This window comes from Ovis canadensis, chromosome 18 (assembly GCF_042477335.2).
Source record: "Ovis canadensis isolate MfBH-ARS-UI-01 breed Bighorn chromosome 18, ARS-UI_OviCan_v2, whole genome shotgun sequence".
Classification (NCBI taxonomy): domain Eukaryota; kingdom Metazoa; phylum Chordata; class Mammalia; order Artiodactyla; family Bovidae; genus Ovis; species Ovis canadensis.
Window position 1 is genome coordinate 33,252,922 of NC_091262.1, and position 60,948 is coordinate 33,313,869.

General features: G+C 51.6%; 1 protein-coding gene across 2 annotated transcripts; it reads right to left on the reverse strand.

Annotated features, from left to right (window-relative positions):
• Window positions 1-31,431: 31,431 nt before the first annotated feature.
• Window positions 31,432-59,051, reverse strand: RHCG (Rh family C glycoprotein). 2 transcript variants are annotated; one of them, XM_069559523.1, is made up of 11 exons: window positions 58,214-59,051; window positions 49,610-49,796; window positions 46,047-46,197; window positions 42,517-42,664; window positions 41,573-41,739; window positions 39,901-40,038; window positions 39,593-39,729; window positions 39,141-39,265; window positions 38,862-38,935; window positions 34,470-34,562; window positions 31,432-32,534 (listed from the first exon to the last, which is right to left on the reverse strand). In XM_069559523.1, exons 1-10 carry the CDS (start codon window positions 58,398-58,400, stop codon window positions 34,494-34,496), a joined length of 1,383 nt encoding a protein of 460 aa, XP_069415624.1. In that variant the 5' UTR covers window positions 58,401-59,051; the 3' UTR covers window positions 31,432-32,534; window positions 34,470-34,493. The 2 variants fall into 2 exon arrangements, with proteins under 2 accessions (XP_069415624.1, XP_069415622.1); XM_069559521.1 differs by lacking the exon at window positions 31,432-32,534 and adding an exon at window positions 32,729-33,162.
• Between the last annotated feature and the right edge of the window lie 1,897 nt (window positions 59,052-60,948).

Consider the following 60,948-nt stretch of genomic DNA (forward strand, 5'->3'; position numbering starts at 1 on the left):
CGAACTCTTTAGGCTGGGATTAAAAGCACTGTGGTGTTGGAGAAGACTCTTGAGTTCCTTGGACTGCAAGGAGATCCAACCAGTCAATCCTAAAGGAAATCAGTCCTGAATATTCATTGGAAAGACTGATGCTGAAGCTGAAACTCCAATACTTTGGCCACCTGATTCGAAGAACTGCCTCATTTGAAAAAAACCCTAATGCTGGGAAAGATTGACGGTGGGAGGAGAAGGGGACAACAGAGGATGAGATGGTTGGATGGCACCACCGACTCAATGGACATGAGTTTGGGTAGACTCCGGGAGTTGTTGATGGACAGGGAGGCCTGGCGTGCCTCCATGGGGTTGCAAAGAGTCGGACACGACTGAGCAACTGAACTGAATTAAACTGAAATGAAAAGCACTCAGCGACCAGTCCTTCTGCTGGCCGCTCCCCTCTGCCCTCGATCACCTCCAGGCCTGTGCACACCTCTGCCTCGACTCGGAGCACCCTTCCCCTGCTCCCGGCTCTTCCTGCTGTTCCTCAAGGTTCAGTTTCCCCGGTTACACTGGCACTTTCTGACTGGCGATGTCGCTCCTGCCTATGTGCGCAGACAGCGCCCGTGACTGGCACCACTGACGCCAGGTTGTGCGATGCTCCGGGACAAGAGACGGTACCTTACTTATCCGGAAACCCCGAGATCCGGGCACGAGGCCTGGCACAGAGAGGGTGCTCCCTCCGCAAGCGTTGCCCAGTGGGTTCGGAAGGGGCGGATAGGTGGGGATCGCTTTGCTACAGCGGCACCTCGTGGTAGACCTCGGAAGTGCATCAGGAATGGGACCTTGGGGCTAGGGGCGGGGATTTCCCTGGCTTCAGGCGTCCTGTCCGGTCCCAGCCGGAGGCGCTCTCTCGCCGGTCCACTCCAGACCTCACCTTGCCCAACGGCAGCGCTCAACCTGGGCCGAACCGAGGCGGGGACAAGTGACCTACCTTTCCATCATGGGGTTTGCTGTCCTCTAAGGAGATCTGTGTACAGCATGATCTTTGGTTTTGGGCACTTAGCAGGGAGGGAAGGAGAGAGAAGGAGGGAAGGAGAGAGAGGAGAGAGGGACAATATGTCTATGGTGTAGTTGTCTGTTTCACGGTGTAGCTGGCATATAGGCTGAGCCGATGCTTAACACCACTCCTCCTCTACAAGACAAAATTATGAGCAGTAACGACCATGAAATGAATAACAATGAATAAATGGCAGGCAGCCAAAATTTTCTTTTGACTGAATTTTGTATATAAATTCATGTCATTTCAAAAATAAAATTAAAATGCAATAATTATTATAGTACAAAAAATGGAAAAGTGGATACATACTTCTTAAATTATATTTTTTTAAATATACTGGTCTATCTCAATAATGAATACAATTACCTTAAAATTAAATCAGAATAAAAGACTAACAATTTTAAAAGAAGAAACTTTAATTCTAAACAGACTGTTCAAATTCAGTGAAATATTTCCCAGTGGAAATTCACACTTTCCTAACAAAATTATTATGGTCTCACAACTCACATTTTGATTCATTGTTTTAAATACTAATAAAACGAAGAAATTCAAATCTGTTCCTACAACTTCGCCATCACAGAGCCTAGGGCTTGGAGACACGAACTGCACCTGAAAACAGTTGATTCCAAACACCAGAACTGAATGTGGGGTCAACTGTGTTGTGTGGACATGGGACTTGTTGGGATTAACTTCCATACAGAACACAGAATTAGTTAATAAAAATGTGCTGACCTGAAGCTTGCTGCTGCTGCTGCTTAGTCGCTTCAGTCGTGTCTAACTCTGCGCGACCCCATGGACTGCAGCCTGCCAGGCTCCTCTGTGCATGGGATTCTCCAGGCAAGAATACTGGAGTGGGTTGCCTTGCCCTCCTCCAAGGGATCTTCCCAATCCAGGGATTGAACCCGGATCTTCTGCATTGCAGGCAGATTCTTTACTGCTGAGCCACCAGGGAAGCCCGACTTGAAGCCTACATATTTATTATAAGAGTCAACAGGTTAAGACACAAAAGGACGCGTGTTACATGATTGCACTTGTATGAGAAACTGAGAATAGGCCATTCATAGGAACAGGAAGTAGAGAGAGATTACCAGGGGCCGGGGGAGGGGGAATGGAAGTTGTTTAATGGGTGCAAGGTTTCTGACGGGGATGACGAAGAAGTTCTGGAAACAGTGGTGATGGTTATACATCGTTGTGAGTGTACTTAATGCCATTGACGTGTTCGCTTAAAAATGGTTAAAACAGTCACGATAAACAACAACAAATGGTTCATTTCATGTTTTGTATATTTTCGGTTCAGTCCTCAGTCGTGCCCAACTCTTTGCGACCGCATGGACTGCAGCACGCCAGGCCTCCGTGTCTATCACCAACTTCCGGAGCTTGCCCAAACTCATGTCCTTCGAGTCAGTGATACCATCCAACCATCTCATCCTGTCATCCCCAGCCTTCTCCTCCAGCCTGCAATCTTGCCCAGAATCAGGGTCTTTTCCAAGGAGTCAGTTCTTCGCATCAGGTGGCCAAAGTACTGGAGTTTCATCTTCAGCATCAGTCTTTCCAATGAATATTCAGGACTGATTTCCTTTAGGATTGACTGGTTGGATCTCCTTGCAGTCCATGGGACTCGCAAGAGTCTTCTCTAACACCACAGTTGTTTTTTTCACACAGCTGTTTGTGTATTTTACCACAACAAAAATCACCTGAAAAAAATCTAACAGGTTAGAATTAACAAAATAATTTGGGGAGGGGAAAGGAATATCTTATCACTGACATGGTTAAAGAATTGCCAGTGCAAGGTGGGAAAAAGCAGACCCGAAGGTGTGTTTTTACTATTGTTTTCAAGTTCTCTGCAGACAAGGTATTTGCCTGCCCCCAGGCTGGATCCCTTGGGACACCATGGGGGTGTTTATCTTTGTGGGTCCAAGGTGTGTTTGTCCCTCTTTTGTGTCTGAGTCCGTAGGGTGTTTGTCTTTAGGTTTCCAGTGTGTGTGTGTGTGTGTGTGTATTTATGTCTCTTTGTGTGTGTGTGTGTGTCTGTCCACAATGAAGTGATCAGGCACCCATCACAGCGCCTCTGATGAAGACGCAACAACTGCTGCACACTGTGTGCTTGTCTGCGGGCTCTCACCTTTGTGTCTCCAGGGTTCTGTCGATGGTGAGGTCTTGGCATGTCTGCACCTGAGTCGCATGTGTGGCAGGCACACAGTGCCTCCTCCATCTCTGCTCCTTCTACCTGGCCTGGGGGTGTGGGTGGGGATGCCACAGTGGATGCGTTCACAGAGAAGGCTGTTGGTGCCCCCTAGTTTTCCAGCTCAGGGCTCCCCCAGAGTTGGACTGATGTGGGAGGGCACCCCACAGCCTGGTTTTCCTAAAAAGCCACACCAAAACGTCTCTGACATTTTGTCTGAGACTGTCTATACCTAGTGACTGCCGGTCCTTCCACAGTTCCAGCTAGCCCTGCACTTGCTCATCCACGGATCCAAGTTGGGCTGTCAGGAGCGGACGGCAAATCGTGGCAGTGACCGAGCCCTCTGCAGGTCACCTCGGTCCACCCCTTACACGGAGCTGGGGCATGAGTCCTTAGAGAAAATAGTCTGGGAGCCACGTGGGACAGCAGTCTTGGGTCTGGAGACCCGCTCCATGCCCCTCCCCGGGGCCCATCGGTCACCTCCACCTCCTAGGTCTGTGCTCCCCTACCTTCACAGCTTCCCAGGTGGGCTTGTCGTGAACAGCCCACCTGCCAATGCAGGAGACATAAGAGACGGGTTTGATCCCTGGGTCTGGAAGATCCCCTGGAAAAGAAAATGGCAACGCACTCCAGTATTCTTGCCTGGAAAATTCCATGAACAGAGGAGTCTGCCAGGCTATAGTCCATGGGGTGGTAGAGTCAGACGCGACTGATGCAACTTAGGAAGCACCTTCAAAGCAGGCACAGTAGCTCCAGTTGGAATCTCTCCCTCCAAACACAGCCCTGAGCACGCTTCAATGCAAACCCCTTTCAAGGCCAACAGGATGAGCCTTGTGAAAGGCCTTCAGAGCACAGATGAATAGGTAGGGGTGGGTGGGGGCTAGAGGCGGTGAGCCAGGGGGGCCTGGGGATCCTGTAGCTTTAGAGTCAGGAGGGAGCACAAAGGTGGGGGCTCACTTCCCTTTGCAGCTCCGAGGTTCCCAAGGTGGGGGGATGGGAAGCTCTGGCTTTCTGAACAGAGGTCAGCCCCTTGCCGCTGATGCTCTTTTGGGAGCCTTTGCTTTGGCCAACGGGGAAGAAAGGCTCCTTCTCTCTGGGAGGTAGCAGGCCTGGCACGGGGCTGCCTGGGAAACAGAGTCCAGTGTCTGGCTGCAATGGGCATTCAGAAGCTCAGGGCCTGGCAGCTCTGCCAGCTGCCGGGAAAGGGGGGCATTGTCCCATCCTCACAGGGGCTAACAGGGCCTTCCCTCCCCTGCTCTCGGGGGCCCAGTGGCCTCCCTACTCCCAGGGTACACTGGGACCCAGGGGTGCCCACCTTAGGCCACCAACACCTAGTTCTGACGGAGAGGGGCCTGGGGGAGTGGGCTGGGATTCCTGGTTGTCATCCAAGCGCTCAGGGATGGGGAGGAAGCGTTGTGGATTCAGAACCACCCTCCGAGCTACAAGATGGCCTGACTCGGGGCGGAGGGTATGTGTGGACCCCAAACAGCCAGGCCGTATGGCCTCTCCGATGCTCCTGGTGCCCCAGTTCCCATCAGCATTGTCTGGCCCCACTCTGAAATTCTGCCTGTGAACTCCCAAGCTAGCGAGAAGCCACTGAAATCCTTCATGAATCCAGAGCTCTGTGAAGGGCAGTCCTGTGCTCACTCGTGAGTTTAGGAAGCCCACTTCCAGATGAGGGAGACGCTGCCGCATCCGCAGGACGGCTCGTGTGGGTCCTGTGCCCTCGGTGGAGACAACTTTACTGGGAGCTCTGCCTCTGGGGAGTGAGCAAAGCTGATGAAGTGTCTTCCATCCACTAAAAAACAGGTGGCTCTCAACTTCCCTGATGGTCCGAATGGCTACGAATCGGCCCTGCAAGGCAGGGGATGTGAGTTTGATCCCTGAGTGGGGAACTAAGATCTCACCTGCCATGGAGCAGCTAAACCCTTGCGCTGTAACTACTGAACCTGTGTGCCACAACTAGAGAGTCCGTGCACCTCAACAAAAGACAGAGAATCTAGAAAGATGGTACCGATGAACCTGTTTGCAGGGCAGCAATAGAGACGCAGACACAGAGAAAGACTTGTGGACACGACGAGGGGAAGGAGAGGATGGGACAAATGGAGATGGTAGCAGGGAAATGTATCTACCATATGTAAAATAGATAGCCAATAGGAATTTGCTGAATGACTCAGGGAGCTCAAACTGTTGCTCTGTGACAACCTAGAGGGATGGGATGGGTGGGAGGGAGGCTCAAGAGGGAGGGGACATATGTATACCCATGGCTGATTCATGTTGTTGCACAACAGAAGCCAACACAACATTGTAAAGCAATTACCCTCCAATTAAAAATAAAAAATTTTTAAAAGGGCAGGTGAATACTGTAAAGGAACCCTATCACTTTCACCCAGATATACAACATTTGTTACTCAGATCATTGGAAGCCTTAGTCTGAGCACTGCTTTTGCTGTTTTTTCTTTTCTTTTTTTTTACTGGTCCATGTCCTTTTATTACAATCCCGTTCTGTGTTCCAGAACGAATGGCTATTTAACACACAACCCAAAGCACTCTGAAAACTGATCTCAACTTTCCATTTCTTTCTCAGTATATTGAATCAAAAGGAAAAAAAAAATTCAAAAAAATTGGATACACCTTTTTTAGAACTCATAACCATTCCACATTCAAACAGGGCCTAAGAAATATTAGCTGCCACTTATAGAGCATATTCTATGCATCGGGGCCTGATACCCATCATCTCGCATAATGCACGTTACATCCTACGAGCAGTGTTTCTGTCTAGAGATGGGTTATGAAGTCCACTGAGATCACAAAGCCAGAGCTGCAGAGCCTGGGCATGCTGCCCCTTGAATCCGCACACTTGCGCAGCGCTTCCCATAGTCCCAGAACCCCAGCGTGATATTCCTGTATGAGAACTCAGCTGGCTAAGGACATGGCTCTTGCAAATACAACTGACTAGTGGGGAGGATGGCTCAGAAGAGGGGCTATCTCTAAGCCTCCTGTTTGCAAACCAGCGTCCCCTCGGGGGGTCCATCCTTCATCAGTGGCCTAAAGGCCTTTCTGAAGCCCACCCTCAACCCTCATCAGTCACCAGTTCCGGGCAGTGTCCTAGATAAGAGCAGCGTTTCAGCTCCCCCACTCACTCCTGGTGGGGACTCTTCTGGTACTTTCCAGGCTCCCTGGCCAGAGAGTGTGGGGGGTGTTCCTCCCAGCACAGCTGCCCAGGCTGTAGGGGGCTGGGGCCCAGCTGGCCCCCGGGGTGGGGTGGTGGGATGGGGGGAGGATGCCTGGGTGGGCGGCAAGTGAGAGCTGGCTTCCTGGGGCCTCCCCGGGTGCTGAGCAGCGTGGCCACTTCCGAAGGCCCCTTTGTTTGCCCCTTTATCCAGAAGAGTGGCTGCGATTGTATAGGGTACAAAGCCCCTGTGGGCCCTGACTTCCCACCCCTGCCTGTGGCCCAGCAGGAAGAGGGTTTCCCAGGCTCTCGTGAGTCAGCCGGAGACCCAGACCTTCTATTTCTGGGTCCAAGACCTGTTCATTCATCTAGCCTGCATCAGCTCCCCACCGCCCCCACCCTGAGTGCCCAACATTCACTGCAGCCAGGGGCTCCCTGCTCCTCCAGGGCTCATATCTGGACACACAGCATAACCAGTTCCTGTGCTAAACGCTGGGGGAGATTCCAGGAAGGTGCTGCTTTCTCTGTTTCCCTGCTGCAAAGCATTTTTGGAGGTTTGCTGAGATGCAGGCAGCCAAGGATGCACTGGGTATGGGCCTCCCAGAGGGGCAGCTGGAAAGTAGGGTGGGGTAGGGAAGTGGGCAGAGCACCTCTCTGTGGGGCCCTGCACCCACCATGAACACACGCTGCCCTGGGCCAAAGGAGGAACAGGGTGAAGAAAGCAAGAGGACGGCAGGAGATTGTGACCTCAGCCTCCACCCCCTCCTTAGCCCTTTAAGCACTGGTAGACTGAGCCTGGCCCCACACTATGGCGTTCAGTGCTCCCAGTGGTACCCTTTCCTGCAGACAACTAAGCCTGCGAGAAGGAAGGGACTTTCTCAAGGACTCACAGCTCAAAAGTGGCATTTAAGGCCATGGGTCTCTCATCCTTAAACTGTTAGTCACCCAGTGATGTCCAACTCTTTGTGACCCCTTGAACTGTAGCCCACCAGGCTCCTCTGTCCATGGGATTCTCCAGGCAAGAATACTGGATTGGGTAGCCTATCACTTCTCAAGGGGATCTTCCTGACCCAGGGATAGAAATGGGTCTCCTGCATTGCAGGAAGATTCTTTACCACCTGAGTTTAATCACGATTCAGGAAAGCGAGCAGGAGTGCCAAGCAGGGGAGGAAGTACACGACCATGGCCAAAGAGCCTGGTCTGGGACTGGCTGCTTCGGCCCCCTTTCTGCCCAGACTGCCCAGTCTCAGCTATCCCCTGGGAGTGGCCACCTTTGCCTAGTGGGAAGGTTCTGATCCTTCTAGGAAAGAGTCAGAAAAGCTCTTTACCCTTGTTTGATCTGTTGTCTTTCGGTCTGCCCCCTGGCCTCCAAAGAAAGGACAAGGACCACCCTGGGCACATGTGCACATCCTGAGCGCACTCCAGAGGAAATAATAGCTTGCCTATGGGCCAGTGGCTCTCAGTTCAGTCGCTCAGTCGTGTCTGACTCTTTGTGACCCCATGGACTGCAGCATGCCAGGCTTCCCTGTCCATCACCAACTCCCAGAGCTTGCCCAAACTCATGTCCTTCAAGTCGGTGATGCCATCCAACCATCTCATCTCACCTGCTTTCCTCTAGGCCAGGGTAGGCAGTGACTCAAGGTTTATTACTGGAAGGGCCTCCCCAGCCCCAGGGACCAGACTCTGGACATCAGCCTCTAGGATGAACCCGCCCTGCCCCGCCTCCCAAAAGCTGGAAACCCTTCAGGCATCCTGGGAACTAACTCATTCTTGGTCTCCTCTGAGGAGAAGGGAGCAGCCCAGCTGAAACTTCCTTCTCATTCCCCTGCCCGTCCCCCTCCCTCCTCCTTCCTCTGCCCTCCTTCTACTCTCCCATCTTTCTTTCCCCCTGCTTCTCATGCCTTTCTTCCTCTCCCTTTCCTTTCCCCCTTCCCACCCTCTCTTCCTCATCCCCTCTCTCCCACTCTTTTTCTCTCCTCCTCCTCTTCTCCACTCTCTCCTCCCACCTCCAAATCTCCCCCAGGGACCCAGGACTTGAAGCTCATGAATGATGCAATCAGCACAGCCTCCCCCTCATGAATCCAGAATGCCACAAACTGTAAAGCTCATACCAGAAGGAGGCCTTGGGTTTCTTTTCCTCCAAGCCTCTCATTTTATGGATGGCCCAGAGAAGGGAAGCAATTTGTCCGAGGTCACAAAGCCCAGTGCACTAAAGTACTATGTGGCTCCACTTGTCCATGGGAATAAAAAGAGTCATCCTGGGACTTCCTTGGTGGCACAGTGGATAAGACTCTGCCTGCCAATGCAGGGGACACGGGTTTGATCTCTAATCTGGGAAGATTCCATGTGCCTCGGAGCAACCACGCCCGTGAGCCACAACTACTGAGCCAGAGTGCAGCAGCTCCTGAAGCCCGTGCACCTAGAACCTGTGCTCAAGAGACGCCACCGCAGTGAGAAGCCCGCACACCGTAACTGGACAGCAGCCCCCTCTCTCCGTAACTCGAGGAAGCCCGAGTGCAGCAGTAAAGACCTAGCACAGCCAGAAATATACAAATCACTTAAAAAGAAAAAGAATCATGGTGCCATTTATTAAGCACCTATGAAATATTAGTTCTATTGCATGATAGCAACCCTTTAGAATAGATATCACTATTTCCTTTTAATATTTTGCACCAGGGAACTGAGAAGAATTACTTGTCCAAGGTCACACAGCTAGGAAGTGGAAGAGCAGAGAGTCAAGCCAGGTCTGCTCAAGCTCTGACCATCCATGAGGTCTGCTAGGGTCACCTGCTCCAGCTCTCTCCTGCTCTGGGCTCTTTGCTCACTGACACTCCCAGAGATTGTTGAGGCCAAGCAGGGGCCCCTGTGTAACGACAGACCCCCCCTCTGCCAGCCCATCCTGTGGCCCCATCACACACCTGGCCCCTCTCTGAGGTCCTGCCATCAGTTCAGCCCGAGGACTCTGTCCTGCCTGCCTGCTGCTGCTGCTAAGTCACTTCAGTCATGTCCCGCTCTGTGTGACTCCATAGACGGCAGCCTGCCAGGCTACCCCGTCCCTGGGATTCTGCAGGCAAGAATACTGGAGTGGGTTGCCATTTCCTTCTCCAGTGCATGAAAGTGAAAAGTGAAAGTGAAGTTGCTCAGTCGTGTCCAACTCTTTGCGACCCCATGGACTGTAGCCCACCAGGCTTCTCCATCCATGGGATTTTCCAGGCAAGAGTACTGGAATGGGGTGCCATTGCCTTCTCCGCGTGCCTGCCTGCCTGGGGGCCTGCAAATGAGGGCAGAGGAGCATCCTGGGAGAACGGGGGTGGGGGCCTGGAGCACCTCCTCTTCCATCTGTCCACCCACCCAGGAGCCCCTGAGATGTCACATGAATTCAATGTTGGCAGAAGCCCAGGGCTGAGGTGGGAGTATAGCCACAGCTGTGGGGATGAGGCAGGGAAGGAGAGAGGCAGGTGTCCAGGGACACCCCCATCTGCTGGCTGCCCCATGGAGGAGAAGGGGGCCTGTCAGATGTGGGAGGACCAAGAGCTACCCCCTGATGAGTGGAGGTGCCAGCCAGAAAGAGGGCCTGACCTCAGCTGAGCCAGCTGGGGCAGAAAGAAGGCCTTAGGGACGAGGTAGCGTAGGTTCTTGCTCTTCACATGGCGTTTCCTGCATTCATAGGTCATAATTCCCCTGGGTGTGGGGAATTAAGAGATCCAGGCAGCAGGGAGCCACTGCCGCTGGACTGCTGATGGGTGCAGAAGAGAAGGAAGAACGCTGGTCCATTTGACAGATGAGGAAACTGAGGCTCAGATAAGAGAAGGGAATTTTGTGGGTTCCAGCATGAGACTACAGGCACTCAGGGCTCTTGGTTCTTGGGGGAAAAGTTTCAGGGAGAGCCACCAGGAGATCCCTTCCTTGTCCCAAACGGGGTCACCAGACCCAAGAGGGCTCAGAGTCGAGAGGAGGCTATCAGGAGACTGAGGGCAGGAGTTCCCTGGTGGTGCAGTGGTTAAGAATCTCCCTTGCAATGCAGGGGACGCAGGTTCAACCCTAGATCAGGAAACTAAGATCCCACATGCCTCAAAGGAATTAAGCCCTGCAACCCCTGAGCCCATGCGCCACAACTACAGAGTCTATGCCCCACAATGAAAGATTCCGCAGGACAAAATGGATATCCACGTGTCACAACTAAGACCAGATGCACTCAAATAAATTAATTAATTAAAAAATTAAAAAAAAGGAGACTGGGGGCAACTTTTCCCTGTGACAGGGTCTCAGGTTCAAACGCTCATGAGGTTCCCTGCAGCACTAGCGCTAACCTGGTGTCTCCATTTGAATTAAAAAAGAGGACCCCTTCCCCTAACACACCCAGACTTTCTGCACCCTAGAGCTGGGTGCTTCTGCTAACCTGGCCCCTCGCCACTCCCCTCTCTTCCCTTCTGAACATCACCCCTCTCCACTGAGTTTCCTCCCTCCCCTCCCCTCCCATTCTCTGAGCTCAGCTGTGCCCACATCCCCCTCGCCCCCAGAAGTCCAGACTCCCCTGTAGGGCTCACAGGGGCGGTTACTCTTAGGAGCTGCTGGCCCTCCCTCCATGTGCCCGTTCCAGCCGCCCTGAGCTGCAGGGAGCCTCAGCATCTGCTGCTTCTGGCCAGAACTCCATTCTTCCTTCTTGGCCTGGACTGCTCCTGGGCACTCACTGGGCTTAGAGGTCACTTCTTTTAAGAGGACTTCGGTGGCTGGGTTAGCTGCCCCTCCTGCCCAAGGGGCTCCAGGACCTTCTGAAACTAGTGCTGGCTCCTAGCCTTGTCAGAGGTGTGAGTCTCATCCTGTGAGCCTCTGGGCTACATCTGTAAAACGGACATTGTGCTCCTGCACTGGTTCCCCACATCCCGGTCTGAGGGGTTCAGACAAGATCCTTGAAGAGCACGTGCTTAGAAAATGGGACAGCTTCTTGCAAACAGAAAACAGAGTTTGTGATTAATAAAACCTACTGGCCCAGCATCTTCCCTGGTGCTTAGACTCTGTACTCCCAATGCAGCGGACCTGAGTTTGGTCCCTGGTCAGGGAACTAGATCCCACATGCCTTAACTAACAGTTTGCCTGCTTCGCTGAAGATTGAATGTCATGAATACTGCAACTAAGACCTGGCACAGCCAAATAAATACATTAAAAAAACAAAAACAAAAAACCACTTAATTCTCTCTGGCTCCTGCTGCCTCCTTGTCCAGGGTCTGGAGCTCCCCAGACTGCTGGAGACAGAGGTGTTTGGGCTATCTTGGGGTCATCAGCTCCTTTTCTTTGCTGGGTCCCTTACATCTTTGTGAAGGTGGGTTGACAGCCTACCAGGAGACATAAGATAATGCTTTCTAGGCCCTGAGAGGCCCCTTGGAGGTCTGTGCCCTATAGCAGGGAGGATCAGTTTCCCCACCGTGTAGATAACAACCTGTTTTAGGGCTTGTCTTGAAGACCAAGGCGGAAGTGGGTTTAAAATTCAGCCTGCACCCAATCCCTGACCTGTGTGCCCTGCAATGGCCACATCTGCCCAGAGGGGGCACCTTTTCTTAATTTTCACACAAGACTTGTCTGGGCTGGCAGCTGGGATGGGGTGCAGGTCACATTAGGGGAGAGGCAACCAGGCATCTGAAGCCTTCCAGGACTCCCTGGGGCTAGAGCCCTTTTCAAGGCGTGGGTATTCAGCAGGTCTCCGAGGGAGGAGAGGGAAGGGTCCGTATGCCCAGTGTTCCACAAGGAGCCTGGGTCAGTGATGTGTGGAGGTGCCATAGGTGGGCCCTGGGCTGTAATCCAAGATCCCCACGTGGTCTGAGCATCATCCACAGGGGTGGCTTCCTGATGCCAGGCCCTCCTCTCCATCCTCCAACTCTCCTCTCTTGGAAAGAACGAAACAGATAATGAAGTTCTTTTTTCCATCTCATTTGCCATTTCCTGGGCTAAGTAAGAAGTGTCAGGAGAGTGACAAGCTAAAAGCTGCTGATTACTGTGGCTTTAAAGGCAGCAACCAGTGAAAGGAGCCAACATCAGGAATAATGTGGTCCAGCCGGTTTGGGGTGCCCAACCCTGCAATTAATCAGCATTGGAGTGGGGAGGGGGGAGTGGCTGGAGAAGATGGGTGAGGGTCTGTGTGTTTATCCCCAGGAGGTGGGGAATCTGGCAATTAAAGGGACAGACACTCTCCCTCTCCCGGGTGGTGATGGTGCCTGAGGATGGAGGAGGCAGGGGCCAAGTTAGAGCCATCATGAAACCAGTTTGGGTATTTTGAATTCAAACCCATATTGCAAGTCTGTGGCTTGGGTCTGCCCCAAACTTCCCCCAGAAATCCCTGGGATTATCATTCTATCCGATTTAGCGGCCTGCCCTCTGGGGGTCTAAATGTTAGACAGCTGAGGCTGATGGACACACACACACACACACACTCAGAGGCATTTAATCAGTCTGGCAGGAGGGTCTGTTTGCAGAAGTGATTTCATTTATTTTATTCCCACTAGCAAGAAGGCTTGACAGGGAATAAGCCTGTCCTCTGGGTAGGCTGGTAAACTCTGTGACTTGTTTGCAAGGTTATTTTAAACGTATGGTGTCAGAGGAATAAGGCGAGCTTGGGGCCTAGATCCAGCTCACATTTATCCTTCTGGACTCACCTGAGTTATTAACTTTGATGGCGCTGGTGTTATCAGGCCTGTGATCGCCTGGATTCAGGTTTCTGGGATTCCTGTAGGTCATCCTGCACTGGTGGAGCCCCTTTTGTTTCTTTTTTAAAGAAAAGTAATGTTTTAAACTTATTTTTACTTTTGGCCACACTGGGTCTTCGTTGCTGCACCCGGGCTTTCTCTAGTGGTGGCGAGCCAGGGCTGCTCTCTAGTTGAGGTGCACGGGGTCCTCATCGCAGTGGCTTCTCTTGTTGGGGAGCGCAGGCTGCAGCAGTTGCTGCTCAGGGGCTTGAGTTGCCCTGCGGCATGCGGAGTCTTCCCGGACCAGGGATCGCACCCATGTCCCCTGCACTGGTAGGTGGATTCTTCACCCTGGACCACCTGAGAAGTCTGCCCCTTTGTTCCTCAGGCTGTTTTTGGGGATTCAGGAGCTGCCGGTGACAGCTCAGGAGGCGGCTTGAATCTGGACCTCAGACTGGGCAGCAGGGCCCTCGCCAGCGGTGGGATTGTGCCCAGGCTTCAAGGCGGCCAGGATGAGGAAATGTCCAGATCCCTAATCCCATGGGAACCTCTGGGGCCATGATGCGGTGGGTGGGGTGTGGGGGTGGAGGCTTGATCTCTTGCTCTTTTAGTCCCCTGAGGATCACTAAATTAATCCACTAAAGAGGCTGGGTTGTTTTTATCTCACTCCCAACTACTCCCCCCCACCCCCCAACCCCCTGGCCCGCAGGTCTCCTTTGTACACCCGGGGGGCTGAGAGTCCAGACAGGACTAAAACCCACAGAGGGGTCAGAGGGGAGGGCCTGGCAATTAACCTCACATCCTGAGCAGTGTGGGGTCAGGGGTCATTGGAGAAGGGGGGCAGGGGCTGACTGCCAGCTGCCAGGCCCAGGAGGAGGCCTCCAGAGGCACCCACAGGTGGGATTCCAGCCAGACCAGAGCTGCAGAGAGAAGACTGGAAGTTCTCTCTCAAACCAACCCTTGTACCCTCCCCCAGGCCCCCAGGCAAGCATCCTTCTCACTTGGCTCCCACTGCACACAGGGCCCATCCTGTCCCTAGCCAGACTTCTTTCAGGGCTGGGACCCTGCCCCCCACCCCATCCAGGAGCAGCAGCTGATTCTCCTCCCCCGCCCCTCCCCCCTCTCTACTTTCGGAAGAGAATAACCTGTGATAATTTTTCCTTCTTCTTTCTGGCAACTAATGGACTCCTTAAATAGCAAAAATTGCGGCCTGTAATTAAGATCTTGCTTTTTAAATGATTAATCATTGTAACCCCTTTGAGCAGCATCCTACTTTCCTCTCTTCTCACATTGAAATGCAGATCGTTGGCGGAGGGAGGGAGGTGTTCCCAAGCCACCGAGGAGCAATTAAACCTTCCCAGCTGTCACTCGTCCCGTCTGCCTCCCGGCCTGTCCAGACGCCGCCATGGAGAGAGGGCAGGGCATTGCTCAGAGCGCCCGAGCTCGCCAGTGGCCTGACTGGGGCCTGCTGGAGAGCGTGCCTCCAAGCCTGACCCTGGGGTGGCAGCCCAGCTGCTGGGGTGGCTCTTGGAAATGCCCAGGAAGGCAGATAACCCTTGCCGAGCACTTCCAAATGTGCCCAGCTCTTTAGTAACAAGATCTATTTCAGTGTTCATGCTAGCCACCTGAGAGAGATGGGAAGGTGGCTCATTTCTACAAAGTGCCAACATGTATCAGCCCAAGAAGGGTTTTCCAAGCCTTTTGTCCCTTTGATACCCACATGGACTGACCACATGATTTGAGGATGGTATATCATTAGAGCTAGGAGGAGATTTGGAACTCTGGTGTCCATAGCTGTCAACTTAAAAACAAACAAACAAAAAACTGGAAGGGCTTTCCTGGTGGTTAAGAGTCTGCCTGCCAATGCAGGGGACACGGGTTCAATCCCTGCTCTGAGAAGATCCCACACCACCTGGGGCAACAAACCTCTGTGTGCCTCAACTACTGAACCAGCGCTCCAGAGCCCAAGAGCCACGACTACTGTACCCAGCAACTACTGCAGTCGCCGCGCCTAGAGCCCGCGCTCCGCAAAAAGAGAAGCACCGCAATGAGAACCCTGTACGCGCAACTGGAGAGCAGCCCCTGCTCGCGGCAGCTAGATCAAAGCCACCCAGCGACGGAGACCCAGCACAGCTGAAACAAATAAACAAGTAATCTTAAATTAAAAACACAGGGAATTCCCTGATAATCCGGTAGTCAGGGCTCCATGCTTCCACTACCAAAGGCATGGGTTTGATCCCTGACTGGGGAACTAAGATCCCACAGGCCGCACAGGAAGGCCAAAAAAATTAAAATAAAAACAACAAAAAGTAACATACCTGGACTTCCCTGGTGGTGGTGCACCTGCCATTGCAGAAGTTCGAACTATCCCTGGTCCAGGAAGATTCCACACGCCACGGAGCAACTGAGCCGTGTGCCACAGCTACTGAGCCGGCTTGCTGCAAAGACCCAGCCCAGCCATACATAAATAAATAAGTAAAATTTTAAAATAACATACCTATCATCTTACTCAAGAGGATGCTGGGGCCCAGAGCTTAAGGGCCGTGGCCAAGATCACGAATCACACATATAAGCACTTAGGAGGCTGCCAGGCCTACAGTGGGTGCTCGTGGGTCTGCTGACTGAGTAAACATGGGCAGATGCACTTCTTCCTTTAGGGATGGGCTACTGCGTTTTTCTGAGAAGGCGATTGCACCCCACTCCAGCACTCTTGCCTGGAAAATCCCATGGACGGAGGAGCCTGGTAGGCTGAAGTCCATGGGGTCGTGAAGAGTCGGACACGACTGAGCGACTTCACTTTCACTTTCACGCATTGGAGAAGGAAATGGCAACCCACTCCAGTGTTCTTGCCTGGAGAATCCCAGGGACGGGGGAGCCTGGTGGGCTGCCATCTATGGGGTCACACAGAGTCAGAGATGACTAAAGTGACTCAGCAGCAGCAGCAGCACTGCCTTTTTCAGAGCCAATTTGTGTGTGTTGTGTGTTGCGTGCATGTGTGTGTGTGTGTGTGTGTGGTGATGGCTGGGGGAAGAGGGTGCCCTCCTTTATAACACTTTCAGAGGAAGAGGCAGGGGAGCAAAAGAGAATAGACTCGCGTGTGAGCTGGGCTGCCAGGTAAGGTCGTGCACTCTCCCTGCACGAGAGCACTGGCTGAGGCTGAGGGGCCCGGGCTCTACTGGCCAAGCCACAAAGGGTATGTGTGACCATCCTTGCTAAAATCCCATCAGCCACAGACTGTGAGTAAGGGGTGGCACCGCCCCCATGAAGAAGACGGTAGAGCAAGATGGCAAATGCACAGAAGCTGCAGCCCAGCGGTCCCTCTCCTGGGCCTTGGTCCTACAGATACACTCACACTTGTGAGAACTGACTTACGAGCAAGGTTATTTGTTGCAGTGACATTTGCAAAAGCAAAAGGTTGAAAGCAAGGCAAAGGAGTCTCGAGAGAGGATTGATTAATGTCATACTAGGAAGCTGTGTCAAATAAGGGAAGAAAATACGAGGGCAAGTTTGGATGGGCTGGTTTATGTATAAAGAAAATTCTGGGGAAGGATACGTGAAAAATGAAAAACAGCTATTACCTTTCATTAAAAAAAAATTATTTATTTGGCTGCACTGGGTCTCAGTTTCGGCACCCAGGTCTTCATTTGGTCTTCACTACAGCATATGAAGTCCAGTTCCCTGACCAGGGATGGAACCTGGGCCCCCTGCACTGCGAGCGCAGTCTTGGCCGCTGGAGCACCAGGGAAGCGCCCCCTCATTACTCTAACAGGAGACTGGAGAGCAGGGCAAATGAGAGACAGGAAATGAAGGAGACTTCTCACAACAAGCATTTTCAGTTTTGTACTAGGTTAACGTATGGGGCCTTCCCGGTGGCTCAGCCAGAAAAGAATCCGCCTGCAATGCAGAAGACGCAAGAGATGCAGGTTCGATCCCTGGGAGATCCCCCTGGAGAAGGAAATGGCGAGTCATGTGAAAACACCTAGTCTAGGGCGCACAAGAGGCACTCAGTAGGCAGGAGGGTTGTTCTTAGGGCCTTTTTTCGCTCTGCACTCCTGTAAGAGGCAGCTCACCAGTTTTCACTCAGGACTTGACACATGATGGCCAAAGGGTCCGTTGTTTAGTCCCACTGGACAAGTTTCAGGACAGGTGTCCCAAGGAGCATGGAGGTCCTCAAGAAATGCCTTTGCTGTTCAAAACCTCCAGGGATGAGGTCTTCTGGGGTGAGGGCACCTCAGGGGCCAGCACCATCTGGGGGAAGAGGCAGACCAGCTCACTGTGCCCAGAATCAACGCTCTGCCCTGGGTCCTCACACCCTACCAGGGCTATGTCCCCTCCCCTCAAGGAAGTTCTGAGTAGCACAGCCCCTTCTATCACTCTGTAAATCCAAGACCAGGAATCTGAGCCCTGGGCTACCTACTGTGTCAGGTAGGATTGTGTCTGCTGCAAGTAACTGACAGGACCAGGACTTAAGCAAATGCAGGCTTAGTCATCTCACACAGTAAGAGGGTGGTGGTCCTCGGGTGAGCCCAGTGGCTCAGTGACATCAGGGGTTATCATCTCTGGTCACCTTGGCACTTGAACCTCGTCTGTATGCCTGTGTGTGTGCTCGGCCATGCCTGACACTCAGTGAGCCCATGGACTACACCCTGCCAGGTTTCTCTGTCCATGGGATTCTCCAGTCAAGAAAATCTGGAAAGGATTGCCATTTCCTCCTCCAGGAGATCTTCCTGACCCAGGGATCGAACTGGAGTCTCCTGCATCTCTTGCATTAGCAAGCGAATTCTTTACCACTGCAGACTCCTGGGAAGCTCTTAGGCACTTCTAACGCTATCCCTTCAACAATGCTTCACACTAGCCCATCAGGAGAAAGGATCAGTGAACACTAATCCCATCCTTAGCTGCCAGAGGCGCTGAGCCACCTTGACAAGGCCCAGGAAGGGAGCCTGGCTGATACAGGGGGACTATGTGGTTCCCAAATTGCATGCCCCTGCCATCCTCGAGGCCTGGCCTGGGGGAGAAAGCAAGGGAGATGAGTCGTCCCTTGCTCTTCCCACCCTCACCCAGCCCGCATTCCCGCACACCTCCCAGAGCGGGGTCACACCAGCCCAGCCCGTTCCCATCCTCCCTGGGTTTGATGAATGCCAGGGCTGCTTATAGAGTCACAATCGCCAGATTAGGTTGCCAGAGCACCCCTGGCCTGGCCTGGAAACACCTCCCCAGCTGAAAGGAGGCACGTCTGGACCAAGCAGACATCTTTATTCAGCTGTAATTGACGTTTCACAGACGTCTGTAACTCTGTCTGGAGGGACACAAAGCGCCCCCATGCTCAGCCCTGCCAGCCTCTTTATGTCGCCCCCTTTCATCTGGCAGTCAAAAGTGTATGAGCCGCCCAGGCTGTTCTACCCGGTCCCGGGGCCCCCGGGACAAAGGCAGGCGCTGCACACAGAGGCCGCCTGGTGGGCCTTTACCTCCAGGAGTGCGTTATGCTAATCCAGCGCCAGGCTGGACCCCTCCGGCATATGGATGGGCGGCTGCCAGCCTGGCTGGGACGCGGTCACTGGGGGCCTGGCTGCTGGGGACCCAGAGAGTCCCCACTCACTCAGAGGAAGGGTGGCCCCAGTCTGTCAGGTTCTAAGAAAGTGGGTCCTCCCGGGCCCAGACTCAGGAGGCTGAGACAAAGAGGGAAGGGATGCTGGTGCTCAGCAGGAGTTTTTAGTCTGGGATCCCCGCCCACCCCAGGAGGAGCTGCATGTGAACCTCTCACAGGGTAGGCAAAGCTATGCACAGGACCTTTTCTCTAGGGAGAGGGTCCCTAGCTTTCATCATTTGCTCCAAAAGGTGACTCTTACTGTGGGGCTCATGCAATCACCCATTTTACAGATGGGAAAGCTGAGGCCCAGAGCTGGCATGCCTTATGCAATGTCACCCAGTAAGTTGGTGGTGGCACATGGGCCCTTACTTTCTGCCCAGAGGACCTCTCTGCTGTCAGAGGCCACACACTCCTGAGATTACAGAGGCAGGCAGGCAACTGAGGAGGTGTCCAGGTGCAAGGAGAAGGGGCTGGCAAGACAGGGAGCACTGCTGCTCAGTCACAGCCCTATGTAGCCAGGTCCTCAAGAGGAAACTTACATTTAAAACAGATACATGAAGTTTGCCAGTTCAAAAATGTAGAGTCAGGGGCTCCCCTGGTGGCTCAGGGGTAAAGTCCATCTGTCAGTGCAGGGGACACGAGTTCGATCCCTGATCTGGGAAGATCCCACACGCTACGTGGCAACTAAGCCCACACACCACATCTATTGAGCCAGTGCTCTAGAACCCGGGAACCGCAACTCCTGAGCCCGCTACCGGGCCCAGATGCTGCAACTACTGAAGCCCGAGTACCCCAGAGCCTGTGTTGTGCAACAGAAGAAGCTACCACAATGAGAAGCCCAGACACCACATCTAGAGAGTAGCCCCCGCTTGCCTCAACTAGAGAAAAGGCCCACACAGCGACAAAGACTCTGCACAGCCAAAAATACATAAAGAAATAAAGAAAATTATTTCAAAAAGTAGATTCAGGACTGACATATATACACTATACACACTATGTATGAAACAGATAACTAAGCAGAAAACCTACCGTATAGCACAGGAAACTCTACTCAGTGCTCCATGGTGACCTAAATGGGAAGGAAATCTAAAAAAGAGAGAGAAAAAAAAAAATATATATATATATATATATATACACGTGTGGCTAATTCACTTTGCTGTACAGTGGAAACTAACACATTATAAAGCACCTATACTTCAATAAAAAAAATTTTAATGTAGATTCATATTTTTGACAAATTTTCAAGCCACTGAGGGACAAGGGGCGGTGGCATACACGGCCCTCAGGCTGCTGAGTTTGAGAGCTTTGCTTTTGACCTCACTGAGACCCCCGTCCTCAGTTCCCAAGACCGCAGGCAAGGCAGGCTTGGATGTGGCCACCGGCTCAGATTCTCCCTATGCCGCGGTCCGTGCTGGCTCAGAAGCCAAAAGCAGCTGTGATGTGGGCTGGCGTCCAGATCCCCGCTCTGCTTGTCCTCGGTGTCCCAGTGCCTGTCTGCAGCCCTCTGAGTGGGTGGCTTCTGCTTTCAGTTGTCAGCCCCGGCTGAGATGTCTCATCTCCAGTGACTGCAGTTCCTCGCCTTCCCTGAGCCCCGCTGTTTTCCCCACTGGAGGCAGAAGTGACAGGTTAATGGCAGTCTGCGCTGGTCTCTGCGGGGCGCCCTGACCTCCCCTCTGGGCTTGGCATGATCCCACAACACAGATCAACCCCCAGAGGGGGCGAGAGGGAGGAGACCACGAGGGACCGAGAGAGAGATGCAGAGAGAGAGAAGACCACCAAGCCAGAGAAAAGCAGGAAGGTGAGGAAAAGAGAGAGAAGAGAAAGAAAGAGAAGGGGAGTCAGGCAGATACACAGAGAGAAACAGCAAGGAAGTCAGAGATGGGGAGAGACAAGAGATGGTAGAGGAGACAGAAGGAGAGATACGGAGAGATAAACACAGGGGACAAGACTGACAGGTGGAGAGAGAGCCAGAGAGAGACCACAGAGAAGAGGAGGTGACCAGAGCAGGAGCGGACAGAAGGTTGGGGACATACTCCCAAGGGGCCCCAGGCCCCCTTCCCCAGACTTCCTCTGGCAGGGCCATCTCTGCAGTTTCCAGAGGCTCTGAAGGGTGAGAATTGGAGCCCTCTGAGAGGTTCCCTCTGGGCTCTAAGACCTGGGGGTCGTGCACACCTGCATTTGAAGCTCAGGTGAAGCCTCACTACCTCTGCTCTGGGCCGTGAACGACTCCAGGACTGATCTATTTCAAGAGATCGGAGAGGCAGAAGGGCAGCTCTCGATGGGCTCCACAGAGCCCCGCCCCCTACCTGCTAAAGGAGTTGACATTTATTTGGGAAGGATGAGGCCAACATTTTGAAATTCTTTTTTTTTTTTAATCCTTTTTAAAATTGTTCTTCAGCTTTAAGATGATAAAGAAAACAAAACCTGTGACAATGTGACAGTATAGGAAGGGGTCAAGTGAAGAGTCAGTTCTCCTCCCCTGCAACGCCCCCAGCCACATTCTCAGGGGCAGGATTCAAATCCAGAGCCCTCTAAGCCAAATTCACAAGGGGTTCCCTAAGCCTTCCCTTCCCTTGGCCATGGGACTTGGGCTACGGGTTGGCATTCATGCCAGCTCTGCCTGCAGGACCCCTTGGTGGCATATCTTAGGAACATACAGAAGGGCCAGGTTCTTGATGAAGCAGCTTCTCACCAGCACCCACGTACATAAGTGCGCATGAGCACACACACACAACCCGTCTTCCAGGTGTGTCCAAAGAGTTAGCTCAGTGACCTTCCATTATAATCATTGGTAACAGTCAACCAGAGAAGCGAAAACATGTATCTAGCACTGTGTGTGCATGTTAAGTCATTTCAGTTGTGTCCGACTCTTTGTGACCCCATGGACTGTAGCCCACCAGGCTCCTCGGTTCCTACGATTCTCCAGGCAAGAATACTGGAGTGGGTTGCCATGCCTTCCTCCAGGGGATCTTCCTGACCCAGGGGTTGAACCCGAGTCTCTTATGTCTCCTGCCTTGGCAGGCGGGTTCTTTATCACCAGCGCCACCAGGGAAGCCCACCCGACACGGATGTGCTGCCTATAACTATAATCTTTGGGACACTTGACCTGTGTGCCTTGGTGCTCAGTGACTCAAGTGGGGAAATTTTAGGCACAAGAGAAAGATAAACAGTGCTGGGCCAGTGCGGGAAGAGGTTTGAGGAGATAATGAGCAGATGGGCCAGACTCATCCCTTTTGTGTCTTTATGATTGATACCTTCTTCCAGCAAACATTTACAGTGATGTTTATCTCATGTGCATTTAATTATGTGCATAGATATTCAAAATGTTTTTAATTAAAAATACTGTACAGGGACTTCCCCGGCAGTTCAGTGGTTAACAATTCATCTTCCAAAGCAGGAGACGTGGGTTCAGTCCCTGGTTGGGGAAGTAAAGTCCCACATGCCAGGGGGCAACCAAGCCCACACGTCACAGCTACTGAGCCCATGAGCTCCAGAGCCCTCTCACTGTAACGAAGATCCCATGTGTCACAACTAAGACCTGATGCAACCAAATAAATAAATAAAAACAAATATTAAAAAAATACTGTACAAATACATTTGAATACGGACCCTCTCTTGTATCCTACATACTAATACATCCATTTATACAGGTATGTTACTGTTCAAATTTATATGTACAAAACCATGTATACTGACTTGCCAGGCAAATTTTAAAGGCTCATTAGGAGTAATTTTGGTTATATTGGACATTGACCTTAAGTACTGACTCTGATCCCACAAAATATGAGTCCACTCTGCCTGTTCCCTCTTCTCTGCCAAGCCCTCCATTATGCCAGAGGGAGACAGAAGCAAAAGTCTCACCTTGTGGGATATTGTGTCCTGTTGGGGGTAGCCGGGTGGGCACATGATGAGAAAATACGGTGATGGGTGTCAGATGGGAGGTGTGCCCACGGGGAAATGGCACCCAGGGAGGCTTTGTAGAGCAGAGAACACTGGAAGAAAATCTCACAGGTGGGGGTAGGAGAGGTCATGGGCAGTAAGTTTCAGCCTTGCTCCAGATGTCTGGGAGAGAACCTAGGTTCAAATCCTGGCCCTGCCACAGACTGGCTGTGGGACCCTGGGCCAGTTCTCTCATCTCACCGGACCTAATGTCCTCAGCAGATACTGTTGGTCACCCACCAGCAGCCATTGCTTTGTCCTTGTTGACATGGCTCTAATTTTGTCCCTAGCTCAGAGAAGGGGAACCCAGCCCCCGCCCCAGCCTCAGAGGGAAGTGTTCTGGAAAGTTTAAGTCCTAGTTCCGATGTCAGTGATTGGTTTAGGCATTGAAAGGAGTTGCCCTATTGGTACAACTCCCTAACAAACCATCTCAATTAAAGCAATTATCCTTCAATGAAAAAAAAATTTTTTTAAAAAGCAATTATCCTCCAATTAAAAAAACGACAAAACACCTTAGCACATCAAACAACAAACAGTCATTTCTTTGGCTCAACACATCTGTGACTGGGGCAGAAATCAGTGGGACGGCGTCTGTAGGTCCCACGTGGTATCAGCTGGGCAGTTTCAATGGAACTAGAGGATTAATTGCCTGGCTGCAAGTTGGGGCTGGCTGTGGGCTGGTCACTCAGCCTAGCCTGTGGGCCAAGGGCCTCCATTCCTCGATGCTTGAACTTCTGCAGACATGGCTGCTGGTTTCCTAGAACAAATGTCCCAAGAGACAGGAATAAGAAGCTGCTGTTTCTTAAGGTCTGGGCCTGGAAGCTGGCACAGTGTCATTTTTTTCTGTTCTATTGGTTAAGTATCACTGATTCAATGGACATGAACTTGGGCAAACTCCAGGAGATGGTGAGGGACAGGGAACCCTGCTGTGCTGCAGTCCATAGGGTGGCAAAGAGCTGGACATGACTTGGTGACTGAACAACAACAAAAATTGGTCAAGCAGTCACCAAGGTCAAATTCAAGGGGAGCGCACTGACTGAACTTCTTGATGAGAAGAGTCTGGAAGAACTAGGGTTGGGGAGCATGCTTTAAAATTGCTATAGCCAGTGAAACATGGGGAGATGTCTATCGAGAAAGATTTCTTTTTTTTTTTGGCTGCACTGCATGGTTCTCCCCCAGGAAGTGGAAGCTCAGAGTCTTAACCACTCGACAGCCGGGGAAGACCACAGGGGATATTTCTAAAAAAGTTTCCTTTGCTCCTCCAAAAGACATAGGCTTGACTGAATCACAATTGAGAGGCTGAGACATCCCTGGTGGTCCAGTTGTTAAGAATCTGCCTGCCAATGCAGGGGACACAGGCTCGATCCCTGGTCTGGGAAGATCCCACGTGCCACAGAGCAGCAAGGCCCACCACTAACAGAAGTCACTGCTATGAGAAACCTGCCCAACTCAGCTAGAAAGTAGACCCCACTTGCTGCAACCAGAGAAAGCCCACACACATCAATGAAGACCCAGCACAGCCACACACACACACGTACACACGGACCCAGTTAAAGAAACGGAGAGGCCAACATTAAGAAACGAGACTATCCCAACAAGAACAGGATGATTACACGCTTGATCCTTTATGATTATATTCTTAGTTTCATAAAATTTAGGGAAAGAAGACTATTATAATAATATTTCCTGTAGTTGTTATATTTGGGATCATAACTAAGCATGCCTAAATTACATTTAAGAATGTGAATTACACTTAAAATCCTGTAGAATTTCAATAGTTGATGGGAAAACTCAATACGGTCAAGATGTCGATCCTTCCTAAGTTAAAGTATATATACAATGCAATACCATTGAGACTGGAATTTAGACACAGATTCTAAAGTTCATCTGGGGGACTTCTTGACGGTTCAGTGGCTAAGACTCCACACTCCCAGTGCAGGGGGCCCTGAGTTGGATCCCTGGTCGGGCAATTGGATCCTATATGCCACAACTAAGAGTCTGCATGCTACGACTAACACCCAGTGCAGTCAAATAAACAAGTAAAAATAAATATTTTAAAAATTCATCTGGAAAAGCAAATGTGAAAAATTAACCAAGAAAATTGTGAGAGAGAAGAAATCTCATAGGACACAAAAACACATGTAAACGGACGTGTTGTAACACAAGCTTTAATAAGAAGAAACGGGAAAACCTTGAGTGTCCAACCACAGGGGAATAGTTAAATATGTTAGACAGTAGGTCTCAAACTTGGGCATGCATTAGGATCACCTGGAGATTGTCAGGCCTGCTCTCAGAGTCTCTGTAGACTGAGGGAGGGACGACTCCAGAATTTTGCGTTTCACAGCCATGAAAAGGAACAAATTCGGGTCAGTCGTAGTGAGGTGGCTGAACCTACAGTCTGTTATACAGAGTGAATCAGTCCGAAAGAGAAAAACAAATATTGTATATTAATGCATATATATATATGGAACCTAGAAAAATAGTACTGATGAACTGATTTACAGAGAAGTAATGGAGACACAGGGGACTCCCAGGTGGCGCTAGTGGTAAGGAACGAGCCTGCCAAGGCGGGAGACGTAAGAGATGAGGGTTCAGTCTCCGGGTTGGGAAGATCCCCTGGCAGAGGGCATGGCAACCCACTCCAGTATTCTTGGCTGGAGAATCCCATGGACACAGGAGCCTTATGGGCTGCAGTCCATGGGGTCCCAAAGAGTCGGACACAGCTGCAATGACTCAGCATGCGGGCAGTGCAGACACAGGTGCAGAGAACAGGCTGGTGGACACAGTGTGGGAAGGAGTTGCTGTTGTTCAGTTGCTAGGTCGTGTCCGACTTTTTGAGACCGCACAGACTGTAGTGCACCAGGCTCCTCTGTCCAGGGATTTTCCCCGGCAAGGGTATTAGAGTGGGTTGCCATTTCCTCCTCCGGGGGATCTTCTTGATCCAGGGATCAAACCTGCACCTCCTGAGTTGGCATTGAGTCATCTGAGAAGCCAGTACCCGGAGTATAATATCCAAACTGGCCTTCGAGTTGTCCCCAACCTTCCCCTCTGGCCACAGGCCTGGCCATTCCTGAGCCAGATGGTCTGTCACCTCCCAGAAGGTGGTTTCTCCACCTCCTTTGCTCGAATAAATCCTATTTGTCCTTCAGGACTGCGATTAGACATCATGGCCTCTGGAAAGTCGGGCTAAATACTCTCCTGCTTGTCCCACCAAATCCGCGGGTTTCATGCGGAGGTCGTCAGGAGGGAGGGGCATGAGGCTGGGTTGTTGCTCTGTGGTCTCCTCTCCTCCCTCCCTCAAGGGTCACTTGGAGCTGGCTATGGCCCTTGACAGGCATCACTGATCTGCTCGAGGCAGCCCTCTCCACGTAATGCCCCCCCCCCACCTAGGGTCCTCCCCTCCTTCACCTCCTCAAGGGCCCTAAGAGTGGTAACAGCCTGTGCTACATGCTAAGTCGATTCAGAAGTCACTTCAGTAGTGTCCGACTCTTTGTGACCCTATGGACGGTAGCTTGCCAGGCTCCTCTGTCCATGGGATTCTCCAGGCAAGAATACTGCAGCGGGCTGCCAAGCCCTCTTACAGAGGATCTGACCCAGGGATCAAACCCATGTTTTCTGCATCTCCTGCATTGGCAGGTGGGTTCCTTACCACTAGCACCAGCTGGTATATAGACACTAAGAGTGGTCACAGCCGAGCTGTGAGTCAAAGTGGGTGACTCAAAGCTGGGTTGGGCCTCTGGGGCCATCGTTTGAATGCCAGCTTCGCTACATGCTAAGCTGTGTGACAGAGGCAAGTTACTCAGCCTCTCTGTGCTTCAGTTTCTTCATGAGGCAAAATAGGATCAATAACCGTACTCCCTTCATAGAATTATTGTGAAAAGTAAATGAAGTAATGTATGTAAAGTGCTTAAAACTGTGCCTGGCACAGAATAAGTGCTCTGCATTGCTGTGTTCGCCTTTAGTCCTCTCCTGGCCTGACCCATTGCCGTATCCGTGCCCTCAACAGGGCTGTGGAACATCCCGCTCCCCCCGCCCCTCCCAGCACCCTTGTCTTCCAGCACCTGGCCTAGTAGAGTCAAATGACAACTGCCCATCAAATTGGATTTGCGCTAAGAAGGATTTCTGGCCATCATCTCATTCAGGGATAAACATGGATTCTGGCCTTTTCTCCCAGCTGGGGCATGAGGGGTGCTGAGCTGTGATTGCAGACTCTCCCTCAAATCTCTCTTCCTGCCCCAACCTCCAGTGCCACCCTGCACCCCAGCCTCCTGCCAGCTTCCAGCAGGGCAGATCCTAACAGCCCTGAATGGCACAGTGAGGAGGCACCTGGTGGTTGGAGTTGAGGAGCAGATGTGAGTAGTAGCCCTGTGAGCATCTGTTGCAGGGAGGGACGGCAATAAGCCAGGAGGGTCCAGCAGGGAGTGGCCAGAATGCACAGGGCCCCATAATCTGAGAAATGGAGGTATTGGGTTGCCACACCCAAGGGAGACAAGAAAGGTCCTCACATGCTAAAGAGGGACCTGAGGAAGGCAGGGGAGCCGAGGGCAGGGGAATGCCCTGGACAGGGAAGTTACCTGTATCTGGTCTGTTGACAATCATTCTTCCTAACGTTCGCCATGGCTCCCAAGCACCATGTCCAATGCCTGACCATCTTTGTGGCCGTAGTTCTGTGCTGACTGTAGAAGGTGACTCCAGCTCACGCCAGTGTGCCTATGCTAAGGACTCCCATGACCCTGACCTTCCTGGGTCATCTTAGGTCTCTGCACTCTCCATGCCTTGTACAAAGCCAGATGTTTCTGTCATTTCTTGTTTGCTGCTTGAAGGAAGCAATGAACTCCTATGGGTGGGTGGCTGGGGGTGGGGGCAAAGGGACAGAGGGATCAGATAGACCTGGGTTCAAATTTTTGTTCCTCAGGACTTCCCTGGTGGTCCAGTGGTTAAGAATCCGCCTGCCAATGCAGGGGACAAGGGTTTGATTCCTGGCCCGAGAAGATCCCACATGCCTCAGAGCAACTAAGCCCGTACACCACGACTACTGAGCCTGCACGCCTAAAGCCTGAGCTCTGCAACGAGAGAGGCCACCACAGTGAGAAACCCTCGCACCTCAACCAGAGAAAGCCTGAGCGCAGCACGGAAGAGCCAGCACAGCCATAAATAAACAAATAAACATTTCTGCTCCTCACCCACTGGCTGTGTGGCCTTGGGCAAGTCACTTAGCTCCTCTGAGCCTCAGTTTCTTTGTGAAATGGGAAGCCCAGTGTCTACCTCCCTGGATTGCTCTCAGGCTCAATGGGTTGCTGTGTACAAAGTAGTGGTGCAGCGGCTGGCTCGGCATAAAGGCTAAGTAAACTGATAAATTATTCCAAGTCTGCACATTCCTCAGTCTCACCCTTTCAGGATCCCATCTCTCCAGCATCTCCCAGGTCCCCTTTCACAGTGGCCTTCAATCTCTTTGGCATCAAGGATCAGTTTCATGGAGGACAATTTACCCACGGACCAGGGGTGGAGGCATGCTCTCAGGATGATTCAAGTGCGTTACACTTACTGTGCACTTTGTATTATTATTACATCAGCTCCACCTCAGATCATCAGACATGAGATGCCAGAGGATGGAGACCCCTGCCATCCAGTTCACAAACCGCTCCAGCCTCAGCCTGGTCCTCAGAGGTCCAGGCATAAAGACAGCAAGCTGCCCATCTTCACCTTGAAGGAACCCGGAGGCCAGCTCTTCTGTCCCCTATGGGGTCCTCCCCTCCTTCCCCATCCTTCATCTTGACAGGCCCCAAAGGATATCCCAGAGCACAACCCAAGCTGGAAGTTTCTGGAATTCATGGGACAAAGCCCCACACTACTAGGGGAGAGTTCCCAAGGCCTGGGTGCCTACACCCCCAGCCCGCCTGCTCCCTCGAACAAGGTCCGGCACCTCCTATTTTCCCAGCCAGGAGGCCTGCCGGTTCCCACATTACCACATGAATGGGCCACAAGCCCCCCCTGTCCACTCGAGCAAACAATTTGGCTAGCAAATTGACATAATTACGAGAGACAGAGAGGGAAGAAAGCTGCCCCCACCCGCACGCCCCCCACCCCCGCAGGCGGCTCCTGCCGAGCTCCTCCTGGGCTTTGTGGGCTGGGGCGCTCAGGGCTGATTAGAAACCTCGTGGCCTTTTCAAGAGCCCTAAGTGATTGGCCCCCTTAATCTGATTACAATTTGCGGAGCCCCTCCAGCCGCCTCTGAAGGGCTGTTCTCAAGCACCCTGCTCGATGGTGCGCACACACACGAGGACACGCACACACACACACACACACACTTAGCACCCACTCAGGCCTGCTGGTGGGGGCGCTGCCTCTTCTCTCTCCCCAGGCTCACCTCTTCAGTCAGGGACCTCTGAGTACCTCTGGGTCAGCCTGGTCTCTGCCTTCAGGACTGTTCCCCTTACGAGAGCCCCTAAATCTCAGACACAAGGACTGACGCTGCCCCTAACACCCTGGGTCACCTATCTTTTTTTTTTTCTTGATACAATTTTAAAGGTTGCTCTCCGTATACAGTCATCACAAAACGTTGATTCTGTTCCCCATGTTGCGCAATCCTTGCGCTTGTCTTATAGCCAATAGTTTGTACCTCCCCCACACCCTATACTGCCCCTCCCCCCCACCCCACCGGTAACCACTAGTTTGTTCTCTAGGTACTGGGTCACCTACCTTTCAAGTGGCCCACTCGGGCACCCTGCCCAGGCCAGGGGCACAGGTGTACACTCACACCCCATGGGCATGCCTCCCCTCATCCATTCCTCCTCAGACCGGCCACCCCGAGCATCCTGGACCAGCCTGCACGCCCACCCCACCACCAAGGGCAGCCCTCTCTCCAGAGCAGCTGTATTTCCAGGGCTTCTCGGCCTGCAGCTCCCAGGGGATTAGGCCCAGCAGGCAGCCTGGACACGGCTCACGCACAGGCTGCTCCAGCCACCCCCCCTGGGAACTCAGCTCGAAGGGCTACTCTCAATGGCCTCAGCCCTCCACTTTGTAGCTGTTAATCCCCGGGCTCAGCCACAATGGCCCCTTTTCCCAGAGTTGCTCCTGCCTCTCACAGGCCCTGGCCTGGCCTCCCACCCCAGTCGGAGCCCTCCTGGGTCACAGCTCCAGATGAGGGTGAGGTGGGGGACAAAGCTGGGCCGAGGCAGAAGGGGACAGAAGAGGGGACTTGGCCTTGTTAATGAACCACCCCACTTCAAGAGATGCAAAGTGGGCAAGTATGCAGGAGCAGGGAACATGCCCAGAGGCCTCCAGAGTGACCCCAGGTTGCTCCACACCCATCTTTCAGGCCACTTGTCCTGGAGGCCCAAAGAAGAGGTTCTCAGGGCTTCTCTGGTGGCTCAGAGGGTAAAGAATCTGCCTGCAATGCAGGAGACCTGAGTTTGATCCCTGGGTTTGGAAGATCACTTAGGGGAGGAAATGGCAACCCACTCCAGTATTCTTACCTGGAGAATCCAATGGACAGAGGAGCCTGGTGGGCTACAGTCCACAGGGTCACGAACAGTTGGACATGACTGAGTGACTCACACACACATGTAGGAACCCCACTCTTGTCTCACAGTGTCCTGAAGACCCCCATCTCCTGGCTGGACCAGAAGCCAGACAGCAAGGAATGTGGGGTCCAGGCTCAAACATTGACATCAGAGGGACCTGGGCTCCAGTCTCATTCTAGCACCACCTTTAACAAAACTGTAACCTTGGACTGGTTACTTATCCTCTTGGAAACTTCGTTGCCCATCTGTGAAATGCGCGCCCCCCCCCCCAAGTTGCTGGGAGGTTACATACCAGGACCTGTAATGTTAGCACAGTGCCTAGCACGCAGTCAGCGCTTCATCCGTGGCTGCTGGCATCACTTGTGAGTTGAGAACAGGAAAGGACTTATGGTAGAGCCACAAAGCCACAGAAAGGGAAAGTCTCCGGGTGCCCCTACAACCATGATGGAAACTCTGGACTCTGCAGGGCCGTGAGAAAACCTTCAGAGGTGGGCCTTCCAGGATAAGCCTCTCAACATTTTTAAGCCCTCACCCCCAATCACTTTGGAGTAGGAAATGGCAACCCACTCCAGTACTGTTGCCTGGAAAAGTCTATGGACAGAGGAGCCTGGCAGGCTACAGTCCATGGGGTAGCAAAGAGCCGACACAACTGAGCAGCTGAGCACAAACAGGGGCCCACCTTAATCCAGGTTGATCTCATCTCAAAATCCACCATCACCCTGGAGAAGGAAATGGCAACCCACTCCAGTACTCGTGCCTGAAAAATCCCATGGAAGAAGCCTGGTAGGCTACAGTTCAGGGGGTTGCAAAAGAGTCCGACGCGACTGAGCGATGTCACTTTCCCAATCACTTGACCTGAGCTAGTTTGGGGAACAGCGGTCCAGATCCGGGTCTCTCCCTGCTGGGGTCTGGGCTTGGGTTCCCGGGGCAGCCTCGATCACACAGAAGCGACTGCAGGACCTTCGCCCCCTAGAACTCCGGTCGTGTCATCAGGGGAAGGGGCCCGGCCCAGAACCCCCAAAACCTGGTCCTCGGCTGGGCCTCATACCGGGCGAGACTGCCCGCGGGACCTCGAGGACTCCAGATCTCCTCATCCGCACTCAGCCTCCCGCGCCGCCGCCCCTCCCGTGCCCTCGGGGGGCGTGCCGGGCTGGGCTGGGCCGGCTCCGCAGGGGGAGAGAGGCTGGGGCGCAGATCAGCTGAAATCAAAGCCGCCGCTCCCCGCCCCGCCACGCCGCGCCCCTGCTGAGCCGCCGCGCACCTCCTCCTTTGTCACAATGTTTTTCAATCCGGTGAAGCAAACTGTCCAATTAGAGCTGGGGCCTCCGGCTTCCATCTTTGCCGACGTTTAATTAACATGCTCCTCTTGGCAGCTGCTGACAAGTTCCAGAAACAGGTTGTAAAGGCTTTTTGTCTTTACCCAGCATGGAAAATGAGGGGTGTTACATCGCCGGAACATGAATAGGTTGCATTTCAGCTCCTCCTCCCCTCCGCCTCCTCCCCCTCCTCCGGCTAGGGGAACGAAGGCCCGAGTGTGTGTGTGTGTGTCTACGTGTGAACTGTGAGGGGGGCGGGGAGGGCGGACTGAGAGTCAGGAGAGACCTTCTCCACCCCTTGCCTTCGCCCCTTCTGCTTGGAGTCTCTGCTCCACAAAGGATCTGGAATCTACTTCTTATTCTCCAGCTGGCACACTGTCGCGTCACGTCCTTGTTACCCATGCCAAACCTGGCCACGTTGATTCTCATCTCTGGTGATTCTCATCTCTCTCATTCTCAAGCTATTGGCCAGCCTTCTGGTGAACTCCTATTCAACCTCCAAAGCCCTGCACAGGTGGCCCACTTTGGTAAGCCCCCAGAGCTCTGAAGGCCTGTTGGAGTTCAAGGTAGATTCTGGATGTCAGGTGGATCCCCCAGCTACACTGTGAGCCCCCGGGGGGCTGGAGCTGTGTGTTACTCTGACCCGGGTGGTGGCAGGCCTTAATAACTGGTGGGAAGATCTGAATGGCTGCAAGGTTCTCCCAGTGCGGATGGAGAGCAGGGCTGGCTTGGCAGGGAGGAAGGTGGGAAGGGTTGGGGGAGGGGGAGTTGACCACAAAAGCCCTATCTCCCTGCCCCCTCACCCTGCCTGAGTGCCCGGTCACATGGAGGGCACATGGGCATGGTCTCACGCAATGGGTGTTTCTGGGGGGTGGTTGGATGTGAATGAAGTAACGAGGGGTCTTGGGGAAAGAGCCCAGTCTAAAAGCTGAGCTCTGTTAGGGGGCACTCCAGGCTGAGCCGACTCCAGCACCCCAAATTCTTCTTCTTGAGTCTGGGATGGTTTTCCCTGCAGTGTTCGTGGCAGCTGGGGGCTCAGGACTGAGTCTGGATGTTTCTTGGGTCTTATGCTTCCCTGGTGGCTCAGTGGTAAAGAATCCACCTGCAATGCAGGAGATCCAGGTTTGATCCCTGGGTCAGGAAGGTCAACTGGAGAAGGGAATGACAACTCACTCCAGTATTCTTGCCTGGAGAACCCCATGCACAGAGGCTATAGTCCATGGGGTCGCAAAGAATCGGATATGACCAAGCGACTCACACCCCCTCAAACTGGCCCTGTTGGAGAATTCACACCCATTCCACAAAGAACACCAGGCATGTTTATTCATGGAGGCCACCATCTGCATGGCACAGAGAGGTCTGGGGGATTCAGAGAGTATGGAAGACACTGGCTTACAGGAAGAGGTCAGCAGACACTGGCTGGCAGCTATGTTGTCTCCTAGGAGGACTCGGGTCCACCCTAGCCCCCAGCCCCACTCCTGCCTGTTTTTCTCAGGATGTGACCGACAAGAGCCCCAGTGGCAGGCCTCTTGCAGCTGGACTCTGGCTTGGATGCCCACTTTGTCTACATCTCCTCCTCCATTCTCAGGCAGGCCTCCTGGGATGAAGGTGGAGGGGGAGATGGAGGCGCCCTGGACCAGGCCAGCAGGAGGGGCGCACTCGCCTTGCTCTTGTGTTTCCAGCTTGGTCAGCACTGGCTCCTTGGGGAGCACCAGGACAATCTGTGGAGCCTGCAGGGAGAGAGCCAAGAGCAGCAGGCCACTGCCAAGTCCTGCCCAAAGCCCCTCGGGCACCTTTTCCTTTCCTGGACGAGATGGGCAGCATCAGAAGCAGCTGGTCACAGTCTCGCTTTTCCCTTCCCTTAATCCCTAGCAACCTCTCCAGCCACATCACTCAGCCTTTTGTCCCAGAAACAGTTCTTTGCAAACTCTGGTCTCCAAGGAGGTCAAATAGCTATGGCAAGAGCAGTGATAGTGACCTGGAAAGACCCCAGTTCCTCCACGTGTGCTGTGTTGGCTTTGAAGTACCTGAACCTCTCTGAGCCTTAATTTCCTCATCTATTAAAAAAGCCTCCCAGGTGGCACAGCAGTAAAGAATCCACCTACCAATGCAGGAGATTCAAGAGACCCAGATTCTCTCCCTGGGTTGGAAAGATCTGCTGGAGGAGGAAATGGCAACCCACTCTAGTATTCTTGCCTGTGAAATCCCAAGGATACGGGAGCCTTGTGGACTACAGTTCAGGGGGTTGCAGAGTCAGACATGACTGAGCATGAACGCAAGCAGGCATTAAAAAGAGGGAAGCTGGGATTTCCCTGGAAGTCCAGTGGTTAAGACTTCACCTCCAAATACAGGGGGTGCAAGTTCAATTCCTGGTGGGGGAGCTAAGATCCCACATGCCTTGTGGCCAAAATAAAACAAAACATAAAACAGAAGCAACATTTATTGTAATAAATTCAATAAAGACTTTTAGAAAAATGATCCACATCAAAGAAAAAAAATCTTGATAAAAGAAAAGTGAGAAATAATTGCACTTGTAGATATCTCTAAGGTGTCAGGTGCAAAAGGTATGAAAAAGGGCTTGGTGCATCTCACAGAGGGAGCAAGGAAATGTTAGTAGATGAAAAAAAAAAAAAAGGGAAAGAGAATGAGAAGGAAAGAAAGAAGGTTCTTGCCCGAGTTGATCAACTGAATAGAGCCAGCCCTGTCATTTCCACTTTTATAAATGAGGAAATTGAGGCTCAGTCTCTGGGGTGAAGGGATCCTCAAAGTCACGTAGGCAGTAAGCGGCAAAGCCATGTGTGCTCCCAGGTCACTTTCCATATATTCTTTCCAGTCCAGAATGCCTTCCACAGATTCCTGTGTCTGTCCAGTCTGTCCAGGATGGTCTGACACCAAATGCCTCTCCCACCAACCCCAGCATGAGGCTGGCAGGTAGAAGCTCAGATCCTCAGTACTTGATGCTTGCTTTCTGCCCCTTTGCTGGTGGCATCTGATTCCCAGAGCTGGGCCCCCAAGGACAAGCCAAACCCATGCTCACCTGCTTCTCTCTTGCCCCGGGAGTTTAAGGTTCTGAGGGCTTGATGCTGGAGTCCTCAGAATGGAGGGCAGTGCTTTTCGGCTCCTTGGGTATCTGCAGAGAGAGGAGGCGGCTCTGAGGGCCCTGCCCCAGGTGGGGAGGTGTGGCCGGTGGAACTAGAACAGCCTGGGCAAGGCCAGGAGCAGCGAACGGTGTGTGGTGGGCGCCACCTTGTGATCACCGTGCAGTTTGCATGCTGTGAAGCAGGGCAATCCTTCACACACATCCTGCTCCTAGTTCAGTTAGCCACGGTCCAGGGTGCTTGGGCACTGCAAGGCCAAGCAGGACACAGTCCTTGCCCCACTAGAGCAAAGGAAAGGGGTCCAAGTGAAGTGCACAGTGACAGTATGAGTTGTACATGCACACAAGAGGCTGATAACCCAGCCTGGGGGGATTCCAAGTGTGCCAAACGCACTTCTGAAAGAGGAATAGTAATGCACCAGGTAAGAGGCAGTTTGGCAAGCTCCCTGAACGCCACGCTGGCCCAAGAGTGAGGCTGGGGTGGGGAGTGAGGATGTAGGGGCAGCCACAAGTGGATTGGTAGATGGGAGTATGGGTGGCAGAGATCAGCCCAGCCTTGGCCTCAAGGCTTAGATTTGATCCTAAAGATGCCCTCACCTCTGCTCCTGGGGGACATCTGCCTCACCTCTGTCCTCTGGGAAGTCACCTCATCTCCCAGGTAAACTGCCAGAGGCCAGGGGCCATGAGAATGGCCTGATGGTGGCTTCCTTCCAATGGCATGGGATTGTGTGGCTTGAAACTGACCACTGCTGATAATACAGCACAGAGAAGGTGGGAACTTGGAATAAGCTATAAAGATCGAAGTCCCATGGACAGAGGAGCCTGGCAGGCTACACGGAGTCACAAAAGAGTCGGACACACCTGAGCGACTGAAACAACAGCAGCGTAAATGATCAAAACAGAACCAAGAGGGAATCCCAGGGGTCCAGGGGTTAGAACTTGGCATGTGCACTGCTGTGGGTGCCAGGGTTCAGTCCCTAATGAGAAAACTAGAACCCCACAGAAAAGGAAGAAGAAAACGAAACCAAGAGTGAACAGCTATGTATGGGAATGGATACATTTTTTTTAGTTTATTTCTTTAACCTTAAACTTTTTTGGGCTCCAAAATCACTGCAGATGGTGACTGCAGCCATGAAATTAAAAGACGCTTACTCCTTGGAAGAAAAGTTATGACCAACCTAGATAGTACATTCAAAAGCAGAGACATTACTTTGCTGACTAAGGTCCGTCTAGTCAAGGCTATGGTTTTTCCTGTGGTCATGTATGGATGTGAGAGTTGGACTGTGAAGAAGGCTGAGCGCCGAAGAATTGATGCTTTTGAACTGTGGTGTTGGAGAAGACTCTTGAGAGTCCCTTGGACTGCAAGGAGATCCAACCAGTCCATTCTGAAGGAGATCAGCCCGGGGATTTCCTTGGAAGGAATGATGCTAAAGCTGAAACTCCAGTACTTTGGCCACCTCATGCGAAGAGTTGACTCACTGGAAAAGACTCTGATGCTGGGAGGGATTGGGGGCAGGAGGAGAAGGGGACGACAGAGGATGAGATGGCTGGATAGCATCACGGACTCGATGGACGTGAGTCTGAGTGAACTCCGGGAGATGGCGATGGACAGGGAGGCCTGGTGTGCTGCGATTCATGGGGTCGCAAAGAGTCGGACACGACTGAGCGACTGAACTGAACTGAACTGAAACCTGTGTGGTTTCTAATTGTGGTGTCTGAAATAATTCAAGTTCCCACTTAAAATATAAAATGAAAATAATTATGCTGCTAAAAAATAAAGTTTATTCATAATATAATAACACAAAACAGTTCTTATGATAGAGAAAGAGAAAGAGCAGGATATGAAATCAAGTATAATATCAGCTATTTAAGAAAAGTCCATGTAGATTTAAAAAGGAGGGGCTGGAAGGAAATATACCCAAAATATTAATAGTGCTTGAATGAGGGTGATGGAATTTCTATTTATCTCTATTTCCAGATTTTCTTTAATGAACTTCTATTCATGTTATAATTTTAAAAATAATTTAAAGAGAGAAAATTTAAAAGGCTTATTAGTTATGTATATAATATTGGTTTTTAGTGGATATTAGTTAAGATTATCCTGAAAACTTCTGGTATGATTTTAAAAATACAGAGCCAGCTAATCATTAAAGATGCAAATTAAAACCACAATGAGCCATCACCTCACACCTGTCAGAATGGCTGTCATCAAAAAATCTACAGGGAGACCTGGGTTCTACCCCTGGGTTGGGAAGATCCCCTGGAGGAGGGCACGGCAACCTACTCCAGTATTGTTGCCTGGAGAATCCCCACGGACAGAGGAGCTTGGTGGGCTACAGTCCATGGGGTCGCAAAGAGTCAGACCCAACTGAGCAATTAAGCACACAACAAATGTTGGTGAGGACGTGAGAAAAGCGAACCCATGTACAGTGCTGGTGGGAATGTAAATTGATGCAGCCACTATGGAAAACAGGATAGAGGTTCCTTAAAAAACTAAAAATAGAACTGCTGTATGATCCATCAATTCCACTAGTGGAAATATATCCGATGAAAATGGAAATACTAATTTGAAAGGATATTTGCATGCCGATGTACACAGGAACATTATTTACAAGAGCCAAGGTGTGGAAACAACCTAAGCACCCAACAACAGATAAATGGAAAAGGAAGATGTGGTGTGTATATAGATATGCAGTGGACTATTGTTCAGCTCTAAAAAAGAATGAAATCCTGCCACGTGCAACAAAATAGATGGACATAGAGGGTGCTTAGCGAAATAAACCAAAGACAAAATATGTTATCACTTCTATGTAGACTCTAAAAAATATTTATTTTTTAGAATGAATGAATATAACAGAAAAGAGACAGACTCACTGATATGGAGAATAAACTAGAGGTTACCAGTAGGGAGAAGGAAGGAGGGAGGGTCAAAGTGGGGTAAGAGATTAAGAGGTACAAGCAAACAACTATGTATGAAATCAACAAGCTACAAGGATATATTGTACAGCACAGGGAAATATGGCTGTTATTTTATAGTAATTTTAAATAGAGTGTAATCTATTAAAATGTTGAATCACTATGCTGTACACCTGAAGTTAATTTAATACTGCAAATGAACCATACTTTAATCATAAAACAAACAGCCAAAAGATGGGCAGACCCTTGTCCCAGGGGCCACAGACACAGGCTAGGTCTCTGCCCTTGTCATGAGGAGGAAGGCTGGGAGACAAGAAGGACCCTGTGTTTCATTCCCCATTTCCTAACACAGGCAAATACCTGTCATGATGATTCATGGGGAGGAAGGCCACCCTGAAGTCACAGAAAGCCCGGCACATTTTTAAAGAAGCTGAGTTCTGTGACATTCTACTACTTTCAGCTTCTAGAACAATGTTTCTCAAGTTAGATTTTGTACCAACGCTGTTCTAGAGGCTGCTCTAGAGGCTTAGGGGAGTGTCAGTACAAGATCACCTGGGAGCTAGTTCCCATGCAGAGTCCAGCTGGGCTAACGCCTGGGAAACTGAGTTTTTACCAGGTCACCAGGTGCTTCTTATGGCTACAGAAGCTGAAGACTGCATTGTGATTCTTAACCCAGGCCGTATATTAGATTCACCTGGCAAATTTTAAATACAGTGCTAATATCCAGGCCCCGCACAAGACCAGTGAACGTCAAGTCTCTGGAGGCTGAGGCCTGTGAGGTTTCTAAAGACCCCCAGGTGATTCCAGTGTGCATGCGAGGGCCCAACCACTGGTCTTAGGTGGTTGGTTCACAGATGAGTTTTTCATCAGAATCATGTGGAGCGCTTATAGACAGAGGGCTGGGCCCTGCCCCTTGAGCTTTGAAATCAGGAGGTCTGGGTGGCACTTGAGAATTTATGTTTCTCACAAGTTCCCAGATGCTGCTGCTGCTGCTGTTCTAGGGAGCATTATACTTTGGGAAGTACTGCTCTAGAATGAGGGCTTCCAAGGTGGTTCAGTGGTAAAAGAACCCACCTGCCAGTGCAGGAGAGGCAGGAGACGTGGGTTTGATCCCTGGGTTGGGAAGATTTCCCTGGAGAAAGAAATGGCTACCCACCCCAGTATTCTTGCCTGGGAAATCCCATGGACAGAGGAGCTTGGCAGGCTATAGCCCATAGCACCGCAAGGAGTTGGACATGACTGAGCATGCACACATGCTCAGAATGAAGCCTTTAACCCCTCAGGGGATAGCCTCCCGGATAAAGGAGCAGAGGACGCAAGCTCTGTCCCCCAGCCCTCAGCTTCTGGCTTCCCAGGCCCCAGCCCAGCTGATGGGGTCCAGGGAGAGGAGCCGTGGGGCAAGTCAGCAGAACTCACCTCCCAGTAGACTGCATCCTCAAAGCAGTTCTCATCAGGCGCTTGTCCCCAGAATGGTAATCTCAGAATGACCCCTAAAGGAAGTTGGAGGTCCCAGAGGTCAAGAATGACTTCTCTGCCTACCCAGAACTTCCCCTCAACTGGAAAAATCCCCCCGGTTTCAGAGCCATCAGTGCAGAGACAAAGGGCTCCTGGGGGCTCCAGGTGACCTCTGGCACACACTGTTGGGTCCCCCAACCACAGGGCCCCACCTTTTCTGGCATGGTTACCCCTACTTACCTACGATGATGCCGCCTACCAGGGCCATGGCCAGTGACACAAAGAGCCCGGCAGCCTGGAACCTGCCCTGCGTGTTTGGGCTCCAGTTTAACTTGGATCTTTCAATGCCAAAGGTATAGGCAAGCCTGGGGTAGAGACAGGGAGCAGGTCAGGATCCCCTGGAGAGGCCAAGTGACTACCCACTGTCACACCACACGCATGAGTGGACATGAAGGCTCAATAACCTCTGGGCCTCAGCCTTTCCATCTGCAGAATGGGGGCACTAAAAAGATCAGATGGTCTCTAAGATTCTTATGGAAGGACAGAGGTTGAGGAGAGAGGCCCATGAAATAGTGGTCCGGAGTGGGTGAGAAAGGGGACAGAGATAGTCTTGGACCCTAGAGGAATAGTAGGAAGGAGGAATGGAGAAGGAAAGAGGGAGCTCAACCTCCTTATACTGCCTCCATTCTTACCCTTCCTCCCCATACAGATCAATGTTGGCGATGCTTGCCGTCACTGCGCCTGCAATACCGCCTATGATGCCAGGAATGCCGTGCAGGTTGTGAACACCACACGTGTCCTGGATGCGCAACCGGGACTCCAGGAATGGCTGGAAACAGGGGGATGAGTGTTGCTCAGGCAGGGGGCTGTGGCAGGCTGTAGGGAGTCCAGGATTCTGGAAGCCCCAAATACACAGAGACCCAGCCCCCACCCTCTCCCTAGAGACTGCCCGCTCCCCGCCCCCGCCCCCCAACCCAGTCCCTGGCCCTGGAGCTCTCACCGTCAGGTACACAAAACCCAGGGTGGAGACGATGCCGCAGATGAAGCCGATGATGAGGGAGCCGAAAGGCAGGACCATCAGCTCGGCAACGGTGCCCAGGCCCACTCCTCCGGCGAGCGTCGCGTTCTGGATGTGCACCTGGGCAGGGCAGGCAGAGCAGGCGGGAACTCAGTCCTCTCCCAGAGTAGCGTCCTGGAGGAGCTGACCTAGGGCCCAAGTTGATCTCCTGTGCATGGGGGGCCACCTGGGAGCCAGAGATGGCTCCCGTGCCTCAGCCAGGAGACTGCAGAGGACTCCAGCCTGAGCCCAGGCTTGGGACAGCCGCCCCTGTGCTGCCTGTACAGCTGCCACGCTCACCAGCGCTCGCGGCATCCTCTACGTGCACATGTGCCTGTGTCCGTGGGCTCCTTCAGCCCACCCGCACGTCCCCTTCGGAGCTGGGTGCCCAGACACGAAGGCGTGCCCAGGTTCGTGTGCCTGATGCCCTCTGTATGCACGTGTGCTGGCATCAGAATCTGTGCGCCTACAGGAGCACCGGCTGACTCTCTGAGGACCTACCTGTGCCATGGACCGCGGTGCTGGCTTGCGAGGAGTATGTTTCATCTCCACAACAAGCCCAGGAGGCGAGTACAGTTACCTTTTCATGTTTGCAGGTGAGGAAATTAAGGCACGGGGGAGGTTCATGGACTTGTCGAAGACCACACGGCCAGCCAAGGGCAGAAAAGTGTCTTGATCCAGGTCCGTGTGGAGCCAGAGCCCCTGACCTTCATCCTCTCCCATGTCCCTCCCTGCATGTGACCACATGAGTGTGTCTGATTCTCTCTCCCCGGGGCCTGTGTCCCCATCTCTCTGTACAGTGACTGTCCAGTGCATCCTGGGGCTCAAGGCTGTGTCCCGGAATAACACACACTCCTGGCAGCATCTTGGCACATAGGTGCCTGGGTCTAAAAGCTAGTGTCAGAGTATTAAATGGTGGGACTTCGCGGATGGTCCAGTGGTTAAGAATCCACCTTCCAATGCAGGGGACGCAGGTTTGATCCCTGGCTGGAGAACTAAGATCCCACATGCCTCCGAGTAACTAAGCCTGAGCACTGCATTGAAGACCCAGTGCAATCAAAAATAAATAAAAAGAATATCAGAGAGAGAGGTGGTCTTCTTTCTGTAGAAAAATCTACCAACACCCATTACTCCCCCAGGAATGACAGGAACACATGTCCCAGTGGCGTGATATGAAGGGCACTGGGCAACACCGCAGCCCCATAGACGTCCCAAGTGTTTTGAAGGGGTTCTGTTTTGAGCGTGTGGAGGGGGCAGGTAGGGGCAAAGCTAGGAAGGCTGGGGGCCAGAAGCTGGTTTTTTGGGGGGGTTGCTCAGTCCAGAACTAATGACAGCACCCAGGTTGTGGGGAGAGGAGGATGAGAAGGAGCAGGGGCAGCCGGCATGATAGAACCTTCATGAATCTGGTTCTGGGCTCTGCCTAAAGCCAGCTGTGTCATCTGGACAAATCATTTCTCTCGGGGCCTCAGTTTCTTCATCTGCAAGATGGGTGCAATAATCCCTATGCTGCCTGCTTTCCTGAGTTGTTGGCAGGGCGTGGTGATCAGTGCCCACTGGGCACAGGCAGTTGTGGCCTCAGCTTCCCCCAAGGTTTCGCCACCAGCACCCCACTCACCATGTCCAGCTTGCCTTTTCTATGCAGGGCGCTGGACAGCGCCACTGAGGTGAGCACGCAGGCTGCTAAGGAGCAGTAGGTGTTGATGACTGCTCGGTGCTGAGCATCTCCGTGATTGGATATAGCCGAGTTGAAGCTGGGCCAGTACATCCACAGGAAGAGGGTGCCTGGCCATTCCGGACAGGGCCGGTGGAACCGGGAGAAGGGGTATTAGATGGGCCTGATGGAGCTTGGACAGACATTCCGTCCTTTAGCTCCAGAGATATCAAGTGACTCACACACCCCAGCCATTTCCCTCCCCTGGAATTTTATTTGTGCTGGGGGCTCATCTTGGAAGGCCCTCCCTGGGTTACTCACTGCCTAATGCTGTCTTAGTCTTCCACTCCGCCCCAGGAAATCTACCCTGACCCCACAACTTGGTGAAATGCCTCCCACCCTGCTTCCCAGGCACCTTGAGGGAGAATCTTTTTCTCCACTGTAGGGAGATAATCAAGTTGCTTGGCCATCTGTTCTACCACCCTGCAAGGAGCTCCTTGAAGGCAGGGCTGGGTTTTAAGAGACCAGAGAAGGTAGCTGGTATGTGTTCTCTGGAATGAATGGACACAGGAAATAGGCACATACACCTTGCTGAGATCAAGGATGGACGCATTTCCTGGTTATCACTGTGTCTGCCCTGGGGCATTCGAGGGAACACGCAGGATGAGTGACCGACTTCTTCCAGCCCCATGGGGAAAAGGGACAAGTAACTGGGATCCTTGAAATAGCTATAGGCAACCTCTCCCTGCCCATTCTCCGAAGGGAACTGGCAGCCACCCACCAGACCATGTGGGGATGAGGTATGATCACTGCAGCCTGAAATGCTCATGGTGACCCTCACCCACCACGGTAGCACGGCAGCCCTTGGTCATCATGGGGGCCCCCTCAGTCACTATGGAAGCTCTCACCGATCATAGCAAAGAGGTCCGAGTAGTACGTAGAACTCTGCCTCTCCTTGCTGTGGTGTAGGTTAGGGCGGTAGAGAATCCAGGCCACTGTGAGCCCAAAGTAGGCTCCAAATGCATGGATGGTCATGGAGCCCCCCGAATCCTTCACCTGGTGGACGGGTACAAGGGTACTGTCAGGGTCTGACCCTCCTCTCCCTCCCTCCTCTGACACTCTCCCACCCCCACCTCCCCACACACAGACAGAGGTGCAGCTGTCTCCAAGGAGGTACAGGCTACAGAAGGAAGCCCAGGGCCCTAGCAGACCCATCAACTGGGAAGGGGAGGAAGTGGGGATCCCCTCCTCAACTATACTTCAGTGAAAATTAAAGTGGGGAACTTCCCTGGTGGTTAAGAATCCGCCTGCCAGTACAGGAGAAATGGGTTCAATTCCTGGTCCGGGAAGATCCCATATGCCACGGGGAAACTAAGCCCATGCACCACAGCTATTGAGTCTGTGCTCTAGGGCCCGTGCTGCACAAGAGAAGCCACCACAATGAGAAGCTCATACATTGCAACGAAGAGTAGCCCCCGCTCTCTGCAACTAAAGAAAAGCCTGCACAGCAGTGACGGCCCAGTACAGCCCAAATAAATTAACAACAAAAAGGAAATCATAGACCTGCTTCTTCCCTTTAGATGGGAAACCCAACCAGAGAGGTAAGCGTATCATCCAATGTCACAGGGCTAGTTGTTGAATTGTTGACATACCTCTTTCCTGACTCCCAGCCTGGTGGGTGCCTCTACTAGCTGTGTGACCTTGGGGGAGCCCCTTACCCTCTTTGAGTCTCAGTTTTCTCATCTGCAATGTAATGTGATGTAATGTAATAGGAGTAATAACTGTGCCTGGCTCAGAAAGAAGGACTGAATGAGATAACCCACGTGAAGCATTCAGAGCAGGGCCCAGGCAAGGGCAAGTGCTCCTTAATTGTCAGCGGTGATTACTGTGTTTCAACTTGGCTGCAGGAAAGACTCAAACACTGTCATGCATTTGAGGGAATTTCTGCAGCAGATCAGAGAGGGGTTTTGAGGGTCAAAGAAGCCTTCTCTGCCTCTAAACTCACACCCGAGGTACTACTTCTCAGCCAATTTCAGATCTCATCTATTGACTCCCCTGTGTACCCCCTCACCTAGCCTAGCTTCTTTCTCTCTACCCACCCCAACCAGTCTCCAAGGCTGGTTTAGTCACCTTTTTTATAAATTGCTTATGATCCACTTTCTTCTCTTTGTCCTAGGCCAGAGCCAGTCCCATTACTTCTCACCAGGGTGACTAACACAGCCTCTTGACTCTCTGCCTCCAACCGTTCTCTTCACCACAGCCAAAGTGACACTTCCATAGCATGTATTTGACCATGCCCCTCTCCTGCCTGGAACTTTCCATAGCTCCCTATTGCCCTCATGATAAAGTTGAGACTCTTTAACACAGTCTGTGAAAGTCTTGATGATCCATGCTCCTTCCTCCCCTCCCTAGCACCCCACCCCCATTCCCTCTGCCTCAAATACCTTTGCTCATTCCTTTGCCTGATTATCTACTTGACTTCTGGCTTTAACAACTCTTCCTCCAGGAAGCCTCCCTGGCCTGCCATATGCTGGCTCAGGTCCTCCTCCCCTTCCCTCAGGGCACCTAGCCCTGGAACTCCATCCTTGTCTCACTGTCTGGTCACTATTTGCTTCCTGGCCCCCTCACTAGGTTGTGAGTTCCTTGGGATTGAAACAAAGAGTCCTGCTCACTCCTGTATCCCACTGCCTGGAGCACTGCCTGACATGTAAATCCAAAACTTATTCCCTTGACAAATACTTCTCAATAATTTATTAGGTATTGGGCCAGGTGCCAGGAATAGAGATAGTCTCCAAACAGATAAGGTTTCACCCTTATTTTCCCTTAAGGATAAATGCTCTGAAGAAAATTAGTCAAGGGTAGTGACTAGGAGGAGGTAAGGGAGAGGGCAACACTGGTAGAACCTGGGCCGGCCTCTCTGAAGAGGTGAGACTGCAGCTGAGACCTCAGTAATGAAAAGGAGCAGGGAGATGAGCACTCCAGGCAAAGGGAGCAGTAAGTGCAAAGGCCCTGAGGTGGAACCAAGCTTGGGTATTTGAAAAGCAGACCGCAGGATACGGTCAAATCACAGAAAGATGGGGAGAGAGTAGATGATAAGCTTAGAGAAAAGGTTGAGGCCAGAACATGTAGGGCCTTAAAACAAGTTTAGATTTGATTTGAAGTGAAATTTAAAAAAAACAAACAAACAAACAGGGTTTTAATCAGAGGAATGGTCTTATATGCATTATTAACAGGTCCCCACAGCTGCTGGTGGAGATTAGCTAGCTTGAGGTGGTGGGTCGGGCAAGGATGAGGACAGGGAGGGACTTCCCTGCTGGTCCAGCGGTTAAGACTCTGTGCTTCCACTGCAGGGGGCACAGGTTCAATCCCTGGTAAGGGAACTAAGGTCCCACATGCCACCTGGAATGGCCAAAAAAAAAAAAAAAGGATGATGACAGGGAGCTGAGTCAGGAAGAAGGAATATGATAGTGCGGTATCTGAAAACAATGACAAAATGAGTGACCGAATGTAGGGTGGTCTGAAAGCAAAACCGCTGGGGGTGAGACTTCCCTGACAGTCCCAAGATTCACATTAACACTGTGCTTCCACTGCAAGGGCGTGGGTTCAATCCCTAGTTGGGGAACTAAGATCCTGCATTTGGCACAGCACAGAAAAAAATAAGAATGGAAATCATGTGCTCAAAATAGTTAAACAAAAAAGACTGAATTCCAGATGATACTGAGGAACCACTGTGCAAGTCCTGATCACTCTGCTTCTGAGAAATTCTATGTTAAAAAAAACAACAACCCGTGAGGGTTTCTAGGCAGAGTCCAAATATAGAGAAGTTGGAGAATGAGAAAGGGATGGGGTTCCTGAACAATCCCTACTCCTGCAAATATGCCAAAGAGGTGTCTAAACAAGAGTCAGAGGCCTAAGATGCTCTTTACCTTGGCCAGTGAATTAGTCAACCTCAGGGGGCATCATTCCTGCCGTAGAGGTCCATGTGAATGGCACCCCCAGAGTTTTGCAGTGTGCTACGTGTGCAACTGTACATGTCTGCTTTGGCCACTCCCCTGGGAACCTTCCTTACAGACGTGCACCCTCAGTATACTGGGTCATTTTCTTGGCAGAGCATTCTGGGAATGTGTGTGTGCAAGATGATGTGCAGGAATATCCCATTCGTTCCCTCTGATGTGCCAGACGGAGAAAGGAGGAAGAAAACCAACATGCGAGGAACCTCTACTCTGTCTGGTTGCTGGACTGATGTACCAGGTGGATGCTCAATATATGTCATTCTCCTGCTTTACAGCTGGGGAAACTGAGACTCAGAAGATTAAGTGACTGGTCAAACTTGAATTGAATCCAGCTGGCTTGTCTCCCCAGTCCTTTCTTTCTCTGTCACCTTCCTGTCCCCCCAAGTGTCCCTTCCACCGCCATCCCTGTTCTGAGCTCTGCTCACCTCTAACAGGTTGAGGAGAATGTACTCATTTATTGAGAAGAGGGTCACTTGGAAGAGAGTCATGACGAGGAGCTGGACAGGGCTGACTTTGCCCAGAACTGCCCCAAAGGCCACACAGACAGAGCCCACGCAGAAGTCCGCATTGATGAGGCTGTGGGGAGACAGGACAGGGGAGGGGCTGAGACCACAGCAAGAAGTGGCACTCAAGCTCTGGGGTTGAATCTGAACTTTGGTCACCTGTGGGTTTGGGCTTGTGGTCTAACTTTGCTGAGCCTCAGTTTCACCATCTGTGGTAATGGGCACATAGCATCTTAGAGCTACTCTAAGAATGCAAAGAAATAGCCTGCGAAGTATCCAGCACAGCAGTGGCACATACTAGATGCCACCACACCCTTCCTTTGAGGGCCTATCTCAGGCCCCACCCTCTTCCTTGCAGGCATCTTGTACTCAAGGCACCCAAGTGATCTGGCTGCTGTTGTTGAATACCATCTGGTCCGCATTTGGGACCTTGTCCTACCCTTCATTTTCTCCCTGCCCTTCCAAAACCTCTTCTCACCCACCACCTCTTCAGGAAGCCTTCCCCAATACCTCTAACCAGATGTGGTCTCTGCCTCCAAATCCTTATCTCTACACACACTTCTCCTGCTGGCTACCAGGGCCTTGCTTGGGTTTGAGTCATCATGACCTCCTCTTCACCTTACCTGGGAGAGAGGATCTATGTCCAGGGAAGAAGGAAGGACCTTCCTGCAGGCAGTAGGGAGCTGGGGGCTGGGTGGAGAGAGGGGACAGGAAGGCCAACAGAGAATGCAGGCCAAGGAGCTTGCAGGCCCTCCTAAAGTCTGGACCCTGAAAACCCAGCCAGATAGCAGAGGCATACCATGTGGTAAGAGGGGATCTAGATTCCATCCATGTGCCCGCTGTGCCTAACCCAGGTTTCCTTGGGCCCTGCCAGCAGCAAAGGTATCCTGGAGTCCAAGGCAGACTCTCAGTGTGGCCTCCAAGTCATGAGCGTTGTCAACCAGGGTCCTCATAAAGACAGCAGCAGCTACTGCTTCCTTAAGGCAGTCACAGCCACAGGAGCCCCCTCCCCCATACTCGTGTGTGTGTGTGTGTGTGTGTGAGTGTGTGTGTGTGTGAATCAGGAAGTGAGAAGTAAGAAGCCAGCCGATGGTAGGGACAGTGTGTGGAGTGGGGGCAGGGCACTGTCTCCGCAGGGTCCCTCCCCAGACAAAGGATGTCCACTGGAATGTCTCTTCACTATAAGCCTTGTTCATTGCCTCATCCCCTAGGCCTGGCCGAATACATGATGACAGGTGCTAAGTGCCAGGCACTTCAATGCTTGTTCAGTGCAGCACAGGCCCTCCTGTATCACACCTGGACCCATGGAACAGGTACCGTTATTAGCCACATCATAAAGATGGGAAATGGAGACTTAGAGAGGCAGAGTTATTTGCCCAAATTACCATAACTCAGCCGGAAGACCACCTGGCAGCGATCACCCCCTAGGAAGGAGTGAGAGGAAGCGCACAGAAGCCCACGCCTGGGCCCTCGGCCCCTGGGAAATGGATATCCGGATGTCACATCTCAGGCAAGGCCCGAGAATGGAGGCCGAGGAGCACACAGGTCCTCCTCGAGTCTGGGGAACAACCCTGGAGGGACAGGTGGGATCTGGGACTCTTCAGCAGGGGCAGGACAGAAGCTAGGAGAAGGATCCTCAGGTGAGGTCTAGGGGGCCACATGTTCATCTCAGCCCTGGGCACCAGAAATCCACTCCAGCTAAGTTGCCGAAAATCATTTCCCCCAAAACCAAGTTGCCAAAACTCAAGTTGTCAAGTGACTAACTTGTTAAATAACTGGTTCAAAAAATTTAACCCACAAAAGTTTACAATAATTTCCTTTGAACATTTAAAAAAGCTCCATACTTCTGTTTTGCATTTAGCCATAGCTATTTTGCTGTGGTGGCCAATTAAATATATCACAGGCACTTTTATACTTTGGGTCTGTGGCTTTGGGAATGAGAATTTCTTGTGTATCTTATACAGTAGAGTGATATGCATGTATGTCATAGATTTATATACAAAAAGACCAATTTCTTGGTTCCAAAACATTTTCTACCTAGTCGACTATTTTTCCTGTTTCTCTTAATTCATGGATTCATTAATTAGCTCGAATGAATTAATATTTTGCAAATATTTGGCATATGTTTAAATTTCAGGCCCCTGGCCTGTGATATCTGATTGGTGTCTTGTATGTGACAACAGGGATTTGTACTTCAAATGTAGTTTTGGGGAGGGAGGTTCAAGAGGGAAGGGGCATAAGTATACCTATGGCTGATTTATGTGATGTGCAGTAGACACCAACACAATATTGTAAAGAAATTATTCTCCAATTAAAAATAGATGTTTAAAAGCACGTGGTTTTGTACCAATTTGCCTCTAAACCCTTTCTGTGGATTTGGTTTTCCAAGCATGTTAATGAATGTTTGTTTATATACACCAACGGCAACTTTCTCAAGTTATGAAATGTACTTTTCTTTAGCCAAATGTCATATGTCTACAGAAATTGAAGACAATCTAACTGGACTTAAAGAAGAGCCTTCAATAAACCGAACCTTGACTAAAAAGGGAAGGGAGGGGGAAAATCTCCCAAAGGCTGTTGATTTTGTACCATGCAACGGAAACTGTGGTCAGTTTCTTAAGTTTCCCTGGCTGGAGAGTTTGATAAATGAGTCATTCAGTGAGATGACTGCTTGGCAAGCTGGTTTTTGGCAAGTTGGCAAATTTACTGTATAACCTGGTGGAGGTGTTGAGGGAAGAAGCATGCTAAGGCTCCTAGGAGGCCTCTTCAGACAGAGGGAGGGGCTGAGCTCCCTGATAGAAGGGAATGTAGTACTTGTCAGACCAAAAGATTGTCACAGACAAGTGATGAGGATGGAGGTGAGAAGAGATAGGGATCAGGGGCCCCCTCGGAGGCTGAGGCAGGAGGGACTTCGGCCCTAGGACTCCGCACAGGCCTCACAGTTCTTTGCTCTGTTCCGTGGGTGAGGACACAGGCAACTGGATTCCCCATTCAATATTCCCTCTACAGTGAATCTAAGGAGGCTGCTTCAGGCAGTCCCACACTCCTTCCCCTCACCTGCCACCCGCTCCCTCCCCTCCATGGGTCCTATGGCCTGAGGTCTCCCAGGGCAAATTGTGATGTTTGCCCTGAGGTGTCAGAGCAGAGTCCGGACTTGGACCCTGGGGAAAGGCCTTGCATCCCTGCAGCCTGTGTCTTAGGAGGAAGGAAACCCTCCAATAGCACTTGGTTACCATGAGAACTCCCACCCTGGAGACTCACTGATCAGGAAGTGAGTGAGTGAGTGAATGAGTGAGTGTGTGTGTGTGTTGGGGGTGACGGGGTGTATGTTGCAGGGCCCCTGGGTACCCTGGCTGGATGACGAAGACCCAGCTCACAGTCCAAAGACTCTAGGCCACGCCCCCGGACCCCGCCTCCCGCACGGGCCCCGCCTCCCGCACGGGCCCCGCCCACTGCTCCCCGCCCCCGGCCCGAGCCGCGCTCACTTCTCTAGGTTCACCAGAATGTAGCGTCCGTCAAAGGATTGAAGCCAGCCCTGCATGAGCAGCGCCCACTGGATGCCGAAGGCCGCCAGCAGAAAGTTGAAGCCCACGGAGCTGTAGCCGTAGCGCTGCAGGAAGGTCATGAGGAACCCGAAGCCCACGAAGATCATCACGTGCACGTCCTGGAAGCCTGTGGGGAGAACACAGCCCAGAGTCCCGGTGGCCTAGCGAAGCTCCCCGCTGCAGCCCTGCGTCTGGGCCAGCGCGGTCCGCGGCTGAGCCTGTGTCCGCCACTGGCCGGGCCTGGGCCACCCTCCAACCTCCATCCCGCCACCCCTACATCTGGATCCTGAGGCTCCTGCAGTAATTATGACTCTGCTGTGGGTAGAAGAGCCACTACTACCCCATCACATCATAAGATACAAACTGCCATGTATACAACAGATAAACAACGAGGTCCTACTGTATAGCAAAAGGAACTGTAGTCAATATCCTACAATGAACCCTCGTGGAAAAGAATATGAAAAAAATGTATTTATATATATGTATAACTGAATCACGGCTATACACCACCAACTAACAACACTGTGTATCAACTGTACTTCAAGTAGAAGAAAAAAAGCCTCTGGGGTGGACTGGGCTGGGGGGATGGAGGTGAGACCCCCACTTTAGATCACTTAGACCACTGGGTTTTAAGGCCAAGGAATGCCCTGTTGGGAGATGACAGCCCCCTTTCACTGCCCTCACCAAGGGCCTTACCTGCGCAATCCCATTCTTCTGCCGTGGAGAAGCTAGTCTCATTTGGCCTAGGAGTCCCTTAACTGGCCAAAATAATTAGGTACCATAACAAATGAAAATCATAAAAAGCAGGAACTTTAAAAAAAAAAAAAAGAGAGAGAGAGAGAGAGACCAGAGAGGGTTCTTGCTTACAACAGGACGCTGACAGCCCAACAGTTAATGTGGAATGAGCACTGAAGTTGGAAAATCATAATTTTCACAATGAAGATTTCATCACTGGATGTTAAAATCCAGGGACAAACTTTGAGGAAGATCGAGGTATTTGCATTGTCTTAAAGGAGTCTCCCCATAGATTGCTTATGAGTTGTAAAGGAGAGTGAAAAAACATCCGGTAACCATACAGTGGAGACATTGGGCAACATCTTGATGGTGTGATCACAATTAACACCACCTGTGTGGGACGCACGGACCTTGTACACCTTCAGGAAGATATTCTGAAAAGGACACATCACCTATGTAGTGCTCTGGCTGAGAAGGCACAGTCCCAATCTAATCACGAGGAAACACCAAACAAAGGAACATGCTATTAGAAAGGGGTTGAAGCTGGACTCTTGAAAAATATCAGTGTCTTAAAAGATAAAGAAAGCCTGCCCTTGTGAACGTCTGTTATAGGACAGACACGTGCTAGGTGCTGTACCTACTCAGGAATGTTCTAGGTTAAAGAGGCTAAAGAGACAGGTCAAATAAATCCAATACTTGACCCTAGACTGGATTCTGGATTTGGCTGGGGTAGGGAGTGGGCGTGGGTGCAGGGGAATGCCGCAAAGGTTTGTATACTGACAAAATTGTATAGGGACAGTATATTAAAGTAGCGTACAGTGTAAATTCATGAAGTTGATTACTGTGGTGATGGAAGAGAATGCCTCTATTCTTAGGAAACAGTGGAGTAATTAAGGCGGCCAGACCACAATATGTATAACGGACTCTCAGTTCAGAGGAAAAGGAACTGTATGTACGTATTTGCTTTTATGTGGGAAAAGAGAGAGATGCTTAATGGGAGTTAAAAAGAGTATATAGTGTTCTTTGTACTATTTTTGTTTTAGCAACTCTTTGTAAATTTGAAATGATTTTCCCAATTAAAAAATTTTGAATAAAAGAGAACTGCAGGGCTCACCAAGCCTGGCCTGGCCCACCCGCCAGTCTCCTCCTTCTTCCTTTCCTTGGTCCTCCCTTCCCTCTGGTGCCCCAGCCACACTGGCCTCCCTGGGCTCAGTCTCACTCTGGATCTTTGCCTGTGGTGGTCCCTCCACATAGGACGCTGTTCCCGCAGAATGGCCAGCAACTTCTTCTTGTTTAGTCGCTCAGTCATGCCTGACTCTTTTCTTCTGTCCATGGGATTCTCCAGGCAAGAATACCGGAGTGGGTTACCATTTCCTTCTCTATTTCTTCTTGTGGATCTCAGCAAAAAGTCACCTCATCACAGAGGCCTTCCAGACCCCTGAGTTTCAACTTGGTTCACCCCCTCATGACACCTTCTTCTTTCGTTTCTAGTTCTTACAACAATTTGTAGTTAGGTAGTTAGGTTTGTTTGTCTGGCGCACTAGACTTTAAAGCTCCAAGGAGTCAAATGGTGGTGGTGGTTTATTTGCTAAGTCATGTCCGACTCTCTGCGATCCCATGGACTGTAGCCTGCCAGGTTCCCCTGTCCATGGGATTTCCCAGGCAAGAATACTAGAGTGGGTTGCCATTTCCTTCTCCAGGGGATGTTCCCAACCCAGGGACTGAACCTGCATCTCCTGTATTGCAGGCAGATTCTTTACCGCTCACCCACCAGGGAAGCCCCAGGAGTCCAGGCCAAGCCTGTTTTGTTCATGCTGGTATTCTCCACTGCCTATAGGTATTCCCCGGGGTGGATGCTCCATAAATATCCCTGAAGGGATGAATGGATAATTACTGTTGTGATCTCAGGAGTGCCCAGATATGCCAGCTGTGCAGCAGCCAAGGGCCCCAGGTGGCACTTCACCATCAGGGGAGACCGCAGACCCTCTCCTGTCTGATGTCTCCTATCCACTGGGTAGATAGGCCCTGATGTCCACGGCAGCCCGGTGAGCCACAGTGTGGGCGGGCAGCGATGCTCAGGCTGTCCTTCCCCTCCCGTGTGTGAGACTGATTTTGTGTCATTATCGTGTTTCATGGTTCATCGTGCTTCTCTGTTGTGGAGGAAACTGAGCTAACATATGTGAAGCGCCATCCACGGTGTCATGGTGACTCTTGGGAAGAAGCTGATGGGTGACAGACTGGGGAGAGAGGGGGGAGACACCTTCAGACCACAGTTACCAAAGCAAATGCAGGCAAGGAGGAAGAGGTTGCTGGGGAGGGAGGGAGGTGCTGGGTCTAGGGCTGATCGCGGGAGTTTGAGATGACCCGTGACCCCGGGGGTGGGTGGTGTCGGCAAGCGTCAGGCGGGGTAGTGTGGGCGCAATGGAGCCTGGCCATTGTTGGAGCTGGACTCTGAGGTCCGACAGACCTGCACACAGAGCTGGGAGTTGGAACGATGAGCCGGAGACAGGAGCCGAGGACTGGCGGTGGAATTGAGCAGATTAGACAGGGACGGTGCTGGCAGGGAGGTGAGGGGAACCCCTGGGAAGAGGTAGCATCGAAGACTTCCATAGCTAGAAGCTCTTTGGAGGTGGGAGAAGCAGGTGGGCAGGGGCAGGGGCTCGGGCTCAAGAGACTGGAGGCGGCCTTCCTGGGGGCTGCCTTCAGCTCTCCCTGAGGCCTGGGACGAAAGAGCAGAGAGCGCACAGCTTCTCAGGGCTTCTCCCTGCCGGTCCCCACCTCGCCAGTTCTCTGTCCTTCTCTGTGACTCCCCGGCTGTCCTGACCTCTGTCTCTAACCCTTCTGTGGATGTCTGTTTCTTGTCCCCCAACCTCAGGCGCACAGACTCCAGCTTTGCTCTCTTTCCGCACCTTCCTTATTCGCTCTCTTACTCCCTTCTATCTCCTAAACTGGTCCTTACTGGAATACGAATGTTTTTCAGTCACTAAGTCGTGTCTGATTCTTTGCAACCCCATGGACTGCAGCACACCAGGCTTCCCTGTCCTTCACTGTCTCCAAGAGTTTGCTCACACTCATGTCCATTGAGTTGGTGATACCATCAAACCATCTCATCCTCTGTTGCCCCCTTCTCCTCCTGCCCTCAATCAGTCCCAGCATCAGGGTCTTTTCCAATGACCTGACTCTTAGCATTAGGAAGCCAAAGTATTGGAACTTCAGCTTCAGCATCAGTCCTTCCAATGAAGATTCACAGTTGATTTCCTTTAGGATTGACTGCCAAATGAGTTCGATGCTACTGAAAATGCTTTTAATAATAATGATCCAGAACTTCCCTGATGGTCCAGGGGCTAAGACTCTTCGCTCTCAATGCAGGGGTACTGGATTTGACCCCTGGTCAGGGAACTAGATCCCACATGCCACAACTAGGATCTGGGGCAGCCAAATAAATAAATAAATAAATAAATTATATATATATATATATATATATATATATATATATATATATAAATGGTCTGAAGGTCCAGATTGTATGACCTTTAGCAAGGACATAACCTCTTTGACCTAAGTTTCTTTTTCTGTAAAATGAAGAATAGTAACAGAACTCAGAGGTGTCTGATACACATTTAATGTCACCCAATCAAAGCCCTGGGTATAAACATGATTCCTCAGCAATTGCTTGCTGTTGTTCAGTCGCTCAGTCGCTCGTGTCTGGCTCTTTGCGACCCTATGGACTGCGGCACACCTGGCTTCCCTGTCCTTCACCATCTCCTGGAGCTTGCTCAAACTCATGTCCATCGAGTCGGTGATGCCATCCAACCATCTCATCCTGTTGTTCCCTTCTCCTCCAAAGCAATCGCTTAATTATATTAATTACTACTTCTCGTTTTCTCTTTCAAGACTGACCAGGTGCTTTGCATTGGGTTGGCGACTTGCTGGGGGTCAGCGGAAGTTGGTAAGACAACGCCTCTCTTCCCCTACTTTCCCCAGCCTATAGTGAGTGACTCAGGCAGCCAGGCAGAGTCCCTCCCCCATGGGAGGTCCCCCAGGGGCAAGGATGGCTCCTGGAGGCCAGTTCTGAGAACCGCCATCAGGGGGCGCCAGTACACAGCTGTTCTGCGACCCCTTCCTGGCTCAGTCTCTTGGGAAGGTCTGAAGAAGGCCAAGTTTTGAAATTTTCTGAAATCTGAGGATCAAGTTTCCCATGCTGGTGGGCAACATCAGCTCTCTCTCCAACGCTTCTTCAGCCCTACAGCAGCCTGGGGACAGGCTCTTCCCATGCTCTACAGCCCAGCCTAAACTGTTGCCTTTCAAATCCACTGGCCAGTCCCTCAATTCTCCAAGGCTCTGTGTCCACCTCTCCCACAACTCGGAGCTGGACACAGAACCATCCCATCACTGCAAGACCTCCTGGGGAGGTGGTTGAGGAAGTGGCAATGCCACAGAGACTAGGGGAAGCAGGTTTTGTGCAGTGTGAGGGCTTGGCCTCACCCCTCCCTATGCCACTGACCAGCTGGGAAAACCTCTAAGCTCTATCTCTAGCAACATAAAATAGAAACAAATACACTCCTTGTCTGACAGAGCAAGCAAAAAGTGCTTGTGAGTGGGAAGAAGGTTTCTCTGGTGGCAGGTAAAGAATCTGCCTGCCAACGTGGGAGACACGGGTTTGACCCCTGGGTTAGAAAGATCCTCTGGAGAATGGAATGGCAACTCACCCCAGTAGTCTTGTCTGGAGAATCCCATGAACAGAAGAGCCTGGTAGGCTACAGTCCATGGGGTTGCAAAAGAGTTGGACGTGACTTAGTGACTGAACAACAAGTGGGGACAGCACAAAGGAATTTAAATGCTATAGTAGTTCACACTCATGTTCAAAGAGATATTCCTTGGCCACATCACTAAAGTGACGTGAAGTGAAAGTCGCTCAGTCGTGTCTGACTGTTTGCCACTCCATGGACTCGTCCATGGAATTCTCCAGGCCAGAATACTGGAGTGGGTAGCCTTTCCCTTCTCCAGGGGATCTTCCCAACCCAGGGATCGAACCCAGGTCTCCCGCATTGCAGGTGGATTCTTTACCAACTGAGCTATCAGGGAAGACACATCACTAAATGGATGCTAAGCCTGCACTTAAACACCTTCAGCAACAGCACCAGTCCCTTCTGAGGAAGCTTGATACCGGCTTACTGTCCTCTGGTTTCATGTCATGAGACATGCCCTCCTGGCTACCCATTATCTTCAATCTTCCAAGAGTTCCTGTGCATTAAATAACATTCCCACTTCATAGAAGAGCATACTGAGACTCAGTGTGATTAGAGAGGTGGCTTAATCTATTTTGGGTTTCCCTGGTGGCTCAGATGGTAAAGAAGCTGCCTGCAATGCAGGAGACCTGGATTCAATCCCTGGGTTGAGAAGATCCCCTGGAAAAGGAAATGGCAACCCACTCCAGTATTCTCGCCTGGAGAATCCCATGGGCAGAGGAGCCTGGCGGGCCATAGTCCATCGATCACAAAAAGTCAGACACAATTGAGTGACTAACACTTTCACTTTACTCCATTTCAAGTGATGGGCCCATATCTGTTTACTTCCAAAGTCAACTTCCAGGTTACACTGCCCTCTGCTTGAGGAATGCACAAATCTGAGGTTTAGTTCCCAGGAGCACAGGGTGAAACTTGCCACCTCAGTTTTATGAACCAGACCTTCAGGTGTTTGAAACTGTGGCATCCTCAGCCTTAGGTCATTTCCTTTCTCCCTCTGTTTTCCCGGGAAGCTTCGAGAGCCCAGGCTCTGATGGCTTCTCCTCAGGCCAACCTCCCCAGACACTGCCCGGAGAATCAGCCCAGGAGGAAGCTCGTGTTCAGCAGCTTGGGCTTTCAGGGGACTGCCAGGACGGGTCCCCAGCTGGTTCTGTGCCTGCTATTTACCAAGGGGCCCATGCCCCGGGAGCCGTATTCAGGCACCCCTGGGCCCCAGCTTGAGCCAGCTGGAGCTAGACTTCTCTGAAAACTGAGATGCCCAAAGGACTCCTCTAATCCTCTGGGCAGGAATGAAGCCTGCACAGGTGTTGACAGCATGGAACCAAGAACCCAGAAAGTACCTAAAGGGACTGCCCTCACTCCACCCCCCTGGGAACTGCCTTGAGGCCCGGGAACCCAAGCTTGGGGCCATACCTACGTTCCAACTCCTAGTCACAGCCACCAGTAGGGAAGGAGAAGAGGGGAAAGGTGAGATGAAAGGGAGGAGAGCAGTCCAGGTGGGTGGGTTCAGGTCCCTGGAGCTCCTACGCTGGCTCACTAGGTTTCTGGATGAGTGACTTTTGCAAGACATGTCCCCTCTCTGGCCTCAGTTTCCTGGTCTGTGAAATGGGAGTCATAACATTGCCAACAGTCATGTACAGATGTGAGAGTTGGACCATAAAGAAGGCTGAGTGCCAAAGAATTGATGCTTTCAAACTGTGGTGCTGGAGGACACTCTTGAGAGTCCCTTGGACAGCAAGGAGATCAGACTAATCAATCCTAAATAAAGGAAATCAATCCTGAATATTCACTGGAAGGACTAATGCTAGAGCTGAAGCTCCAATACTTTGGTCCCCTGATGCTAAGAGCCAAGGTATTGGAAAAGACCCTGATGCTGATGAAAGATGGGTGGCAGGAGGAGAAGGGGGTGACAGAGGATGAGATGGTTGGATGGCATCACCGACTCAATGGACATGAGTTTGAGCAGACTCTGGGAGATGGTGAAGGACAGGGAAGCCTGGCGTGCTACAGCCCATGGGGTTGCAAAGAGTCAGACACGACTGAGCAACTGAACAACAACAAGTCGTGGAGGGAAGATCAATTTGCATAGCTGACTGTCGGAGATGAACTTTAGGGTCCCTTCTGAAACTAACAGTCCATGACTATGTGAGTACCAACAGTTAGAAAGAGACTGTCATTGGCTGTTGGCAGATGGTGTGGAAAGCTAGAAAGCACAAGGGCATGAAGAGTCCTGGGCTGGGAGTCCAGAGGTTGGGCCAACCCAAGTAAACTTGCCCCAGTTCTTCTAACTGCTGAGTCCTAGGGCCTCTGCATTTCGTAGTCATCTAGTAATTGCTTCATTATGAAGTGAGGACTCCATGCCCAGCACAGTGCCAGAACTTTATGTGCCATGTCTCATGCCAGCCTCACCCCACTCCTGTAGGGTAGGTCCCATTATTATCCCATTGGACAGATGAGGAAATCGAGTCTGTGTATTGTTGACATTTGCCTACAGGTTACCCACCTGGCTGAGGGCAGAGCCGTGATACAGGTGAGGTGTGGTGACTCTATGGACAAGCTGTGTTAATCACGGCACCTCGGATGCCAGAGAATTCAGGGGCGTTTCTCTCCCTCTCCAAGCCAAAACATGGTTGTGCTTTGGTCCTCCACACCAGCAGGGCTGGTAGGCCAATGAGCCACCCCTGCAGCCCTTGACGTTGGAACTACTCTGTTAAGGTGGAGAGTTTGGGCACAGCTGGACGGGAGAGCTAAGGTCACACACCGGCTGGGGTCTCCTGAAGACATCAAGAAGGGCTCTCTGAAGGGAGGTTGGAGGTCTCTGAGGACACCTGGAGGGAGCTCTCTTCATGAGTTTTCACGAGTTGAAAGGAATCTGGGCAGCCTGACCATTTCTGGAGCTTAACCTCCAGACACTGGGAAGTCTCCATAGTGGGGAGCCTAAGAGGGGCGGGGCAGGGGGCTGGGGGCGGCATTTCCTCCTGCAGCTCCGGCCCGAGGCCAGGCAGGACTCTCCGCCTGGCGGGAGGGGACCCGCAAAGTGGACCTGCAAGGTGGCGGGACTTACTCGGGTAGCGATAGTAGAATTCGTTTTCCAAGTCAGTGGACAAGTTCTTGATCACCTTCTCCTCCAACCAGTGGGGATCGGCATCCATTTCGTAGCGCACGAACACGCCGAAGAGGGCGATCAGGGCCACCTCCAGGAGCAGGCAGGCGATCGGCAGCCGCCAGCGGAGATTGGTGTTCCAGATCATGCTGCAGGGGGCGCCTGGCCGGGGCGGGCAGCGGGCAGTTCGGAGGCTTGAAGGCCGGACAGCCTTATAAGACCTGGGGCAGGGGCGGGGCGGGGCGGCCGAGTCGGGTGTTGCGGAACAGTTGGTCCGGGTGCCGCCCGCGCGCTCGCCCAACTGGCGAGGGGACCCGCGGCCCCTGGCTCGCCCTGCAGCCAAGGGCCCCCCGCATCGGGGTGGGGGGCGGGGGGGGGGGACGGTAGCAGGCGCAGGAACCGAGAGGGCAGAGGGCAAGGAGGGATTAAGGCGCCCAGCCTCTGTGGATCCCACAGATGCCAGGCAGCAACTGCTTTCCCCGTTTCGTTCCGGTGAACAGAGAAAGGAAAAGAAGATCCTTTGCCTCCCACCGAGATAAAAAGGAAGGCGTTCCGACAGAACTCTTCACCATCGCCATCATCATCATCTGCTTTTCTTCTGCTTCGGCGTCATCCCTTTCTTTTCCTGATTACAAAATTCATACAGGTACCTGAAAAACCAGGAACGTCCAAGAAACTGTCACAGACCAGGCAAGCCTGAAAAGACAGGGACCGATCAAGGCGATGTGGTACCCAGGGACTGTACCCTGGGAGAGAATGAGACTGTTAATGGGAAACTGGCGAAATCCAAATAAAGTCTGAAGTTTAGTTACTAGTGCTGGTTTCTTAGTTGTGACAAGTGTACCCTGGTTATGCAAGTTAGGAGGGATGGGGGCGGGACAGGGGCACTTTCTGTATTACCTTTGCAACTTTTCTGTAAATTAACATTATTCCCAAAGAAAAGGGCGTTAAGAATTTACATATATATGTATGAAAGTGACAGTCACTCAGTCCTGTCCGACTCTTTGTGAGTCACATGGACTATACAGTCCATGGAATTCTCCAGGCCAGAATACTGGAGTGGGTAGCCTTTCCCTTCTCCAGAGGATCTTTCTGGTCCAGTAATAAGAGATCGTAGGGACAGTTTAAAAATTTTTCACAAGTTCATTGAGCTATGATCAGAAATTATCTATAGGTTGACATAAGTGATCTCGACATAAGATAAAATTTAACTATGTAATTTGTTATATCTCTGTTTAGTCTGTATTTTGCAAAAATGAGTTTGATTTTCTAATTTTTCTTTAAAAACAGGTAATACAGAAAAGAAAATGCAGAAAAGCACAAAGAAGAAACTAGAAAACATTTGTAATCCTACCATCTAGAGGCAACTTGAGTATGAGAAACAGAGGGAAAGAGATTCATACTATAATACTGATTTATGTTTGCTTTACTCATTTAATATTTTGTAAACATCTTCCCATATTATTCTTTTTCTATAACACTATTTTTAATGGCAGGATATATATCATATGTTTTATCTAGTAAATCCCTAGTGTTAGACAATGAAGTTATTTATTGGTATTACAAATAACATTTTCAGAACATCCAGGTCTGTGAGTCTTTGTACAGGTTTCAGTGAATTCCTAGAGCCTGAATTGTTTTGATAGATATCGCTCCTCTGTTCATGGGATTCTCCAGGCAAGAATACTGGAGTGGGTTGCCATGCCTTCCTCCAGGGATCTTCTGACCCAGGGATTGAACCTTTCTCCAGGGGATCTTCCTGACCCAGGGATTGAACCTGTGTCTCTTATGTCTCCTGCATTGGCAGCTGAGTTCTTTACCACTAGCGCCACCTGGGAGGCCCTGAGATATCACTAGATTTTCCCAAACAAAACACATGCCTCGGGAGCCAGGTGTGACAGTGGCAAGCACACACCCTCACCAATGCTGGATTTTAAAAAGTCATCGCCAAGTTGAACCTCAGATTTGTAAAAGCCACGAATGCTGTGTGGAACACGTGAGGTTGAGTGCCTGCCCAGGGTGCTGGGGACTGGAGTGTGGCTTCCCAGCACGGGGCACCCGGTTGTCCTCTCTACGCGAGGCAGCCTGCTGCAAGTCACAGCCAGACACCGCAGGAACAGTGTCAGCAAGAGGGGCCTTTGATTACTGCCTGCTCTGGCCAAACCCTTTAGACAGCTTCTACTTGCGGTGGAACCCTTGCAAGGTGGATATTGGAGTCCCATCCTACAGATAAAGAAACTGAGTTCTCAGAGAAGCCAGGGAGCAGGATGGAGAGTCAAACTCTGGACTGCCTGATTCCACTGGACCAGGCTGCTTGTCGGCTCCGGGCAGAGCAAGAAGGAAGGTTTGCTTTCAGGGACGCGTGCTCACTGTTACAGGAAAGACTTCCCCTCATTCACACAGCGAGGGGAGTGAATGGAGGATAACTTTGGGAATGAAGTAGGGGAAGGGGCACCCAGGTTTCTGGCACCATCCATTCCCAAGGATGGCTCCCAGGGGCTGTGAGCGCCTTAAAGAGAGGAGCGATGTCTTACTAGTTATTTTTGGGCCTGGCCGAGTTGCTCGAGGGATCTTAGTTCCTCGGTCGGCAATCGAACCCATGCCCCCTGCAGTGGAAGCACGGAGTTCTAAGCACTGGACTGACAGGGGAGTCCCAGGATGTCTTATTGATGACTCTCGCCCCTGCCCACAGCACA

Bases quoted from the DNA above. Each gene is read 5' to 3' on its own strand.
- RHCG (XM_069559523.1), bottom strand. From the start codon at position 58,400: ATGATCTGGAACACCAATCTCCGCTGGCGGCTGCCGATCGCCTGCCTG. The intron at 46,198-49,609 runs GTGAGCGCGGCT...GTCTCCCCACAG, and splicing joins ATTCTGGTGAACCTAGAGAA to CCTCATCAATGCGGACTTCT. The intron at 41,740-42,516 runs GTGAGAGCTTCC...CGGAATGGCCAG, and splicing joins GGACCTCTTTGCTATGATCG to GCACCCTCTTCCTGTGGATG.